Source organism: Styela clava, chromosome 4 (genome assembly GCF_964204865.1).
Source record: "Styela clava chromosome 4, kaStyClav1.hap1.2, whole genome shotgun sequence".
NCBI lineage: Eukaryota > Metazoa > Chordata > Ascidiacea > Stolidobranchia > Styelidae > Styela > Styela clava.
Window position 1 is genome coordinate 926,660 of NC_135253.1, and position 65,017 is coordinate 991,676.

General features: G+C 33.6%; 1 protein-coding gene across 2 annotated transcripts; it reads right to left on the bottom strand.

The window, feature by feature from the left end:
- Positions 1-885: 885 nt before the first annotated feature.
- Positions 886-30,466, bottom strand: LOC120326145 (sal-like protein 1). Of its 2 annotated transcripts, none has more exons than XM_039392381.2 (16): positions 29,772-30,466; positions 15,353-15,409; positions 8,424-8,566; positions 7,948-8,314; positions 5,781-7,805; positions 5,260-5,511; positions 4,600-5,044; positions 4,302-4,431; positions 4,012-4,165; positions 3,857-3,933; positions 3,467-3,574; positions 3,185-3,268; positions 2,828-3,007; positions 2,570-2,687; positions 2,277-2,416; positions 886-2,055 (listed from the first exon to the last, which is right to left on the bottom strand). In XM_039392381.2, the coding sequence occupies exons 1-16, from the start codon at positions 30,310-30,312 to the stop codon at positions 2,047-2,049; spliced, it is 4,830 nt and encodes a 1,609-aa protein (XP_039248315.2). In that variant the 5' UTR covers positions 30,313-30,466; the 3' UTR covers positions 886-2,046. The 2 variants fall into 2 exon arrangements, with proteins under 2 accessions (XP_039248315.2, XP_039248316.2); XM_039392382.2 differs by lacking the exon at positions 29,772-30,466 and adding an exon at positions 15,859-16,148.
- Between the last annotated feature and the right edge of the window lie 34,551 nt (positions 30,467-65,017).

Sequence of the window (65,017 nt, forward strand, 5' to 3'; positions counted from 1 at the left end):
CACATACTACGGGATTGCCCTAACTTGTATGCCAATCTATAGTTACAGTTCAGGCTGTATTTAGCCAACTGCTACACCATTCTATGAAACAGAGCTAGTATGTAATGTTGACGACCGGTATATACCTTGTGTGCTATCGATTGGCTTTCTGTAAGATTATCTACTTACTTTTCCTTTATACTTTTGCGCCGGCCGGTGCCTTAGGCATATATTGCAAGGATGCTGTAGCAAGAGTGAAGATAAAACTTTTACGGGATTCGAGCATACTAAACCTAGGTCAGACATTATCAAGACAGGTATGAATCAACTACAACAATGGATGAAATGCATGCCCATTTAAAGTATGGGTGTCAAAACACGGAAGTTACGCACGCTAAAGAATTGCTAAAATCAGTGATCATATAGTTAACACAAAAAAATACTTAATTATTGATGGATATCTCCCCTCTATGTTTGGTAAGAAGTTCTAACTTAAACATAAATTGGATTTATGCGGGACTGAGTTATCTTAACTTCGGGAGTAGATAGTCATCAATTTACCGGCGTTACACAATCGCCCATCTCGACGTCACATCCCTTACAACACCTCCACAGTTGCGAAACACTATTTATAGACAATACCTATATTCGTTTTTTTTTTTGGGGGGGGGGGGGGGGGGTGGGGGGGGATATTTTATATTTATAAAACTTGTCCGGTAAAACGGCTTGCCGACATCTATTTGCGTAATATTCAATAAAAAAATACTTTTATATAGTTGTTGCTATACCATAATTGATGGGTATGTTGATGCCCAAATGCATTCATATTACTTCAATACAATGCATATGGTGGTAACCTACCACCTGATCCCCATAACACGAGGAAAAAACAAAAACAACGAAACATTTGAAAATCCCATTTTATTACTATAAATGAGATATTGAATTTGAAAAGATTTATCATTTCGATGAATTTGTCGCAAAAACTGACGTTGCCCGTGAATGATGAAAGGGTGACAAACATCAGCAATGAATACGGATGTAGGAATAAAGCATTAACTAGGGATTTGCAATGGAAAATAAATAGAATGGAGAATAATACAATACAAAATTTTCAGAAAAGAAATACGAAATATTGTTCATGTTTTGTGACAATGGAAGTGCAGCGCACAAATGTTTCATCAAATTCAACGTTAGTTCATGGAGTTCAATTCTACGAGAAAAGTACGATTTGACATCATTTTGTTATTAAAAGACATGGGCTTTTGTTTCCGACTTTAATTAATAACAGATTTTGCACAACAATAATATTGATGAAAATGAGACCTAAATGTTAGAATGCAGGATATGCGGTATGGCCATAGCTAATTTGATTCAATGGACAAACGAGCGATCGCAAAATGAAAAACAAACTTAGAAAAAATTCATATTTCCGTGAAGTACATTTTGCATCGCACAGATAGTCATATTACTATCGTAATATATAACAGTGTTAGTTGTGGTAGTAGTCATGATAGGTAACCAGCAATGACATAAATACTCTAAGCAATGATAATGACATTGTGTAATAACTACATATTAACAAAAAAAGAAATATTTACATTTTCGATAGTGTACACTGAAATAGACCAACAAGTGGCCTACGAAAACAAATATATTCGAGGATAAATAAACCCCTTAGAATGTAAATTGAAAATGAATTTCTTTATATAACAGCACACGAAAAAGAAACACTAAGAAAATAATAGCAGCTAGAGTGTAGAAAGCAGCACTGATAAAGCTTCACATGCGATATGGAAAAGATAACCCTTAAAATTCGCGTTATGAAAAGGATATGTCACAATGCCGAATTGCTGTATGTCAACGGAAAAGCAGTAATGACAAATTTTGAACATTTCTATGTTGATACAGAAAAAAATAGCTAGCAAAAAGAAATATGAATTCAAAAACACAATAGCACCATCCGACAAAAACATCAAGAAAGAAGAAAGGGTTGACTCTTTTATTTTAAATAAATCCCTTCTCAAAAGTGTGCTTCTAAAATCTCCCGAGTTGAACGAAGAATTTTTAGTTGACCTGTTGATGAAATTGAAATAAAACAATAAATAATTACATAGAATTGAGGCATTACATTACATAAACACAGTTGAAGTTCGAAAAGCAGATTGTGTTGCAGTTGGTCGCAATTATACTTCTCGTATGATAGAGACAAACAAACATTAACAACTGTTACTATTTGTTCAGGGATAACATATACAGTCGTAATATTATATCGGTATATACCAATTTAATCATACCTGTTCCTGAGTGCGCTGATAAGCTTTTAAAAACCACTCAGTAGCCGCAGACACTGCCGTGTTAGGTATATTTGTACCGTTTACTCTATTTTGCTGTGGGCTGACTTCATTTGGTGGAAGAGGTGAACCACTGGAAGACACTGAAATTGGATAAAAAATTACATATTAATTCATCCGTTTTACATCTCGTTTTATTTATAACAAACGATTTGGATTACCACCACCTAGCATACCCTGGTGAAATTAGACATCAGACAATAACGAACAATAAAACGAGATAGGCTACAACATACCTGGTGATGATGCAGAATTAGAAGCCGAATTTCCTTGTTGTCCGTTGATGATCGGGAGCATAAACCTGGCCGATGGGTCCTGTTTTGCAAACAGGCCACTTGCGATGGCTGCGTATTGCTGAATGTAAAATATTTTTTGTTAAAAACTTTTCAGTTTCATAGGAAATTAAGATGGCCAAAATCTGGAATATTTTCATTATGAATAAAAAGGAAGAGGAAAACTAAAACGTTGAACTAAGCTACATACGAAAATAATACCTGGTAGAGTGCTGCCGGATCCGTTACGTGGCCTGTAGTGGGCATAACCATACCGGGTTGGGGTGCTGGGCGAGGTCTCGTCATATTTTTCATCCATGGTGAGATTAAGGGATTGTCCATAGAAATGCGTCTTCCCCTGCGCGAGCCTCCGGCGCCCCAGACGTGAGTTCCCATATGCACCTGCACAGAAAAAGTTATTATAATTCTTACACATATTATATCAAACTCAAATCAGTTGGATTGTGATTTTGGTTTAATTTTCTTTCTCTCGCGTAGAGTATGTTGTTGTTCGTTAGAACACAACTAATTCAATCATGATCAAATTCATAGAATCTAAATCTAATTTTGAATTATTACCTTCAAGTTTCCCTTTGTCGTAAATGCCCGTCCACACACGCTACACGCAAATGGTTTTTCCCCAGTGTGAGTTCGGTTGTGTATCTGTGAAATTGAATGAAATTAATACACCATCTAGATCAAAAAGATAGGGTTTTACATTCCAGTGTAAATTAATGTATTTGCATTGCGCCCAAGCCGACACGAAAAATTTGTATTACCAGAATTCAACTGGTCGAAATCAACGGAGAGTCATTTTCATGGTATTTAATCTAAAATACTGCACTGACAACAAGGACTTACCTGAAGTGAGCTAGCAGATGAAAATTGCTTTTGGCAAATGTGACACCAATGACGAGGATAAGTACGCTTGGTTGCGGGTTCACCGTTACCAGTCGATTCCAGGGGTCTCTGTATAAGAAATGAAGGATATCGTGAAATACAGTGCTACAAATTTACTTGTATGTCAGCTTGAAAATTCGAATAATAATATCCAATTTCGTTGTGGCACCCGCGCTTATTGTGGATGACACCAGCAAACTTAAATTTATTTGTGCGCAATTCGTAACTCTTGTCGCCAACATTCGTAAAACTATATTCTTCAATACTCTGTTGAGCATTTGCATGAGCATAAATGAATTAATAAATATATCATATAATGAATTTAAGACAAATGTCATTAAACCTACATACCTTGAGGCTGTAAGCTGAGCAATCTGATTCATTGGGTGTGGGGGAAGACGACGGTGTCGTGGAAGCGCTATTTTCTCCTGTAATTTAGAAATAACGGTTTATTTAAAGGTTCGAGGAAGGCTTGGATGAAAATTGAAATATTTAATATTTCATACCGTTGGGGCTTAATGCCGGTGCCAGCATTTGATCCGGAATATCAGTTATATTATGAGTTAGAAGATGCTGCTTGAGATTTCCTTTTGTAGTGAATGATCTTTGACAAATCTGACACATGAATGGTCTTTCCTTTGTATGTGTACGAAGGTGAATCTGTATTGTTATAAAATATTAGAGAATTAGGATTATCATATTTTTACTTTAAAATAGCCTTTTCTTCAATGTCACTACTAATCCACTGCAAATTGTTTCAAAAAACATGAAAAATATTCGAAACCAAAGAGCTTACCTCTAGAGCACTTTGACAAGAAAATGGCTTTTCGCATATTTCACAAACAGTCAAGCGCCCATCACGAGCACGGCGTAGGGCTGCCAACTGATGGTCAAGCATTGATCCAGTATGTTGTGTTGTATCAGTCCTAAAAATTATAAACCATGACATAAATTATAATAAAGTAAGAAGATCAATACCGACATTTAGAGTACAACTTTGATTGCATGTTTTTATGCATATATGTAATCACAAATATAAATTAGAAGTAGGGGCATTTAATTATTGGGAAATCAACATATTGAAGTGTACATACCCAGCACTCAAGTTTGATAGAGCAGCAAGTGAGTCCAATGGATTGGTAGCAGGTAGAGTAAATCGATCAACGGAGTCGTTAGAATCTCCGGAAGCTTCTCCGATGCTTGGATCAGATTTCGGTGACATTTGTGTCCTGTTTTTGACAACACCGTTCGTGCATGTCGAGTCATCTATTTGTACGTCGCTATCTTTCGTATATTCAGAAGTTTCAGATTTATCGTTCCCATCTCTGTCAACAAAACTCTTCAAACTGTCATTTTGAACCTCAGTGACACTGTTGTTGGATATCATTCTATCATCTAGTTGGTCGTCTTGTTCTCCAGTTGGTTCTTCTTTCACTATCGTGTCACTACAATCTCCATGAGCCGTTTTCAAGTCAATCGATCCATTGGAATCCTCTGTTCTCGAGGGGGACACGCTGTGGTGTTTGCCAAGCTCCGGTGCTATAAAGAAATAGATTTAATATTATAAGGAATAAAATACTAAATCCAAAAATTATCTCAGTTTCTATTTAGCCATAGCCGAAAGTCCTAACAAGTGAACCTCACCGTGATGTCGTCGTTGTGCTTAAGCTAAATACAGTAATGAAACTACAGATTGATGCTGAATAAATAAAAGATATATATTTAGTTGTAATTATCAATTTCAAGATACGTACCTTGCATGCGATGTTGTTGTTGAACCTGAACCATTGCGTGCATTTGCATATGGTGTTGGTATTCAACGGCTTCTCGAAATCGCGCCGGACACAAACTGCAAGCAAACGGTTCCGATTGAACGGATCGTCCAGAGTGACCACCCGGAGGCAAAGGACGCATTTGCTGTCTGTGGACACTGCTGTAATGTGTACGGAGATTTCCACGAGTCGTAAAAGCACGGGAACACAGGTCGCATTTGTATGGTCGTTCTCCTGTAAAATATTATATCAAGGAATGAAACTAGTTTGTTTACTTTTATCCTAATCTAAGAGTATTCAGGTAAGCACCCAATTATATATTAGGCTATGTGTAAAATAGTTACAGAAATGACAACACACCAATAACTAAGTCGATGCTTGTATTTGAACCATGTTAGATTCTAACTGACCTACATTTTATATCTTAAAAATTACATCCTTGTGGTGAATGAAATAGTAAAATGTAATAAAATGCTTTATTTTTTTCATATTGAACAACGCACCTGTGTGGGTTCTGTAATGAAGTTTCAAAGCACTCTGGCAGCTGAGTATTCTGTGGCACATATGGCACTCATTCTTTTGCAGAACTCTGCCTCTGTCAATATTTTCTACGAGCCTTTGCAGTTTGCTTGTTTCGGAGGACTGCGTCGGACCAGTTTGCGATGGGACATGGCCGATTCCGGCAGCCATTTTGTTGATTTCGGGAAAACCTGCTCCGTGCGAGTTCAGGTGTTTTTCATCCATTTTTAGTGTTGGTGGTGGACTACCTGTACGAGATAAAGTTGGGAGCAGTATATCAGTATTATTGTTGTTATCTCCCATGCCATTTGATGCGGTTCGTGCTTTTAGCGCATGAAGGTGATGTAGATAACGTAAATGAGGTGGAATGTTCTCCATTTGTTGTCGAGCAGCAATGCCAGGTAGAAATGGCAGCATAGCAGCTTGCAAGATTGACATTGAATTTTTTGGGTCCGTTGCGTCATTGGGCTGGGGTGAAGTATTCTGTTCACTTCTGGCCCATTGCGATTCTAAATATTCAGCTCTTCTGCGTTGAAGTAGTTGCATTTGAATAGCTGATGCTACTTCTGCGGGCCCCATTCCATTAGGCATTCCCATTTCAGGATAATCTTGCCGGTGAAGAGAATCGCTTCCAGACTTGGCGCCCAGGTGAGTAGGCATCATCAGACCTTGAAGGCCATGAGAGTGCATTTCTCGTTGACCGAAAGCTACAGCTTGCTGAGGATTAAGATGTATGCTTGGGTTTCCATGAAGACGAGGTCTCTCTAAAACGGCTTTCTCTGGTAAAATGGACATACCATATGGTACTCCGTTTGAAGTTGGTACATGGTCCAGGTATTCAGGTACAGGCTGATTGTTCATTGGAATGTGTGGATACTTGGACTTGTGTCGAGTGAAGTGAACTTTGAGATTTCCTTTGGTTGTAAAACGATTTCCACATATGTTGCATTTGTATGGTCTTTCGCCGGTATGTGATCGAATGTGGATCTGCAACGCGCTGTCACTGCCGAAGATTTTATGGCAAAATCGACATCTGTGCCTGTTTTCCTCTGCAGTTGCTTTTAGAATTCCATCTCTTAACTCCCCGTCTTCCTGTGATTCGTGAGATGATGAAGCGTCATCAGCTACGTTTCCTTGAGAACTCGATCTAACTTCATCGTCATAACCGGAATCTGATTTAGATCGGCTAGCTTTGTTTGGCGACTCTGCTCTATCGTGTACGTTATTCTGGTCATTATTTGCTTCTTCTGATGGTCTTCGTTGCAATATTTCATCTTCTCCAGTCGGTTCTTTCAAGTGATATCGCTGTTCTGGTTCTCGTTCTACAGCTTCGTGCGCAACAGCAGATCTAGCGAACATACTTCGCATCTTCGGGTCATTTTCGGCATTTGACATTCCCTGCATCATCATGAATCTTGCTTTCGCCAATTCTGCCAATCCATTCTGATCTGCCGTTACGTTTTGCTGTTGTTGGAAATTGTTCATTGCCATGGCCATCATTTGTGGCATTAGACCGGCGTTTCCGAATCCACTTTGCGCGGATAACAATTGAGTCTGTATCGCTGGATTTATACCACCTTGTCCATTTAACAAGGGTCCATTTCGGAGATTGGCTGCTGTTACTGCTCCTTGAGGATTAGAGGAAGCCAGTGCCAACTGCCATTGCAAAAAATTCAACATTTGAACTTGATAAGCTTGTTGTTGTTGAATCATTCGAACTTGATATTTAATTGCGCTGATATCTGGTTTACCCGAATTTTCTTCACTCCGCTCACCATTTGCTTGCGTGGCAAAAGCCGTCATGTTTTGAATAGCTTGAGCCATAACTTCTGTTGCCATGATTTCTTTCCGTAAATTTTCTGATTCATCAACTTCACCTTGCTTGGAGAGAGGCGAATATTCATTGCTCTCTGTGTTATCTCGTAGCGAAGGCGAACGTTCATTCATATTCTGACGTTCGACTGGTGTGACGCTGCGGTTATCCAATTCAGTACAGACCTCAGGTTCATCTAAGAAAAAAATTATCACATAAATTTGAAACAGTGATCAGCTAATGGTAATTAAATTATCAGGTAATTACGTCGAAAAAAAATAAGAGACTAATTAGAACGTTTTATGAATTTGTTTTTTATTGAAACAAATATTACTCACCCATTTTAGCAATGCTAGTATCACGCTGTATTCCATCGATAGATTCGGTTTCGGCGACGGTCTGAGCCACAGCCACGCGTGTACCGCTTAGAGACTCCAGCATTACGCCTGCAGTTCCGTCCGGACTGATGTCATCATCTTGCACACCATCTTTAGAAGAGATTGCGTCATCAATGTCACCATCAGTTTCTCGTCTTTCAGTTTCAACATCTGAAACGAGATCTTCGCCGTTTGCCATTATGACGTTACCACTTATGACGAAATTGTTGATATTCGAATGCGAATTATTTCCGTTGATGTATTCACCTTCGGGAAAATGTTCTTCTTCCACCATTTTATCTTCAGTTTCCGAATTTGTCCTTATATTCTAAACGATTTGTTCAAGTTTATTTTTAACGCTGTAATTCAATCAAACTGTTGCGAAATATATCATGCATAACGAAAAAGCAAAATTTGTAACAAGTAAGATTACATACCGGGCAATCATATTTATTGTGTTGCACGAAATCTCCCAATGTATCAAAAGTCCTATCACATCTCCTGCAGGGGTACATTTCCCCTGTGTTCTCTCGTAGAGGCACCTCTTGGCCTGTGTATTGCAGAGGCTGTTCCGGTGACACTAAATTCGAAAAAAAAAACGAAAGTTCATTTCAATTGCAAATCACAATCAAGAAAATGAAAAATTTGCGGCAACTTTTATAAGTAGACAGTAATAAATCTAAATCGAGTAAATCTAAATAATATTCTCTTTCTTTCCCATATTTGCGTTCTATTAAATGAGGATACGAATTTTAACCAAAATATTTTAATAATATACAATGTCTATCTATGAACATAACTGATTCCAATAGAGCCATACAGGTAGGGAACTGTGTATAGCGAATAATCTAATCGTACATATAAACCACCTAACTAGCCATTTATGAACTGAACCCTGTACGAAGTTGAACGTAATAATATAAAAGATCCAATGTTGACTGCTTGTTCTTATTTGCTAACAAATTAGAACGGATGTTGTACATATCATATTTACAATAAAAAGTGTCATGCAGGGAGAGTAATATATAATATACGCTCTATTTCGCCGTTTGTAATATTACGTTATAAATTACCCCAACATGCATATTATCCGGTTTCAGTAGGAGGATTATATTACTTTCTGCCGCGCGTAGCGCATACTTAAATTGTATCGGCTTGTATAATTTAGTACAGGCCATGCGTGGGTATAAAACATGATAATGTTAAATGCGACAGACCACTTTTCTTGCGCTGTTTGTTTATGGATTTTGGGGTTTTGCGATGATTAAGGCGACGATTGATAAAAGACGTGTTAATTTGTCGGACAACAAAGAATGCATTCATTATCGCGTATTAATATTATCGAGTATTAATATTATTGCGTATGCGTATTTTCCGGTCAAGGTTTCACAATCGTGCTTATTACTTGAGTGTTTCCGCTTCATCCTGGATTACTAGCAAATCTCTAAATTGCAGAATATTCGATTCCAACCTATTATAAAAATTAATGTTTGCAAAAATATGGCGAAAAAGACGACGTATAACTAATGAATTTGCGTGTATGGAATGCGTATGCTGTCTTAAGGGTCACGGGAATTTGCATTGTTTTTATACCAAGCCAAGCTCGCGTCAACAATTGAAGAGTGCATCATTCAGGGTCAAGCTAGAGTAGGTTATAAATACTTTCACGAAAAAAACTACCTTATTTATGTGATTTTTTAATGAAAATTGATATTGATTAATTTCAAATTACATCCAAATTCTCTGGGCATCAACGACCAACATGCACAATTATTTTTGATTCATTTTTGATACGTTTGCGCCGACGTTGCACTGAAGCTGATTACAAGTGCCGGATACAAAAATTTCTAGGAACATATTTCGGTTTGTTAAAAAGTAGCATTTCTAATACATCCACATATACACAAGGAACCCAGTCACAACAATCACAAATTGATGGGCAAATCGGAAAGAGATGCGAGACAACCGCAATTAAATGTTTTATTCAAAAATGGGTTGAATTCCGGAGCTTCGACTACAAAGAGGTGTAGGAACAAGTTCAAATACAAACATTTGTTTTTTTCTTGTGCGTATAACTTTGTTGAGTATTTTATTTTGATATGGTCGTTCATACGGTTACGTCTTCTTTGTAATTGTTGTCTCGTTCCTCATTTTTTCTATCTGATAACTATCACGTATGGTGAATCATATCCAAATGCTAAACAAGGGCTCGAAGTATTAGGGGTAAAAAATTGGGTGCTGATCTCTCACTCTCCAAACAAAAGCGGTCAATGATTCTTTTTACGAAAATTAAACCTTGTACATTAGGGCACATAATATGAATTTGTTAATTTGACTCTCTCGTCACATTCCGTCCATATTAGATTCAGGTTATAACCTGATATGTGATCGAGGTGTTCAACGGGTAAATATAATTTTTTTGTTATGATTTGCCTTTTGCTTATAGATGATGTTATGATCATAAATTACGGAGTCTGGTGTGTTGGTTCGATGGTTACATTCAAAATAATAACTGATTCAAAACTGAAAACAAAACCTACAAAGATATCTCAGATATCGTTATGGGCAAACAACACGCATCAAATGAGACTATTTTGACGTTTTTACTAAAAGCATGTAAATAAATGAAACACTACGTCTTTCCCAAAAACTGACGGACAATTAATTCGAGAATTTTTATGAACGACCCATAATTTATCTAATCCACTCACGTAGGTAAGATATGTTGAAGTTCTTGTGAATTATTGCAATGACAAATGAAGATTTGTCCATTTTAACAATTTCACTATTTGACCAAGAAATACTGTTGGAGCCAGTTTCGTATCTATTTACGGACATAAAGAACCCTTTGTTTACAAATCGTTAATGCTTTTTTTTTATTTTCGATTCCGAATTGGACATCAAACGGCGTTCAGGAAAAAATAATATTCTCCTTTCAACAAATTTTGCAAAACACGGTATCTTACTTGGGCCGGGGTTTATTTTATCCGTTGGGTGGGAATGCGTATTGCAAAATGGCGATATCATTTTACACGGGCCGACATATCGACCAATTTACGCGTCGTCGTTATAACTCAAAAATCGGCATAACTAAAAAACGCGCGCGGTCATGCTCATTTTAGATGGCGGCTGATAGTCTATTTGGACTTGACTCGATGTTGGAAGTCTAATATTCGAAAGTATTCACTTAATTTTCATAACTGTGAAACGCGCTTAACCAAATTTCCATTAATGTATTCGTTTGGCACTTTTAGTAATTAGTATACATTTACAAATCAAACATTAAAAACTTTACAATTACAATAATTAAAATTGTTGAACTGACTCGTTCAGTGAACTAGAATACTGACCGATGTTAAATCTACAAATATAACTATGTTATGATACGGGTGTCTTACCAAAATTTATTGAAATATATCGAAATGGATCGTGACATGGAACGGTCTAAAAATGTTTGCCAAAAAAAGTTGGAAATTTTCCAAAATTTTACAAATCCCCAAGCAAAAAATATCTGGTTTTCGGTTTTTGTAGCAGATTTAATGGGAAAAAATTTGAGAATGAAACGTATAAAAATAGAATTACAATCTGTGGCCAAGTCATCTCGAATACATATGTAAAACTATCTCTAATACACAGATCGTTGGAACTTTTGTGATGTCGCGAGGCGCTGTGACCTCACTCCGTTATTCTACGAATCAACAAGTTTTCCCATCTGGTAATAATAGTATGGAAATCGACGAAGTGACAACGATTGACGGATCACACTACAGACACATTCAAGTTAAATTAAAATCACTTATTGTTGTATATTGAAAATATTGTGAAACGAGGCGTGTAATAAATTATCTATTTAATTGCAAATTTAAGATTCCAAGCGATCGATGACGGTCTCAAGTGACCTTCGAACCAAAACGGGAAATAATTTGTTGCATCTATAGAAACATGTCCATGCAAATCATTCTTCTTTTATATCCATTTTTGTAGACTTTTTGTATTAGAGATGGGGAAATCTAAAGGAACACATATTTGCGAAATAGTTTTGATAATTCACCATCCCTAATTCATATCATTCGTTTTAGCTTAAAAAGTATGACACGTGCGTAGTAAAAACAGGTCGCACCAAACAACTGGTGAAAATCGTTCATTGTACGTCTGTCATTTCTCATTTATTATGCACAGAAATATAAACTAGATTTCTCAATTATGCCTATATTATGTGCCAACGATACAAGTATTTTACATTATTAGAAAATACCTAGTTGTGGGCAACGCAATATTGATATAGGTTGTTAGATAAAGGTAATAACACTCAAAATCTTTGTATTACAAAGCAAACTTGTTTTGAATCTCTGTAAAAATCCCACATGTTTATCATAGTTATGCGTTACGATATGGTCTGGTGAAAAGCGATCATGGTATAAATTACTGGCGCTAATAAGATCATCAATCGTTGGTACAACGATGGCAGTATTTTTGTCTAAATACCGGTCATTTTTTCGGTTTGACTCTCCGGTAATAAATCGTTCGTAACGAGAGTCGACTAGACTGATGGATTATTATACGACGTTTGAAAATAGACATTGAAAAACTGTATTCTGTAAACTTTTCAATATGTGAACAAGTGATAACTGGCTATTCTGAGGACGCCCCTAGCTATAACGTCACATCCGATCAGAATTCAGGAGGAAATAAATTGTCGCACTTCCTGTGCATGCGCTTCAACACAGCCACGGAACCGCAAACCAAATAATTTGATTTGTTAGTTTACTGTCTTGTTATGCACTCTCCTATTTAAGGGGTGACCGAGGTCAAAAGATATCCATTTTACATCGACCAATAATCCCAAACAGTGTAGCGACGAATGATGGATGAAAATATTTCTCCGGGTACAGACGTAACTCGAGATGGGGTCGCATAATATTCGCACGCTAAACAGGTAATCGGAGCTTGTTTTAATAACTCGATCTTTTGCTACTTTGTCAAATTTATCGGGTTATTCCTGGGTTTCACCCTCAAAAAGGTAATAAGTAACGACTGATCACTCAATTGCTTTTGTTTCATGGAATATCTGCTACGGCTCGTATTGACTTATGGTTCTTGAAAATTGTAAAATTCTCATTCATCCGGTATTCGCATGTCACGTGCCCATATCTCATTTTCAAAATATGTGGTTAATGCATTGCGTAGTCATATGCATACCTTTTCTAGGCCATGTATGGCTCCCGAATAAATCTTGTCGTTAAACCTGGCCAAGGGGTTGAAAATCAGACTTTCTCAGTGACCTTTCACATCCGAGAAAGTCACCGAAACCCGGAAAATATAAGGTCAAAGGCCGATTTTTCAACTTTCAAGCAAAAAATCTTCGAAAGATTGCGCCTCGAGTTAACTATAGCATTGCATTTATAGATCGTGTCAATCACAGTCCAGGAATAATTATGTTCCAGATATGTAGGTATCATCTAACGCTCGACATATGCTTTTGCTTATTCATGTTGAAGATAACTAGGTCAAGTCTCCCCGCTTTTGTTATTGCGCAATGTATATCATACAGTAATAATAATAATAAAATCAAGCTATCAGTTATAGGAAATTATAAACAATCGACGCCATATTTTTCAATGTAGGTCGTCACAATAAACAATAGCTACAATAAAAAAAATAATATCCCAGCTAGGATTGACAATGGCCAATGGATGTTTTATTCTTGATTTACGTGAAGATGCTTCAATAGGTTAACGACGTGATAAAATGGTTTGATCAAAATAATGCTTCGAAGTTCAATCATATCGAAGATAAAAATATCTGCAGGGAATTATGAGATTACCGCGTATAAATTACTTGTTCATATTCGATATTATTTTAAATCTGACCATACGAGAGATATTTTTTATGATCAAAATTTAAAAAAAAAAACTGTTTGTCTAATTGAAGTTTACACTATCCCGGGAAGTAATACCTTTTTTGATCAAGCTATTATAAACATTGTTCACAATTGACTCGATAATTATCGCGCTACGCAATCCAGAAACATAAAATTAAAAAAACAAATATTGTAAAAATTCAAGTGGTCTTAACAAGTCGGTTTCAATTTAACAGCAATAATTGAGATTTTCACTTTATAATAACAGCGAATTAAACTTTACACTAATTTTTATATCGAGAATAGCTGGATCCGTTTAAAATGGCACTCGAAGGAAATTTGTTCAAATACGACATGTGTACACAGCGTATCGGTCTCCATCACTTGTGTCGTTATAATTTGACAGAGATCGACATATCTTGGAACCTACATCTTTTGTTATTCGCCACTTTTGCATTTCGTTGGATTATAATACTCGATCAAAGTGTATGGTACTTGATTACGAAAGTAAACACTGCTATAGTCAGAATTAATTCAATTACTCGAAAATGTAAGAAAAATCCCGTCGTCGTGTGAAAAGCTCGAAAAATCGCTAGTATTTTGTGGTAGTTACATTTAGCCGCTATTTCAAATCACAATGTAATTTCAGTGAATTTTTCCCGACACGCACCAGATTCTTTGTCATTCGATGCTTAAAGTCGACAGATCAAGCAAAACCATTATGAATAACATGAATGCGACAACAAATCACTTTCTAACTTGTTTTTAGAATTTCAAGCGGAACATTTTCATCACAGAAGTTATTGTCGTAGCGTGCTCTGTAAATACTCAAGGTCGTTATGAGAGCTTCTGAGCGACCCCTCGGCTTGTGACGCACTAGGCCATTGAGTGCGAATTTGTTAAGGGTTCCTTGTTTGAACAGAAAGTTGCGGACATCATTTATGGGGCACTTGAGAGGACTTGGAAATATTTTCTGTTAAGTTATGTCAATTTTAAATTTCGACGCACAAATAAAAAGCTAATTCAATAGTCGAGATGGCATGATACATAGTTGAGACCCTCATGAAACCAAAAATGAATCCGCGATCATCTATGACATCCGCCTGGTTTTAAAATAATAATTTGCTTCAAAATGACAAAATCTGCTTTCCCATATTAATTAGTACCGGTCGAAGTACAGCTGTTCAAACCTCTTTACATTAGCTAGTCTACTCTGTCCAATTATTTCATCTTGATAAGAGTTCACGTAACGCGTGGTAAATACTATATTACTGTGAAAATACTCATGAGAAAAATTTGATTCCGGCGGTAGATCAAACAGCATTATGGTCAAAAAATGCCGAAACATTTTTTCCGTGACAATAACGAAATCGTGTAACTTTCAAAGTACACATGAACAATATACATGAACTTAACTACGCTATACTAATTACCAAGTGTCGCTGAACAGGCGTAAAACCAATTGCATCATAAAAAGAAACAGAAAATAATAAATATGAAACACACCTGTATTTTTTGGGCTCGTAACTTGGTTTTCGTCTCTCTGTTTCAATTCTTTCTCGTCTGCAATTTGAAACGGTAAATATTCATTAGAAATTAAAAAGGCAATAAAATATGAGTGAGAACATGCGCATGATATCCAAGACAGTTATTTCCAATAACGGTCAGGATTTTGCAAGTCTCGGCCGCTGTTTTAGTTGATACGATTGTAAAATTTAAAACAATCTAAAACACACTTTCTTATCACTACAAATGGATTCGGCAAGAAGGTCTCCGTCGTCATTTTTCGGGAAATTCCGCGGTGACGTTCACAGTTACGCTCGATCTACGTCTTGGCAATAAGGTATTTATTTATTTACTAATAAAGTGTATAATATTATTATAATTTTTATTATTAAAATAATTAATATTTATAGTTTCATTTACATCTCAATCAATTCCGAAAATAGACGTATCATTACAATATTGACGATGTGGGTAAATGTAACAAAAAAAATAATCCCAAAACTCACCCAAATTCAGCAAACTTTATCCCAATATTTAATATAATCATTAAAATACCAATATGCTGCTTTAAAATGTCAAAGTCACTTTAATTATCAAGTTTCAATACTAATAATGGTACAGCTAATACAGTGCATTCCAACTTCCGGGTCTCTCAACTAAATATAACATTTACTATACTAACCGAAGTTAGCAAACGCATAACTTGCTATGAAAACTGGACAACTATAATTTGATGTGAACCGCAACTGATTACACTTATCACTATATAAGCCAGAAACCCGACTATCCTCGACGGAACACTTATCGCAAATGATAATTTTGATCCAAAATGGTTGCATTTATTCGATATATTCGTCGCCCGAATAAACTTCGCATCGATTATACTTTTAAAGAAAAAGAAAAGAATGGGAACGTAATCAATGGGGCGTGAAATAATGCGGAAAGAAAAAATGTGCAGCATTAATTGGAATTTTAGTTGTAATAGACGTTATCAAGTTTAACCACAGTTATGAGAAAGTAATATCGGTCGTCAAATTCAAAAAAACGAGAGAATTTAGAAAACGAGAGAGACAATTGATAATCTTTCTGACCATTGTACCCCGCCGGAATTCATGTTATGACGTCATATCTCACACCTCGACAAGTCGGTTTACGATCTGATATCGGCTGAGCTCTATCTTTTAAGTAAACAAGGTCCATCAAATAATGTCCATAGGACTTTATTGTTTGTCATAATTAGTCGCTGTTTCCAATTTTGTTTATTTTCTCAGCTTGCGGACGATTATTTGCCAGTAGACTGTCAACAAACAGCGTTACTTTTATTATTTGTCCGTCGAGATCTTGACACAGTTTAACATGTTCAAACAATAGTCACGGTGCTAAAATTCAGTTTTACGACGACATCAAGAAATTTATATTACTACCATCTTAATTTAATTCCTAGGTCAAGTAGGCTATGCACTTACGAGAAAAATTGAATTGGCATACCATCTCTGCTGTAATAGTAAGAAACTAAAGTATATAAACAAAAATCAAAAATTTGTCGTCTTTATATTTAGTGAAAGATGTTATGTTTACAACAAGAATATTAACACTTTCTTGAGCGCTTTTCAAATTTAAATACAAAAAATGGTGATTTAATTTGCCTGTGCAAGTTTTCCCTATATGCTTGTATGTATCCCACTACTTCTCACATCTCGAGCAGTCTTTAACTATAATTTCAATCTTCTAATGTCTCAAACCTGATATAGGTATAGAAGTTTTCTGAAGAATAATATATGAACTTGTAATACATTTGGCATACTCTAAAATTATTAAATCGTTTCTCGGCATTCTAAAATCCTTGCATATGCTGTCTTTGGCAGCGAATGAAAACTCAAATACTCCTCTCCTATGATCTTTACAAATCGCCGACTTACATTTTTTCGGTAAAAAAACACTTTATGAAAAAGTATAAATTACAAAAAAATTAATGTTATGTTTTTGTCAAGTGTTGATGGTTAATTATAGACCAGTCCGATGGAATTTAGGAAATAAATGAGAAAATTGATTTCAAAATTTAATTTGTCGACAAATTAACGACGTGTTTCCGCTTGGGAGAAACTTTTTATCACATTAACAGTATACTGCAGCAATACAATCTTTTAAATAAAAAAGATCTGTTAATTTCATTTGAAGCTAGCAGATATTGTCATTAATTGTAACGTTCAAAGTGAAGTTGAAATAAAATATTTTGCTCGGCCTGGTTTGCCAAGGAGGAATCTAAGACTAATTGTATTGGTCGTATTTGATGACTATAATATTCGAGAAAAACATTCAACTTTTTTAAAAGTGTAACTAGATATTCAAAACTTGTAATTATAAACTTGATCTTGCTTGTAGTTGTATTTTTATACCCATTAATTAGCGTCACCTGGAAGTACTTCAATAATAAGAAAAAATTCACAAGCATGCCATTTTTATTGCTTTATAAATATATAATTGACTATAGAATATAAGAACAGATTTATTTTATCGAAAAATGTTTGCGTCTCATGCAAGATTGATAAGACACGAAACTGGCTTTTCGCGAAATTGGCTTTTCGCGAAATTATCGGCTGGTTATGCTCTTACGTTTATTTGTCGCAGAATTGTAACAACATCTTGTACAATACGGCGGCCTAAATGATCATCGAGGATGATATATCACTTCCTGTATGTTTCGTTTATGTATTTCCGGTTATGTTAGGTAGGTGAGGAGCGGAAGTACAATAAGCATATTAATTTCCCTCTAATAACTACGCAGTGTGCATGAAATGAGATCTGAACAGAGACTTGAAAGAATAATGCAACGTATGGTTAGCAACTTTCTATCTGGAATCGCTTGTCCGCAAAGCCCTTCGGAAAAGCTTACAATAATAAGTAAAGACGGAAGATCGTCTAATCAAAATACTCCAATTGTATTTTGTTCAATAAGCACAAAATTCAGAACTTTCTCAATTTCTAATAGTTCTGTCGAACGAACAATGAAGAAAGAAATCAATATTTTAAGACTTCAATCAATTAATTAACTAAATTAATTTCGTGGTTTACTTGACTAATTTCACGCATAACGCTTTCCATCCTCCTTGCGAATAGGACTGAAAATTTTATAATTGTTATATTAGCTGGGATACAGCTTTGAATTGCAATTTGAGATTAAATAAATTATTTTGATAATATTTTCAAATCAGTCGTCTGAGAAACATTTTTACAAGTTGTCATTGAAACATGCACACAACCGTCTAAATTCAAAACAATACAATTTGATTGATCTATATAATCATTATAAAATTAAGTTTCAACACAATTTTATTGCTTCTGTAATTTAGTTATATATTTATGTCCAAATACACATTTAAGGTCTATACATGCATAGTGAAAGAGTGCTAACTTGCATGTTGATGAGCACATCCAGTCGTCCGGAATGACTGACTGTGACAACAATCACTTGACTGAGGTCACATCAAAATCGACAAGAAAAATTGAGCGCTAAAAGGTTTTCGACATGACATATACCGCGAAGTAATTTCATTTTTAATAAGCAGCCATTTAAAATTTGAATATTATAAAAGATATAATTACGGGGGATTTTTGAAAAGCACAATATAAACACGGATTATAACAGCATAAGGCTTTATATTGAATTTAAAATTCAAAATTTGACATAAATTGGCATTAAAAAGGAAAGTTATCTAAACATTGACTGTGAACATGCGTCAAATTGTCATAAGCGCATTGAATATTTTATAAGTTTATTTTATAATATATTTTTAGATTTTATTAAACAATCTTACAAAATTATTAGCGTCGCAATGCGAATTCCAGGATCGCTTGTGTTTTATTTTGCGCTTCATTTTGTGTTGAAAATACAGATGTCAACATGTTATAACATTATTTCAATTCTAAAGATTCAATTAACGTCATTGATGTGGCTACTAAAATATAAATGTATAATAATCGGCACAAAGTCTATTGTCGCAAAATTGCTGCGCATTCTAAAGCCTCGACTATACAGCCCTGGGTACATACGAAAGTACCTTTGTAGGTCGTGCTTCTTACTGGGCGGTGACGCCTACGTGTCACCCCACGTTTCACTTCTAACACGTAATACATTATTTTCAGTATAATTTTCTGTCGTAGAATTTCCAATGGCAAGCCTAATGATAAGGTTTTTGTACAGAAATAATGAACGACAGCGACATATAGCGGAAATATAAATTACGTTTGTCGCGTAATGTTAAACCGTGGACCATGTTTGAATAATATTCCGATAAATTATTATAAATCCTTCCCGTATATTTACTTTGCCTAATTTAATTTATAAGGCTCTTGTATCGTGTTAATTCTGCTTAATAAATACGTATAAGTGTTTATATAATATTTTGCCAGGTTGTCAAGGATCATACTAATTTGAATATAAATAAACGTAATAAATTATATTTTACAAATAAGTGTTATAAATTCGCCAGTTCATATTCGTCAGTCTTATTATTTTTTTGGAAGGGCGGTTTATATCATAGTAGTGGCTTCGAACTAAAACCGCGTGGAAGAAGGTTGAATTTAAATTAAATTTGAAAATAAAATGAATTGAAAACGAATTACTCGTGTTCGAATGTTATAAATTTAGTAAGTTATAAAATGTATTAAAGGTGACATAAATTATTTGGATTGTTCGAATGGTAGATTTTGGTTGTCAATGAATTAAAGAGAACATTTTTTCACGGTAGCCACGCAAATAGGCGTCAATGTATATTGTATTTCTTCGGTTACCTGCATGTCATCATATTCTAAAGAAATTGAAATATTCCCACACGAATATGATGTTATGAATATGCTTATATCATATTCAGTTACATCACAATCAAACTGGGAAGACGACAAAATGAAAGAACAAACAAAGCATGTGGCGAGGTCGAATACATCAAATCAAAACAGTCTCAAACGAAGGCGTATGAAACTCTAGACTCCTGGGACACAAACTCGTTAAGTTTTCGTTCCCGTTTATCATTCCCTTAACGACTGTTTACATATCGAAAATTAGTTTATGCTTTTATTTTCTCCCAGAGCACCGGGGTAACTTTCTTCGACTGTTCACTCAGTTGTCATCGTATATGTCGTCATCAGATATGACATCATGATGGTTAGAAATAGACTAACTATTCGATAAAGCTAATATTTTTGAATTTTCAATCGTAGTTTAGAGTATGGGCTTATTTAATGCATATGGGCGATTCGCACTGGCACGAGACTTTGATGAATATACACAACGCATTGATAAAAGGCAACGATTTGAATTCGGATTAATATTAGTTAAGTATATTATGTTTTCTGACAGTTAATAGGCTGACTAGTAATGGTTCAGAAAATTTTACCAATCAAAATATGAATGGATCCAATTACGATATGCGATCCATTGACTGGGTGCGTGTTATTGTTATTAACGAGCGCGGGATGTTTTATCCAGAAGTGGTAAGTTAATACTAGTGACAAGAAAACGGTTATTCACTACACAATATAGTAAACGTTGTATGAAATAATAAATTATATGAAAATATATTAAAAAAGAAGTAAAAATACAAAATGGTCAATGAATCACATCTAGCGGTGCGAGACAAAAGAACGAAATTGATATCGTCATATGTATCCATTGTATACGCCGATGTTTTTGTTTCGTTAAAATGTAAACGAAATCCCTACAATGACTGATTTTTAGTTAGGTAATGTAATTTAATATTATTTATAATTGTTAATTGAGTTATTGATAACTAAGATATAAGTAACAGGGAAAAGATGACACATGTTTACCGAAGTTGAATTGGTGTAAAGTTACAAGGTTTCTGCAACATCTTATATATTTCAAATTTTAAACAGATATTGCTTGATTCACTCTTTTATAATAGTTTAGAAAATGAAGAAATCTCAACATTTGCTGATATCTTATAACAAACATATTATTGATAGATAAAGACGATGGCATGGACATTAACGAATAACTCTTTTAACGTCATAAAAAACACCTAAAAGCCAGGTGTTTCGATGGCTATATAGTGGAGTTGATGTTGTTGTATGTTTATTGGAAAAATCACTTTCCGCGAAATGTTTTCTAATTTTACTTTTAGAGTTGGTTTGTGTAGCCTCTCTCCCAGTGCCACAAATTCAATTACTATTAACTACGATTTTTCGAAAGAACAATACAATATTTTTGCACAAGCTTTTACACGATGAAAAATGTATTGTTATCAAATAAACAATTATTCCACTGCAACTGCAGGAATGTAAAATGTATTTTAACCCATTTTCTGCAGATAGGAAGGATATACCTATTTAGTAATTACCTCCACAGTTTTGTAAATATGTTTTGTACACGAGGCGAGGCTTCCATGCGTCGTGTCCGTTTTTTCGTCATAAGCCTCATATTTTTCCAAGATGATGAATAAGCAGCATCTTCCCATGAAGATATTCCACGCTTGATCGGTAATATAAGTGGAGAAACAACGAATCCGTGTAACGCAACTATTGCTGGTTTAAAATGAAGCAAGTGCTCATTCGAATTATTTTACATACTGCATCTTTTGGACTACTAAGAAATCCGACAAAGTTGGAGTATACAATTTTAAAACGTTAGGATTCAAATTTTAAGTATTTGAAAAACTTTGGTGGTTTTGTATTTTTTTGGCTTCGGGTGAAAGAATATAAAAAGCAAACCATTTGTACGAAAATTAATTTAGGTTAATTTTTTTTTCAACACCAGACCCTACTTTGTACGTCATTCCTGTTATAAAATCCGTATCTCCGATGTAAGAAATATCTTGCTGATATTGCATAACAATGCTGATATTGATAGACAAGATTGTTATTCGATACTTCTGTCCGGCTGACTCAGACGCCCCATTGAACCCATGTGGGTGACAGGTATCTGTGTCATATAAGTTTCATTTTTGCTATTAAAATTTGCTCGAAGATCAGTGTTTTCACTCATATTTTCAAGCTTGGTTTAACATGGCTCTAAATAGGATTATACTCGACCGCATTTTTCACCAAACTTTATATTTGATTATGTAAAATGATGTAAAGTCGTGGAATATCCTGATTAAGTGTTCTCAGCAGTTTCGTATCAAGTTTTATGCACGTAATAACACTTCGGGTGGGTTGAGAAGAATAGTTACTATACAGAAGAAAAAATATGTAACTGTTATTTCTAATGGGCAACGAAATCAGACACTCATCTACGTCTGTTTTTGTATACTTGTATGAGATCTTACACCTTTTTCCATCTGACTTTTATACCGCATTGCATTTCAATTATAACACAAAAATACAGACGCCAAAATTGAGTGTTTAAATATGTGGGTAATGGCATAACATACGCTTTGACCGAGGAAACGGCACGATTCGCAAAGGCTTATTTTTTCAAGTTGAGTGCAAAAGGGCCATCGAAAACAAAAAATTGTACACAAAAATTTTTTATGCTCCGAGCAAATCGTAAAATTTAATGAATATGCTGCCATTCTTCCGTACTGGGAAATAAATAGTGCCCGTATATACTTGACTGACGACACGTTTATAGTATGCTTAAATGTACCGGAATGGTATACCGTGGTTTAATTTAATTATGAATTGGCCCAATGACGAGGTGGCAGACTGACAGGTTGTCTGCGGTTTTAAATGTGCTTTGTAAAAATATTCGGGAAATTCATTGTTCAATTCCTGTCATATTGGACGACCTTGAATTTTACTATAGATCACAACAGGATGAGTAATAGAAATGATTATCTGCATGGCGTGTGGTAAAACAAAATCTATAGAAACATGACTTTTGTATAAAGTAAAATCTAGTGGAGTTTCGTTGCTTACAACCCACCGAGAGATAATAAAACCTATATACAATCATATGTTCATTTGACCTTACTTGGGCAATCTTTAAAGTAAAAAATACAGTTTTCAAGTTCACGACAGACGCTAAATGAGACAAATGCTTTAAAATGGGAAAATGGCAATATTTCTTTCCAAAATATTCTTACACAACACTGGGGCTGTGTAAGATAATAATATCACAAAACGAATTAAATATTCATGTACGCCGTTATAATTTTGTCGACAAATCGGCGTATTAAACATCTGTCTGCATTTCGGCTTGTTAAGCCTAATATTTATGCTAGCCGTATAGAGAGAAGCTTTGGCCACGAGTTTTATATTAATACACAAGGGTCGACGAATTTTTCATAACATGAAACTCAAAAAGATTACGCGATTCATATGCATATTACATTTTATATCGAAAAAGCCTCTCATTTGCAAGACCTGCGATTAGTATAATATACCACCTGCCCGTAATGACGTTATTCGGCCCTTATTGCTTGCTTGAAAGAGGAAGAAGATTGTAATTTGATAACAAATCGGGTCGAAGTTAAATGCAATGTTTTGTTAATCATTCTATTTTCATACAAAATTGATTGAGCACGACTTGACCAACACAATTCGAGATTAAATGAATGATTTTGATGTTAAATAATTTAATATAATATATGTTCATAAATGTTTTTATTTGAAAATTATGTACATCGTAATATTTTCATTTATTGTGGCATATTTAGAATCAAAATTTTTAATTTTAGATCTACTCGTTGGCCATCGGTCTTTGCTAATATTATGCGTCTGATATTCTCTTTGTGATAACAAAAATACCGCCGCCAAATATATCTACGATATGAAAATTTATGCAAAACATTTGTTATCAAGAAACACAGTCGCAATCCATCTGGTGTAATATCAAGTTTATAGAACAGCTTTAAAGCTCACAGAACTAATGACAATATGTGCGATAAGAGAATTGGTAAATTTTCGTAGCATTTCCTTGTAATTCCGCCCATAGCAGAAACACCTAATATATTTTCCATGTTTTGGACAATTAAGTACAGTACAATCGTAATCAGGAGCCAATAAGTATAGATTGGCGATTGGAAAAATATTTCTTAAAATATATATTTAAAAACGATGTCATATTTTATGTATTGGTGTAAACTATTCATCGAAATTTGGACTTTTGGGTCATACCGGAAATCATGCATCTTGATGTAGTCGGCTGCGCATTTTATGACGATGCGATTGGGATACTACTTTTAAAAAATCTTAACAATAAATATTTTGTGGTCAAAGATCTTGCATCACACTTTCACAAATTTCCTTTTGTATAACGCGTGGTTCAACCAAAGTGAGACTTCCTCAGATTTCTATGCCGACTCTCAAGACGTTTGAAGTTTTGTCACCGCATTCTTTTAGTCAGTGCATGCGAGCCCACCACCAAAAAGACAATTAATTAACAGTAGTTGGCACACGTTACTTCAATCAACCACATAACAAATATCCAAGCACTAAATAAAAAGTGTTGAATCATACACGAGCAATATAAAAAAATTTAGAAACCCCTGTTCCATCCTTAGCACGTAAATCTAATAAGTTTTAAGAATATAACCATACGATATAATAACGGAAATATGATATTTTCAACACATGCTAGATTTAAATAATTGATTACGGGAATATGAATTGATCAGCGCTAGATTAAGGGTTATACAGTATTATATTTACTAGTTGCACACTAATATATGAATCTTAAGTTATATCTATGCCGGGATATCAGACTATAAAAGATTCGATAAATATGAAACTTTAAAATACTGATATTGAAAAATGAGTTTTTTACTTCGAGAAACCAAGACTTTAGCGAAACCGAGACAATGGGAAAAAGAGTACATTCAAAACAGAAGACCAAAAAAGCAAAGAACATTCGTGGATTCTGGAACGCTAACACGAATCAAATTTATTTCTTAGAATCTAGTCTATTACGTATTCGATTACTCATAATTTACCGAATTCAGAAAAACTGATAACTCGCAAAGCAAAATATTCAATAAGAACATCGACTGCAACAGAACTTGATGGGTTTGATTGAGAAACAAAGTAACGTCCTTGTCACACAATGTCCCAAAGCCCTCTTTAAGCATATGTTGCTTCTGATATTTTGTCATTCAGTATTTGTGTACGATGGATCATAATTAAGAGGCATTTATCTAAGTTTCTGATATTCCATAATTTTGAAGCATTTATATTATTATCGGTCACAAATATGATAAAAAATTATGTAGAAAAATGAATATATTTGCTCAATTGGGCATACTTCATTGAAGCTATCAAGTTTAATTTTTTCAAATATTTGAAATTATTTAGATCTTGAAGAACCCTACAACATATAAAGACGTATCTTATTAGATAGAAATTTGAGTTTGTTCCCAATTCTTTTCCATACACATTGTTTTTATTTAACATTGATTGATTCACCATATTTCGTTTTTTACTTTACTGCAGGATCTTCCACACATCATCCGCACAATGGGTCACTTCCCAACTCTTAGAGACGATTTTATCAATAATAATGAAAATATAAATAAATTATATAAATTTTCAAGAAATATGTTGATTGAAACTGATTGATTGTAATGTGTATGCTGCTATATGGCGATGAAATTGCAATCTTATTGATATATAATTTATAAAGATATGACGTATTGTTTTCGACATGATGTGACTCAGTCAAACATATTCGTGTACGAGACATTGATGGAACACGTAACAATATTTATCAGTTAGGCATGAATGATTACTGAGATACATATATATATATGCGACATATTCTACTCGTGTGATAACTGATAACACATTTCGTGGATAATTTACTGTTTAGTTTCCATAAAACCTTACTGATCATTCTGTTTTTTTTTTATTATCCGAATAGCGCTCCAATTGGCAACTGCTCTTCAAAGATGATATTCTATTTATAAAAGTAGTCAGGAGAGTGGTCTTTCAATTAGAAGCATCATACGCAAAAAGAATAAAATATTCCACCAAACAAAGTATTTTAAACAACTGCCCGCTGTGTGGTAAACGACATGGTAACAACTATTGCTGGGCGCTCATGAACAGGCAAGCGCAACCAGCGTAATGTGCGTCGAATCCCCCATAAATTAAGTTATACGTGATCAGAAGAATATTTTACAGTTTATTTGAATATGACGCATTGAAAAGAACCGTTTTGACATCGCCGATGTATCGTCATGCATATTGCATGGAATATGGAAGTATGATAAGTGACATTACAGCTATTTCGCACCACTTTTGACATCAAAACTTCGACGGGTCGGAGGTCTCGTCTATATTTATTCCATAATTTTGAAGCTTATTTTAAATGGCATATAATATTAATCGTTATCCAGCACCAAAACGAGTTTCCTGATGTCGAGGACGAAGTAGTAAGAGGTCGCACTTACAGAGACGATGTCATTCTCGTCATTAATATGCATGTTTTATTTTAAGTTTTCACATGAATGGGGGTGTATTGTTGCTTTTAATATCCAAGAATCGGAATATTCTGTGTGACTCGTCAAGGTGTTTTACATTTCACTATTCTGCGTGTATTTTAATAAATTATTCTGAACCTTATCGACTATCTATATTCAGTCCCAACTCTTACCATTCTAATAATTTCAATAAATGCTTATTCAAGATTCAAACTTTTAAAACAAATTAGAAACGAGAAATACAGAGAAAAATTATCGAGTCATTCGGGACGGAAAAAATTAATCAATCAGTGATTTCATTTACGTCCTTTTAGCAAAAGATGAATGAATAAAATAATTTAATAAGAAACAAAACAAATAAATTTTGAAGGCGAGCGTATGTATTGAAGCGATTAAAATTCGTTCAAATTTTCAATTTTATTTTATAATTTTATATTCAACCGCATGCTTCCTACGCCACCAGGGAATCACATTAAAGTAAATTGTGATTTCAGAGAGAACTTAATGGAATAAAACTAAATATAATGCGATTAATAATTATTATAATAACGTTATATATTTCACGGCTTGTTTGTATTCGAATCTCGAGGGCCTGAAATATGGCTCGATGTTTTTTTTTTCATCAGTTTTGAAAATAGTTTTTTTTCTAAATAAAAAATAAACCTTCACCTTAAATAAACCATAATAATAGTTGACAGTCTAAGAAAAATTATCATTTTGGGCACAGAACGATAATTAATCCGCTCAGACATGGATTGGCGAGGGTCAGCGTCAAGGCGTGTGGAGAGTAGTGTTTATCAATATTCATTGCACTGCATTAAGAGCTCTATGTTGTTATTTACAATATCATAAAATTCACCAATCATTTTTATATTCAGAGACTTAAAAATCGGAGTCCACTGACTAATACCAAATTGAATTCTCAAGTATAAATTTATATGATACGAACATATGTTGTACAAAACAAGGTGCAGTGTTGAGAGCTTTGATTGTATTAAAAAAAATAAACTTCCTCAACTTCCTCTGCGAAGAAGTTGATATTGACAATGAAATATCAGTTACTTTTATGAACATCGTAACAGTCTTGTAGAATTTACGGCAATAGATTGCTTTTTGAACTTAATTTCAGATGGTTAATATTTCCTATAGGTTCATTATTTTCGTATATTTTACGTTGTTTTTAATGATTATTTTGTAGAAAAGCAGCGGCGTGAAAATAAGCCATTAGTTTACCAAAGCATGAATGACGACCCGTCTGAATAATTTTTCAAATATGGCGGTAATGCAATTTTGTAATCTCAAAAATGAAACGGCGACATATGGTCTTATTTTGTATCAAGAAGGCGACGCGTTTCAATTTTGAGATAAGGAATGAAAACAAATTTGTTGGAAAATAAAGATCAGATTTAAAATAGATCAATTAGTGTTGATAATTCTGAGATTCAGGACTTCATTTTCCAATATTGGATTTTGACTAGACTACTTGTCGCATTCTCGAATGCAAAACGTTTAACCATGATGATTCTCAAATCCACAATTGTTTATAACAAATTTTTAATTTATGTGGGCACCGTAGAGTAAAGAACAAAATTGAAAACTCCGCCATACAAGTCTACCATATCAATATCAGATATATTGATTGCACTACATTGTTTTTGTGGGCGTTCCATGAAAATATCACAAATGTGATTTTTAGCCAAATTTATATCTTTTTATATGTATGTATTATAGTTGATACTTTATTTGAGTTAAATTACAACAATCGAAAAAAACATGCCCCAACATTAAAAAGATAATTGCATAATAAAACTTAAGATTAAAAGAAAATATAAATATGGCAGAAAATTATAAAATATCTCCGTGGCCATAACATAAAAACACAAAATGCCACGGAAGGTATTTCAATTTTTCCAGACATAATCCAGAGACTAACAGTACAGACGGTCATAAAATATGGAATTGAGTTTTGCGGGTTGCGCGTGGTGGGGAGGAAAATTTAGTTAATACACAAAATTCAATTCCGTTGCTATAAACACATCAAAGCAAAATCATTATTCATATATTGTACGCATATTTGTTTTTATTTATCTGGATAAAAGAATAACGAGTGTGTAAACTTACAAAAAAAATTGATTCAATTTGGGAGTCGATGCTTTCAATACACAAGACGATTTAGTCAGATCATAAACTTTGTTTTAAAATTGTTTGGGCATATAAGACCATACATGGCACTTTTTGCGTGAGCGCGAAATTATATATTTCTTGCTCCTAGTAGCTCAGAGCAAACTTGCCCATCTAATTTCCGATATTCGTATACAAGACGAAACGTTTCATATTGCAACCGCCGGTCAAACTTAATAAGTATGTTCAAAGAAAGACGCCGTATCGTAACGTGTCATAACATTTAATTGTCCCGTTGCGAGAAATATTTACGACCATGAATAAATAGCTTTGTTCGCGTTTATGTTTTTAGTTTTCATTATATAACGTTTTAGTTCAATTTGCAATCGGCCATAAAGTGGTAACGAAACTTCACAAATTGATAAAACGTGAAAATCATGAACAAGGACCAGACCACCCCTCCAAACAAGAAATTTAATTTAATATGAAGTTTTGTCACATATCTCGAAGACATAGTAAAATTTCAAAAATATTTCCCATCCACTAATATCTAATTATGAAATCATAATTATAGTCCTAGGCAATATCTTCTATCGAATATACAATATATATTTTATTAATATCCTGGGGTAAGCGTGATGAGCACTGTCAAATAACCAAACCTAATTGCCAAAGATTACTACAAAATAACAACAGTTTTTAAATTCAACATGGGATGTGGTATCCAAGCAATCAAAAAGAAACCCATTCTGAATAGCAGTAAATATTCAACTGATGTATTGCAAGAAACCCAAAACTCGATAAAAACCAAAACTCGATAAAATGTAAACACTGGAACGAAGCAGCGAGTTTGCTCAAAATGGATTCCGTTGGAAATTTACAACGAATTATAAATATATGAGTTAACTAAAGCTTTTACTAACCTGTGTCATTTTGGGATTCACTGCCAAATCTGTTAAACTTCATGGTCGATTTTTCTTCAGTTTTATTCTGTTCGTTCGCTTCGGTGTAACCAGCGTGTAGCATCGCTCGATGAGAAATAGCAGATTGGCCTCTTCGAATTGGCGTCAACTCCGCCAGACCCACATCGCAACTCCGGTCTTCGATACCCTTGACCGGAATGGACGCCATGTGATCACTGATAGGTTCTATCACAGAAACGGATTCTACGATTTTGTCTGTATCGTTGGCTTTGCAGTCAAAGTTAGTAATATCTTGATCGGACACTTCGTTCAACGTAGTGGGTTGTGTCGATATTCCGCTGAGCGACGTATCGACGGAGCTACCGAGCAGTCCTTTCTCGTTTCGCACACTGTGTTCAACGTATTGTTCTGGTCGTAAAACCTCTTTTACGCAATTCGCGTGCCCTGGGAGTGTTGCTGCGCTTGTTACAATAGTGGAGTTTGATTTGTTGTCGTTGGTGAAATCCACGTGTTGAGGTTTCGACTGCTTCCTTCGCGACATCGTCGAGAAATCTCTAAGTGGAAGGTGTATTTCGTGCGTCTTCAAGGTGCGGCTTGAGAGCAAAGCGGCATCTCCGCTCGACAGAAAAAATGTGCAAAAATGCTATTTTGACTTCTTGAATATTCAATTAGCTTCAATTTTCTGCAAAGCGAGGAATATTGCTGTTATTGTTATTAGAGGGATATGGAGGAGTGAAAAAATAATCAACAATTTAAAAAGGAGAGAAAAGCCAGCCGAGGAAATGAACAACGAATTCGAGAGATGAGAGAAAGGGGAAATCTCGATGAGATAACGGGCGAAGAAGTTGTCCAGAAATTTCGACGAAAGGAGAACCAGATTGATTTACGAATCCAAGCTAATACGAGCGGCTTGAAAAATCCTCTCGAATTCTAGCAATAACTACCGCACAATACATCTCCAAGCAAGTTATTGAGTTATTGCTACTTGAATATCAGTACACTACAGGAAATATTTCAATCTACACATAACCTACAAAGCACTGAATCATAAAATAAAATCATGTTGAAATCCGTCTAAATAAAAGGGATGCCCATACCATCTGTATGAATTGGGCCAACTCACGATGCCTTTATTTACAACCGACAATATATTTCGCACAATGCACGAGTAATCATGTTAGTGCTAACTACAACTCAGTTGTAGCTTAGTGGAATGCACTAAATTTTGTCTCCTGCAAAGCAATATACTACTTTAAATCCTCACAAATAATGAGTACTGCAACGTCTAACCTAAATCATTTTAGACCGACTTAAAATAACCTTTCTGCATAACTCAACAGCACCCCGCCATCACCGAATGCTATCAATAACTGCGGACAATTCGAACAACATTGCGATAATGAAGCAAAGAGCATCTTTTTACTCTTGATTATGATTACGCAAGGCGGGTAACATGATGATAGTCATCGTCTATTATAAAAAATAACAGTAAATCAGGAAAACGATCATAGCATCTGGTGTGGAAAATATTAGGACGTCTTACTTGGCGGCGCTTGAACCTATAATGGCCCAAACAAGGCAGAATTCGATTTAATGTTAATTTTTTTATACTAAGCACTCGAGATAAAGTAAATTATTTCAGTAATTACGAAATAGTGACGAACAAAAGACATGGGTTCAGGTTACCCCGGATAGAGTTTGCGAACAATGGATCTGACTTGGGACTTGTTATTGGCTTTTTAAAATTAAAAAGGGGGCATAATTTAACATCTTACAAAATAACGCGCCTTTTCTATAAAATTGCAATAGAAATGTTTTCGTGTTATTGCTTCAGCTTATACACGTAGAATCCTATTCAAGAACTTAACAGCAGTGTTCTTTCATCTGAACAGGAACAATTTTTATGATATCGTTACAAACAAATTTGAGGCTGATACCAAATTTGTACTTTTTGAAGCTGGTAGTCTTATTCCGCCAACATTGGTATAGAAATGGTATAGAAAGCCAGTGGTCATCTATTCCAATCAAGTTTAAACACAAAACCAAAGATACAAAATGGTTAACGCTTTTGATTGATATTTCTTTTTAAGTTCAGATTTGATGAAAAATCCTTCTTATTTTGAATTCAGTTCTTATGATTTCACTTAAAATGACAATAAAACAAATCTTGTCCTAATTGGACGCAGATAAATATAGATGATTGTCCACATATGTCACATATGTTGCAAATATACTAAATTTTATTCTAAAAATGCAAATAAAAGTGCACAACCATATCGATTCGCTAACTGTTACCGGTTAATTACGTCATTTCAGTTCAAATTATTATTTATTGCCTTCGGAGTTCAAGAAATAATTTTGCGGAGGCTTCAAATTTTAGAGTCGAGCGTTCAATAAATTCTTCTTAGCCTCGAGTTGTTAAGGGTAAATCGATGGCGATGACAGCAAATAAACCAAAAGTAATTTAAAATATTTGTTTTATTTTACTTGCCAATTTAGTTACAGCGTCCAGCACTCACCGGACAATTGTGGATGTTGAAAATGACGGAAAATGTGGACTTAGAAAATTTATATTAAGTACTTTCTTTCGGAATCTGTAAACTTGTCAAGTCGTATATTTAATCTGCTGCCACACGATTTATTTGGTACAGCTCGATGAGATAATAACCAATCCACATTCACCTTGTACTTGTGCTAACTTCAACCTCGTCGAATATGAAACAAGATAACACATAATGCAAACTCCTAATATGCGAACATTACTATAACATGCCCATTTATTGGACACGTAGTGGACATAACGATCGTTTCGAAATTTTGTTGTTTTCGTTATTATTTGTCTCCATCAACACGTTTTGAAGAAATCGCTTTTCTCTTCGAATACTGGACCAATTGCTTTGAAATTTCCAATGGTTAAAGATAAAAATTTTCTCCAGAAGGCTATTACTTTTTTTTTCGCTATGACGTCATCAAAATTATGTGACCCAACGTGTCCATATATTTGAGCATAGCTCTCTTGTTAATAATGAAAAACAATATACAAAATTCTAGTCGAATCGAGGTCTGTATATGCCGGATTCCCAAACTTCCAGTTTTATCCTATTGCTTGCTCACTGAATATAATAATGACAACTTAATACAATATAATCCACAGCATGATACTTTAATCCACTGACACCCCCATGGTTTCAAACATAATCGGACATGTTTTGATTAGATGATCGTAGTAATTAGTGATTATCGTAGAGATAGAGAATTACAGGCAAATGGCGATTGTTTATTTACTTCCAATACAATCCAACATAACTGTAATTTTCTTAAGTCACGCTTGATCAAGCTTGACTATACTCACTTATTTATTGTCACCAATTTAGTATAAAATTCACACTTGGTCAACCTGTTGTGCACTATTATAAAACAATGAAAAATTACTGAAGTATGGATGTTCTGATAACAATCTCTTTACGCATCTAAATATTGCTTTTGGATTAATAACTAAAAAAATTATGGTATTTGGTACAAATAATTCGCATTATTCATCAAAATGCCAGCCGAGTTTTTGGAATAATGTGTTAGGCATTATACCTAATGCGCAATTAAATCTATTTGCTGCCTTATTCTATTTCTGACATTTATATTTTTGTATCCTGAAGTGAGTTTTAGATTGATTGCTGTTCCGTTGAAATGGTATGCCGTATTTCGTGAAATATTTGTGTTAAACACCGCCAATTTGGGCTAAAAAAACATTTTACATTAAAAATTCATCGTCAATTGAGGTAATCATTCTTTAAATTCGGTGTGATATCTAGAATATTCCAGTCCAGTCGAATTTAGGTTTAACATCAAAGATTTTATTTTAAACAAGAACTGCAATATTAGAAAATCAACGCTTTATCGTTCAATGCTGTTACGCCTGTTATCAATGAATCTCTATCTAATATAAATACAATTTGGAATCAGCTGATCAGTATACATAATGCGATTTTTTTCCCAGCCTCATTCTGGATCTAGGAAAACCCATAACATTTCGATATCTCCATCCCTAGAATCTACGGGTGTAGTGTATTTGCTTGTCAATAGATTTGTTCATAGCGAGTCTGCAAATGACTTGGAGGTGCTCGTTCTACTTCATATGCTTTTCATAAATCTATTCAAATAAAAAGCCTGCAAAATCGGATAAAAAATAAACTTTATGCTCAGATAACGTTCATCGTCAATGCTGTCCTTGATCGTGGCCTCACAACTACAATAAAGTTCTTACCGTCAGATTTAATACTGTTTTGATATACTAAACAACAGGATGGTGAAAAAAATGCTGAATTCTGTAGTATATGGATGTACTGCAATCTGCATAGCACACAAAACGGCGATACGCATTCTCATTAAGCGGATGCAGTTCGAAATTGTACTAGTCGAGTTTATCTCTTGAAGTTTTATGATGTCATTTATGAAATAATTTATAATTAATTTATTGTGGGCGACGCCTGTATATTACATACATGTCGAATATATAATTGAAAAATTTCCTCGGGCGATGTGTATGGTTATGCTGGCAACAATTCATAAAATTCTTTCATTTTAATTGCACATTTCGAATAACAGGTTTCCATATCAACAATCTATAATTTGAATGAACTTGTTGTTTTTTGATTTCGGTAATAAAACTGCAAATAAAAAGTTTATTATATATTCGCAAAGCTGTAATGTAATAGATTTATTTATCAAGAAGAGAGCTGAAATCTGAATATTTTTTTAGGACTAATATAGGAGTTCGAAATTAGACATAAAAATTTGAAAACGCCAATGAAAGTTTTTTAAAGAAAGAGAAAAAGAATTAATTAACGTAAAATATGATATGATTTGTTGGACGTTTTTACCTTAATTAGTTGAAAACTTTTTTTTAATTTTTTTTTTCAATGAAGTTAATTTGGTGATGATAAATGACATAATCAGTTTTAAACCTATTTTTGTCTGTAAATACATACTTACTTAATCGATAGTTCACGCCACCTATGTGTGTTCAACTGGAATGTTTTTTTTCATTAAATATAATGCACCGAATATATCTTAACACAACTTTCAAGTGGATATTATTATGATGCAGCTGCGAAAATCATAGGTTTTTCAAAAGATTTAACGGAATTAGGAGTCTAAATTTTTTTAAATTGTTTTTCCAACGAGGAGAAATAACCTAAAGTTTCATTTGCCCTACCACAAAAACATGGAAAAACATGTATTTTCACAAATAATTATTATACTTAGAAACACGAAGATTTTCAAAAAAACTAAATTTGTTTTCTTAGTTCAGAGTTTAAAAAACGGTACTTTTAGTGGCGAATCTCAGTAATTGTGTTAGAATCAAACGGATAGGGACAAAAAATGGTGGTTCAGAATTATCCTCTCGTTCCATATTTTTACGCTGGGAAGAAACGTCGTGCCGTGATGATTTTCAATCATGAATAGCTTTATAGAGACATGTGGGAAATGACAAATTCAACTTACTTTTGTCCATGTTTTAAAAAGCATAAATAAAGGAAAATCAGATGCAACGCCTGATATTGTGTGCAACGCAGTGATAATTATAAATTCAGCAATTACTTGTTTACAAAGTTATGTCATGTATCATGCTCTTTAGAAGGCCGATAATCGTAAGAACATGTATAGTTAGGTGGCAGTTGTGGCACATATCTCAGTAAATACCGGTAATTAATTACCACAGATCACATATGAAGCTTGTTCGATTATTATCATGTTGTCATGCGATGCTATTTTTAGCGACTATTAGATGTTTATTCGGCAATTTTTATAACATTATTGAGACTTTTGAATAAGAAGCTTAGTTAATTTACGAAAAAATATATGAAGCATGTTTTATTGATATAATATTGTACTTAAGTTTGAAATTAAAATTGACAACATTGCTAAATACCATGATGTACTACGTCAATAAAATTATTGGCATCAGAGATGTACAGCGTCTTCGATTTTGTTCATTTTGGGTCAGTATCGGAAATATTCAAAGGAGAAACATTTGTATTTAATTACAACAAAAATCATTCCCCCATTCTGCTTCGTGAAATAATTTATCTATATATATTTATATTTGGGGAAGGAAACCAATGAAAATACCAAATTTACGACACAAAAAATCGTGTTTTGGGGCGTGTAAAATATCACTCTGTAACGTAATATATTTTTTCTTAAAAACAAAAAGAAAACAAAATAGAAATTACCAAAATTCATTTTTTATTAATCATATATATATATATATATGAAAAAACAAACAATAATAAAAAATTGTTTCATAAACGGTGTGAAGTGGAGCGTGACCAGATTAGTCATTGTAAAATGATGAATCGACTCTGACGAAAATGGTAATTGCTTTGTGTCCACGGTCCCAGGATATCATATTACCCCACCACCCCATACATTGCCCCATATCCGTAAATATGACGTGGATATAATTGATATTCTATATACAGTTTAGCCAAGCGTGTACGGCATATAAACAACATACTCCAGGTAGAATTTACCATCGGCCCATATTAGATAAAAGTACTCTAGTCACGCAATAAAGTTTCTGGAATAGCAACATAGACGATTAGCTCACCGAAATAGAAAACGCAAACATAGATTAACTCTTGTGGGTTCCTTAATATCAATTTACTTTCTAAGCAGATTTAACAAATTTAATATACAATTCATGCTCATGGAATATTAAAAATATCTACAGAATGTAAAATAGAAATATTTACGATTTATTTGTTTGTGCAAAGATTCAAATCCGTATATAAGAGTCGTTTCCGGCGGAGCGGGAGCAAGTGTGAATCTAAAGAACTAATTTCATTTCTGTACATCACTAAATTCTTCCACGTATAAAAGTTTTCGTTTTTGGGAGTGAAGACCTAAAAGTGAAAACTTGTTAAAAACAAGTCGGAAATGCTTCATATTTATAACAACAAAAAAATATAATTGCGTTGGTTGTCAAGAATCGTTGGCGCTACATTTTGACATATTCTCTGGTTACGGTGTGGCATGACTATCGTAAACACTTAATAAAACTTCGTTGGAAATATAATTAGTTATTTGCATAACCAGCTTAGCAGTTCAAAAAATTTAAAAGTTTAACGAATTATAAGTTATTTTTAGGAATGAAACCAGCATAATACAACGAAACCAAATTTTTGAACACGTGCTTGAAAAATGCATCTGGAAAATTGAAAATGTATTTTAAATACATAATATTATGTAAACGTTGTAAATTGAAAAAACATCAAACGATTTTCTTCCTAATTCTATTTAATATTTTTCAAGTGCCACCACCTGCAATAGAAGTAGGTCCTCAACTCACACACATGATCAAATTTTTTACATGTCATCTCCTATTTATTACTTTCAGCCATAATCAAGTGCGGCTCGAGTCACTGAATATGTAGCATAATTTCAGTTCTATAGGGTATAATTAAATAGGCGATAAGCAAACAGAGGCGGAAACTCGTATCACCTTAATAATAATATGACCATAAACTGTATTGAACATCAGTAACCTTTTTTTCGACCGTCACAACAGTTACTGACTTCAATCATGATACCAGTCAAGTTAACTGTTATAAATCAAAAGCAATAAATAAAACATGTACTTGGGTGTTGTCAATATATCAATGTTATACACAGAATCCGGTTAAAATTCGAACAAAACTCAAATTAAAACGAACTTAATCGTGAATATATTTTTTCGATTTGGGTATATTTATTTTTAGTATAGCTTCACAAGCGTAGCAGCTAAAATACTGTAATCAATTTTTATACTAAAATCTCATCTAAACGTGATAAGAGACTGATACAGGAATAAATTACATTTTCAGAATTAACTTTGCGATAGTCATCGATCGCTACCTATTGCTTGTTACTATCTTAGCTTAGCGTAGCGATTTTCTACAACATACTCAAAAACCTAATAAAATGATGTTAATCCCAAAAACTTAATATGACCCTAAGACGATTTACGGACGGCTGAAATATTTCAACGTAATTTGAGATAATGTCTCTTAAATGGACCGTGGACAAAATATGTTTTGAGGCAGATTATCTTTTCTCGACATTTTAAAATATTATGAAGTATTTATTATGTAGGTTTTACTTCCGCTAATGTCTGTCTGGATATATACCAATAACACAATTATAACGTAGTGTATGTTGTCATCGTGATTGAAATTTAACACTTCTTCAGTGTTTTGATACAAAACTGAAATATGTATTTTGACCGTGACTACCAAGGTAAACTGACAAACACTCCAAGTAACAATGTTTTTTGCTTCGTGAGGATAATCCTTAAACTCATCACCGTAGGAAATGTTTAAATAAAATAACGTTTCACTCACTACCTTTCTGCAATAATTTTACTGATCGTCGACATTTTCTATGATCGCATGTACTATATAAAGTTCTAAATATATTCCATTTCTAAACTTAATTTAATTATAAAATCTGACGATAAAAATATCAATTTTGACTCTTCCTACCGGAAACTATATATTCACTTCCGACTTTAACACTGACCTATATGCCCTCCATTCGTTCTGCCAACATCACTTCCAAATATTAAATCCTTGATGATGTTATGAACAACTCCGTCTACGACATGTCATAGTCTAATAATTCAAAACCCGACTATTGTTCTAGGCAATAACATTTTCATGAACGATGTTCTACAATCACGGTAGCAATTATAAAATTGTTATGGTGTATTCAACATCGAAATATCTTAACTCTCCTCATACCTTGGCTTGACGTATTTTCTCCACATTGGATTAAACCAATCAACAACATTGTCAGATTCGCCTATTTGATAAAACTCTATTGTATTACTTACGATTTGTAGCAAGAGGGTTAATGAATAGCAAGACAATAAGTTATAATTGATAATTATTGCAATGCCAGCGAAGTAAGCAACCCGTAATTACCATGTTCATACACTCGTTTATTATATGCATCATATATAATTTCTTTTGTGGTAAAAATCCATGCGGTCAAAATTTATAAAATATATCATCTAGTTACTCTAGTAGGAGGTAGCTATTTTTTAATCGTTACAAAACTTCCAATCACGTTTGAAATATTTTCGAAAGATTAAAAAATGAAAAGAACGTTTTTCCAAATATTTTGATATCTCAACTTGTGCGTGTTTTACAGCCGCCTGAATCGAATCTTTTGTTTTGAACATACATTATGGTTTCAGAGAATACATAAAAATAGCCACACATAAGACAGCAAATATTTTAAAATATATTGAATTTGAGATACTAGGATGACCTAAATATATACATTATATATATACATATACATTATGTCTCAAATTCAAAATATAATATATATATTTTTAAATTTAGTGTGGTCCATGTATGTACTAACACTGAAAATAGAATAATTACGTAAAACCGAGTGGTTTGCGTTCAATTTAGGCATTAATTTTTCTTTAAATCACGACCTTTGTGATATTTTCCCATAACCTTCAACATAATATGAACAAAAGATCTCAGGCTTTCAGAAACTTGCAATTTTATTTTTTAAGTGCCATCGCCCGAAGTAAATAATCATATGTTTTTGATATTATAATAATATTTTTGGGCGAGTATTATCGAAACTTATATTTGTCTCGTCAATGAGAAATGCTTTGTCTAGATTTGAATCGATCAAAATTTTCGCTTACCGGTATATTAATACTGGTTAAACCGCTCAAAAACCATTGATTAAATAAAAATGAAATAAATTTTAATGGTTATACCTTCAATCACTCGGAACTTGGTCCATGAACGAATGAATTTTTGAATCTACGATTAAAGAATCTCTTTTATAAATCGTGTGGTGTGGAATGGGTAGTTCTAATGGCATCTCGATAATATTCAAACATTTATTTCAAACCAATTCCCAAAACTGCAAGCTAAATTAGTCGAAATTTGTGATATTTGAACAACAAAGTAGTGATTTCATATGCATAACCACTTCCTACTCAACGAAGCAACTAAGTTTCTACCTCCATATTAATTATTTCTCACTTAATTAGAGTTCTATTTCATCCGTTTCTTGTATCGAGTGTTTTAATAACAAGTAAACGGTAAATAATAATAATATAAGATATTTTCAAGAATTTCAAGAAATGTAGACTAGGAGAAAAGCATCAATTATGAACGTAAATTATTAGTTTGTAAGAAAAGTAAATATATAGATGGATGCTTTGATAAACCAATGTAAGACAGTGATTGAGACAACATCAATCCCATTGGTGAAGTATGATACATTAATACCATGCGAAAAGATCAACTCTTGCCAAATTTGACGTAAATTGCGGCAATGTTTCGGATTGGAAGTTTGATTTTGAAAGAAAAATTTCCATTTAATAAAACAGATTAGTATTATTTCCAAAAGTAATAGTAAGTAGTACAAAAAAATTTTTTTGTTAACAATGAACATTCAGGACATCATACCGAACACTGGAGACCCGAAAATACGTCAACACGATCTCTTTTGATTTATTATGCTGGGACATGAAAGCAACAGAATTTAACATCTCTGTATAAAAGTATTTCATAAAAAAACATTAAAATGATAAATTGGGTTTCCATCCAACGTCCCGTGACACTTTGTCTGACGTGTCGCTGAAAAGCGTAACTGACTTACTGTAGACCTTCCCTAATAATACTATTATAATACGGCAAAGATGATGAGATGCGACTTATGTCGAGCTGTGTAAACATTGGTAGCAAAGGAAATAGAAAAAAATTAGCTAATTTTAGTCCTGAGAAAAGTAAAATATTTTTCTAGTCTGAGAATAAAAGAAAATTGAAAATGCAAAAAAAACTTAATTTTCATTTGACATTTCGGTATGGAATGATTATAATTATTTACCATATACTTATTCACCAAACTGTTTTTGTTTCTTCCAAGATCTAATTGATTTTTGTTCAGTCAGACCAAAGAAGTATTTGAGCGAACAGAACATAAAATATGATTCTGTAGAAGCGATCAATGTTCATTCACATTCATAAACACTTGTCATGTAATGTTTGCACAGTAGAAGAATAATCATTTTCCAAGATTGCAGTCATGCAAGTACCAGGTGAACGTCAGGATTGGTCATTATCATGACTGGTTACGTTTACATACAATTCAGCACGAAGTATGACAATAGATTAATCGCACTCACACATACTAAATCTTCAACGAGATAATACATTTAGATAGTAACTTTTTATGAATAATGGGATTCGGCGACTTCACGGGCGATCGCGCGTAACTTATTTCAAAAGTAGTCATAAAGCACGAAAACCGAAAGCTGGACAATTGTTTTTCCACCGGTATATGCCATAATGACTAGACCAAATATAGAGTTTGAGCCAAAACCCCTAACTCGTGATGGTCACGCAGAGTCTTAATAAGCGTATAGAGAGATTAGAATCGCAAAGTAAGATTATGTTTTTACGATCGCGAATGAGCGATGCAAAAAGCCGTAACGGGTCAAATATTACACCTTTTGACTGCTTATGGGTAGATTTATTAATATTTTTGGCACAAATATTGGTTCAGAATAATTCAACCATGTCCAGCTGGTATTGACTACTGTCTGCTTATCATAACTTATTACAACACGTCATATATCTCACTCGGAAATATTCTGGTGCAAACACGAGGTGATCGGCGCGCATAAGACATTGTTAGCATAAATGCAAAATAAATAAGGGCTTATAATTAAGATTGATTTTTAAATGATATTTGTGTATATCCCCTTGTCAATTTGAGAAGAAGAACCAGGATATGTAAAACTGATATTCTCGTCTATGACAAATAATAGAACATTCGCCTGCATTTGACGACAATAGTTCATTACTATATGAGAGATTTTGACTTGATATTATTATTATATGCTAACGCCTGCTTATCATCTTAAACGATTCCATTTACTGGATATTGCCCATGAACATACACTTCGAAATAAACATCATATCCTGATGTTTTGCCGAAGGTGATGTAATGTTTGAACAATCGGAATATTAGTTATTCGTTAAACCATTTTAAAAATAGTATAGTACAACGAATACTGAAAAAAATATATGAAACATGCTTTTGATTTTTTGTTATATATCTTGTATTATTTACAAATAAAAGCGTCATCCACTGTGTTGCAGAGAATATCCCGAAAGTGGACACTCCATAAAACATGTGCAAATATCATAGCTTTTACATGGTAAATTTCTTTCTTCATTTTGGTATGTAATTTTTTAGCCTCGGTCTTTGGATTGTTGTTTCTACTGATCCCTTCATGAGTATAGATCTTGCATGGCCATGTACAATCAATTAACAAAAATGTGGTGAAGTAGACACTGTTGAAATATATTTTTGTTTTCACAATCTCACATATTGGTTTACAATAAATGGTTCATTAATTTTCACTTTCGAATAATTATGTGACCCAAATAAGTCTTCACTTCCCATAGATTTCAATTTCTATCTCCACATATTTTCCCATACCTTGTTATCTTTTGGTGTTTGTTTACAAAATTCATCATTTGACTACCAGTAGATTATTCACATTGGTATGACGTAGATATACATAACGTCATAACATACAAGTACGTTTGTTAAACGTACTTATTTATATATTGTTTTTGACGTTTCTGAAATTTCATGAGAGTTTTGGTCAAGTTACTATTTTTAATATTTCTATTCGAATAGTTCGATGATCACTGATCTAAACTCTACTCGAACTTAAGGATACGCAAAAAGTCACAAGAACCACACTAATGGCTATTTATTGTCTTTATACATGCAAACCCCTCATGATTATTATAGGTTCGAATAGCTGAGTATAAGATGAAATGATATCTTTCATCGGTATTTCAGGTTGTTTGAACATTGCTTGTCAGACAAATGGAATGGGTTGACAAATTCTTTGTAAAAACGCTTTTACAATCGTTCATTTCCGCTTTTTAAATCAGATTTATTGTTATGTAAAGTAATATAGCGAGATCATAAGACAGACTATCGACCACCATAAACAGAAATAAACTTGATCCGAATTCCGTATTGCTATTATATCACAGCACACCAACCACTTCAATGGATGAAAAAGATCTGATTTTTATACATAATATTGTATTTGAACATGTTTCAAACACTTTTTAATAGAAGTCACGTATTAATATGTGGCGCAAAAATGCAGTTAAACGAGTAAACAGTCTATCGTTGAATGACATTAACTTTCACCATAACTTGATATTTTTATTCAGTCTTTTGTCTCATTCTTCACCATCTTTACCCAGAACTATTTGATTATAATATCAGAGAAATCAGCGGAATGGAATTGTTGGGTTCGGGTTGGTTCTGACTAATAAGTAGCAAGAACTCTAACCGACTGATTTATTATTTTATAAGAGAAATGAAAATTTCTTGAGCAAACATACTGAACGCGTTGCATGTCGTGATTCAATTTCACAATCACCACAGTTCCCACGCATACGCATCGCTTGAGAACAATTGGAAATATTTTTAAATGCAACATGGCACCCGGGGTTCAATTCCCAGCGGTCTTATTAATCATAAACTGATCCAGAATTGGTAGTTGTTTGTAGTGGAATACCAATCTACCACACATGGGGTATGGTGAAATTTGTCTTCCATCCATGCTCAAAATCAAATTATTATCAACAAGTTGCAAAAACAACCTCGTTTTTCAACAAGATAGCGTGCTACTTGATGACTTTTGAGAATTTAATTGTATTTTAATACGAAATATGTCTCCGGGCAAAGGAAGAGACTGTTTGTGAAAACTTAACCCACATAGATCTAAATCCATTTCAACAAAGGGCTCAGGGGTTGCGATGTGTTGACAACAAATGTAGCGAGTGCGTAGTTCTTTTGTGTTTCATTGTTTCCTACCCAAAATTATATGGTATTCTATACCCAGTCAGCATCAAGTGAACATGTTAGATGTTTGATTCTGCATTGGTTTTTTTCCATTTTTATTTTTATTTGAATTCAATTTATTCAAGTTAAAGAATGGTTGATAGCGAAATTGGAATCTCTTTTATTTTTGACGTCATTTATCGTTAGGCTGTTACAATATGAATTATTTTTTATTACATGTTTTTCAATATAACTCAATGAAATGTTTACTGTTACTAAAAATATAAAATATACGTTTACAAATTAGCACAGTCTTATGCAGCAAAAACAAAATTTTATGCATATACAGTACATTGGATATCGTATTATCGCATTGAGATGTATAAAATCGGATTGTAAAAACATGACAGAGGAATTATACTGAAACTAAGTTTGGTTTGTCACATAAAATCCTGTCCCAAATTCTACGGAACATGTACATTTATACCATAAGTACACATAACACAAAGCTTCTTTATCACCTCACCACAATTCATATATTAAATAGGGCAATATAAAGTTATGACATTACTGAAATAATTACTGTTTGATTTCATATATGGGAAAGCAAATATATCTAAGGTCAATGGCACCTAAACGATCACATTCCTTGAAAAACATAATCATAAAAACGGAAATATACCCATAACCCATCATCTATACTAGTTATGTCGCAGAAAGTTCAAATGTCAGACTTATTCTGTTGATAAATCACGCTTGGAAACATCATATTTCATAACGAGGCATGCATGCCCGGTTGTACTATAATAATACTCGTTAAAATTATGAAATTCAAATATAGCGTAAAAGATAAAACCCCGAGAGTTTGGCCATTAAAATATTACAAGGTCGCCGACGCTGTAAATTACAACCATATCAAACGACATAAGGGATGTCGACAAAATTTTATTATTTAATAACTCTGCTAAATACCGAACAACAAGATTTATTACCGTTGTTGAATAAAAACGCAAAAAGAAAGAGATAATATAGCTTTGTCATATCAAAAATTTAATGTTCATAACGACTTGTGACCAACTGACAATAATGTCGATGACCTGGCTATAAAAGTTATAAATATGGATGGCGCAGGAAAAATGTATTTCCAATAAACCGGATACGGATAAAACAACAGAATAAACCGATCATATGACCTGACCTGAAGTCTAGGAGTAGCAGAAGTCGAGGACGACATGGCCGTATATTATACAGAACACAACCATTCATTACTTGCCAAAACCATGCATAAGATAAGATAAACCAACTACACAGGCGTCGTTTTAAGTTGTATTAAAACTAAACAGATATTCCAACTCAATTTTAAAATAAATTTCGAGACGATTACGCAACCCATCTAGATAAAAAATTAGAAGAAATCGTGTTACATTGGGTAAAAATCGTTCTTTAGTCCTGAAATAATGCAGAACGAAATGACAATAGTGAGGCAATTGAAAATTCAGCAATTTCTATCCCTGAGTATTTTAACCAATTGTGGGTTTGAGTCAGAAAAATAAAGGGTTGAAGCAAGCGTTTGTAAACTCCATAACGAAATCTTCGGACTGGTCAGCAGATTACCCATCAAGGGCAGATTAAAAAATTTGAAATCGAATTAAATGAATTTCTTTGTAAGCTAACATCGTTCGTATATGAGGTTCTTTATTTTACGCTTGACCAAAAATTGGAGCATGTGTCAAAATGAAGATAACGTCTTTATTGTATTCGTTTTTATAATTTCCCAAACAAATTCAATTTCGATAAAATTTTTTCAATGTTTTAACGATTTTCTAAAATAAAAATCATGTTGAGATATTTCATTTTGCTTTTATACCGAAAAGTCTAACTCAATTATAAAATTATCCTTCTCGAGTAAATAATTCTTACTCGAAATTGAAACAAATACTTTCTTTATTCGTATAATAAAATCTATTCCTCACAATAATTTTTATTGATTACTCTTTTCATTTATAAAAATAAATACAAATATATAAGAATATACGTTTGCCATTTTGCAAAACAATCGAAAGTTGAAATTTACACAAGAATGATTTGGTTTGTAAATTGAGTAAGATTTAAAATCAAAGACGACCTAAATATTTAACACCACAACTGGTATTCAGCAATGTAGTTTTAAAAACAGTTTTTGTGTACAAGAGGAAAGGACGATTGGTCGACAATCTTCATATCTTCAAAACTACTTGTTAAATTGTAATAAATGACTGAAACTGGTTGGCGATGGTCAAGTGGCGGAACAAAACATTTGCTTTAATAGGGATAATTAGGTTTGCCATCCCCCATTTTGTGCGGTTAAGTTTATATACGTTTTCAAATATACTATCAGTTTCAATTTAAAGTTCGATCATTTACGATTCCATGGCCGTAGATAAACACCACCCGCGAATGCTGTCCATTTGCTATAATACCTATGCAAATAGAAAAAGCTTTGCCTAAGATACGAGGACAGAAGATGACAATTTCCTGCGGAAAAGAGTTTTCTGTTGAAACGGTACAATGAATTTTGTTCCTTTCACTTTGGATTTTTAGGCGTAATTTATTTATTTTGACCACACGCACACAAGCACACGTAAAAAGTAAATATTAAATTATGTAAAAATGCCCCCAAATACTACTAAAAATATAACATGAATATACAAATAAAAATTAGGAAAGGAAATATAGAACGTTTACAAAATAGCCACTAGCCGGAAATACACTCAGATGAGTGTTCATCTGATATACAAAATTAAAAAAAAAAACGTTTATGTTCTGTAGTAATGGGTTGGATTGGAGTAATGATAGCAAATATAATGAAAATATCTCTCCCTCTCTCTTCTGTTGTGATAGTACAGCATTTCTTAGCCTGGGACAAATTAAACCTTGGGGGTAAATTCCTTCATTTTTGGGGGTAAATTTGGTTATTGTGGAAAATATTCTGAATGAACAAAAATATTTTTGCTTGTTTTGTTGCGAGAAACGTTGTGTTATTGGCATAGGCTAAGTTGCGAGAAATCAGTTTTAGGCTATGGAGTGGACTCATGCATCGTTTTTGGACAAGAAGTGGACATATGGACCGTTTTGTTATTAAGTTGTTGTTGTTCTCGTTGGTATTTTTTTTCTTGTTGTTATGAAAAATCTCTTTTCTCATTCACTACTGGACTAATTGCTTTGAAATTTTGAAGTTGTTAAAGATTGTACTTTATAAAGATTGCTCTTTATACTTGTGCTCGTGATGACAAATTTTTAATTAATGATCACCAATGACTGTATTGCGGGTAAATCTAAGATACTCAAGGCGGTGTTGTTGTAAACGACTTGTCTAAGGAAATCTGACTTTCATCAGACAAAATTTTGAAACATAGAATTTGTGAAAGTATTATGCAGTTACTTCAAACTGTCCGATTTCAATAAATGAAATCTACTCATTGAAATGGAATTTTCAAGTCATTTGTGGCATCATGAAAAAGTCCACTTCTTCTTAAAGTCAATTTCACTAATCTGATCAGCTGGCTATTTAAAATAATATCAATTCAAGAATTCCGTTGATTTCGAAACCACAACTTCCCACGACCATTTCAAACAGATAAAACACGTTTTTCTGTCAATTTTATGGATATTCTGTCGATACGGTTCATCAACGAAATTTGGATTTGTTTATAGACAATCGGACTTGTTTTGAAATTTTGTACTTATTGATCAAAGCGAAGCATCTTGTAAAATCTTTGGAAGTCATGGCAGATTTCATAAGAAATAAACAATAATCGTTCTTGTTATTAAAACGTTAAAATGGCGACTGATATTTTGTTAAATCCAAGATGGTTTATAATATTTAGGGCATTCAATAAATACTTTTCAAGGAAGACCTGTCGATCTGAACGCTCCACCATGTTATGATCTTTTTCGGAAAAACAATTTTTTTTTTCGAACATCAGTTCCAAATATTAAATTGAATCAATCCCATATCAATATGTAAGAAGTAATCGTTGGCTAATGAGGGCCGCATTCAGGCATTGCGAATATTATATTCTGTTTTCAAAAATATTTTCAAAGCACCCAGCACAAACAATATTAAGATATAAATTGTTATCAAACTCTATTTATCTCTCCCTGGTCTGAAATATATCGACGACTACACAACAAACAAAATATAATTTATTTATTCCCTCTAAGTAACAGGAAAATGTGAATCATGCATATGACTCACAAGTAATTCAATGCGAACCTTCGCTCGTTACTTCTTAACTTAATTTCAACATTTATTTCCGGGGAAAATGTTGCAGAATAAAACATGATTTGGGATAGATAGAATAAACAAAATTCTAATTTATCATGAGTTTATAGTAAAAATTTCATTTGTAATCATAACAATTAAACAACAATTTACAAAATTGCTCCAAATCAAGTCGTCTACGTGTCGGTTAAAGAACATCTTTTTAGGAGAACTGGAGCATAATTCCTTGAATATGATAAACAGTAAATAGATAATTTACTTCTTTCTTTAAAATGCGTTCGATAAAGTGCGTTGGGATCACTCTGCGCTACATTCTATGTTTGTTACCATTAACATTGTCGTATTGTAATGACATCACCATAGAACCAGCCTAATTAATTTTTGAACTAGAATATGGTCTGCTTCTATAGAATCAGAAAAAAAATATGGACTTGTCATCTACGGAAATTCAATTTTGCATTAGCAATGTTTTATTGTCGTTTCTTGTATGAATGTAAATCGCCCTACTAATTCATTTGATAATGAGGTTTGGTTGTCTTGTTTTGTTGTTGTTACTAATTTATTGATCGGTCCAAGCGATCAACATTCGACATTGTTTTAGTATTATGGGCAAAGACGTAGGAACCGAATAGAAAGCATGTAACTGAATGAGAAACAAACAACGGTCTTTTACATGAACGATCATAGTTGTACAACACTAAAATACTCACATTAATTTAATCTTCAGTAAATACCAAACGCGTATATCGACCAGAAGTAAATTCCATGATCTTTATATCTTTGTAATAGCACAAAATGGCCGCCAACTTTGCCCTCGGCGCGTGACGCGCGTGTGGTTTGACGCGACGCAGAAAAGGGATTTGGAATTGGCGCGACTTTAATGCCACGTTGAACTCAAAATTTTGTTCCGGAATGATGTTTAATATGGGGTTGCTTTACACCTGACAGCATGTATAAATGTATAAAAACCTTTTTCAGTTCTCACCTATATTCAGTTCATTTGGGGCGTATATATTGATAAACATATAATGATGATGTCTTCAACATATGAGACAATGCTCTTTAGATATGCCACTCCATGTATTCGTTTTTGTCGAATCCGGCTCTCTAATTAGTCAACATTGAATGCCAATATGCCAACAACGTCAATATTAAAAAGCAATACAGAGTATCATAATACGGGTTACTCTTCCACCATCACAGTATACTTTGACTCAGCAGTATAAGCGTGTCTTAAAGCCCCGTTCAACTTGTATATAATTTCTTGGAGATGCATTTAAATAGTGCTCCAGAATTGCGATAACGTTATAAAATCTGCGGCCTTTAATCGCCAATTGAAAATATTACAGGATTATTTTATTGGTTCACGATCAAAACAACCCCCACGGACTTGATAAAAATTCGTATATACCTCATGAGATATGTCGTTAATATGGGAACTCAAAGTGCCATATTTGCAAGATATTCATCTATAATTTAATTTATGCTTAAAAGCAATTAAGTTAATTTCAAAAATATAGGAAAAATTCTTCACAGCTTGAATTTTTAATTTTTTCCAATAATTTATTAAAAAGTTCAATTTAGCATTAAATAATAAAATATACTTAAATTGGGAATATTTTGAATTTCTTTAATGGATTTGGCTGAAGTATATTAAGAATGACATTCTTGAATATCTTAAAATTAAATATTCCATTTGTCCAATCCAATTAGTTGAGTTTAATCATTTTTAAAATCCTTTGAGGTAAGAAATTGGCGCTGAAAAATATATTTAAGCACGATTTTTAAACAGGATATAGACTAATTAGAACAATGCAAACGCAGTAACAAGATTTTTCTCGCCGATTTCTTATTTCTACAAGTTGTTTTGTAACCTCACTACAAATACTAAATTCCCCAAGTTCATAGGAAGAATGTTTATTCATTCGAGTGCATTATTACTTCAAGCGAATTGCTTGCTACGTACAAAAATAAACTGCAGAAGTGTTGAATATGTTACAAGTACATGTAAATACAATAATTATACGTGATATTTGTAAAAATTGCGATTTTTTTACAAAGCGATTCCACAGCTCATCTCATAACAAAGATTCATACAAATAAACGAAAGAGATTTTAATTTCTAAAAGAAGACGTGTTTTCTAGAACATCACTGACCAAATAATTTATCCGATTTAAAATCTCAAAAATATAAAACATTCCCACTGACTATGGATATAAATCCTCGATTACAACACCATTTTATTTTAGTTGGAACAGACTGGCTTGGAACCAGAGCAATAAATGATATTGTTATCCCAATAACATCAATGACAATAGCATACTCTTGACCATAACGTTTTGAGGTGAAGATTAAGACACTCAGTACAAGCTCATTATACTGAGCATACTCAGATCAGTACGATTTTTTGGAGTGAGTTCTCAAAAGCAATTTTTGCTTAGCGCCTTAGCGCCTTAGCTTCACTCACTTTACAATATAGAATGAGGACCTTCCATATTGCTTGTAACAGCGAATCGCATCTTCCTAAAAATCGATTGAAATATTTAATTGCGTCGACTTTTATTATGACTTCTGTCATTTCAGCTGATGGCACAACAGCAACCACGCATTCCATTTATAGAATATACTTATGTATACTAGAATAGCTTTAACTCAAATTTGAAAATCAGAATGTTTAAACCCTACTTAATTATACATTCGGTACGTTTTATTTTATTGTACATGTAAGTATGTTATACTGTGGTATTGTTCACGATCCACATAAAAGGTTTAGATTAATAAGTGTAGTCCACTTTTGCCCCCTCTGGGACCGGTAATGCCCATTATGGACGTTGCGGACGTGGATGGAGTTTGTATTTTGTTCTCGTTTTGAAATTAATTTTTTATCGATGTTTCTGAAACTATTTCTATCTTCGATTGTGGCATTTCATTTCATTTATCATCGGCGGATTTTTCGAGTTGCATTCATTTGGGCAAGAACTGGTCATACTTAACCCGTCGATCTTCACCAAATTTTATATCATACATGCTTGCTAGTGGAATATTTATACCAGAAGTGATTAAAGATACTTATAGTCATGACAAAATCATGACAGGTTGGGAGAGAGAAGAGGAAATCGCCAGAAAATAGAAATATTCAATTACAAAATGCCATCTGGATTTCTTACTAACATGTTTGGACAAGAAAAAAACTATTTTCAAAAATTGAGCATACCATCAAAATGATAAAAAATTGATTTGTCGATTTTTTTTGTTCAAGTTGGGAATGATATTTTTCATTGGTGTGACTTGACTTTCAAAAATTTTCTTATGGATTTCCAAAGCATTTTTTTTTTTAGTAAATTAATCAAAAATGCACTATCAACTCAGTAACAATAAAAAAGAAAGTAATCAATCAAGCAATCTTGTTTTGTTCCGCAAGACAATCTCAGAATGACACGATATGCTATTTCAAACAAATAAGTAAGCAGCTCCTACCTTCTTAGAGCCATTAGCCACGCCCACTCACAAAAAGTGTATGAATCGCAATACAGCGAAAAGAAATGTTTACGACGATACCTTTGCGGCTTCTCTGGTTTCACATTTATTTGGGCTAATGACCTTTGACCTTTTCCTCCTGACTACTACCTACTGAAAATGAAGAATATCGGAGAACAAAAATGTACCGATCTACTATATAACCTGCCTTTCCGTAATATTGATGAACGCAAATAAAATCCTAAAATGTATTTAAAACATGGTAAAAACTATAAGTAATTAAACCTCGACCATATTTGATCACACATATATTGCAAGTTTCATATATTTTTCATGGCAGATTATGTATGATTGTACCAAAAATTTTGGATTTGAAAACTCCATTCATCGAACGGTCTACGTAATTTCTTCTTCTTTAACTCGATTATGGGGATTGCAATTACGTTTGTTTCACCAAGGCTTATTAAGTTGACTTGTCTAACAATTTATTCTGTTTAAAAATATAATATTCCAGTTCAAGATAGAATTTTAACTTACTTATATGTAAAGAAAATTCAAATTGAGATAATTGGGCGGAAACCCAAGTTAGAGATGAGAGCGACACATTGGAGTCGACTTTCTAATTTGCCATAACACAAACAACAAATCGAGGTGTAATCAAGATTACCCAGTCATAAATGTATCAAACTGGAAATTATTTTCACAGCATGATATTTTTGGTATTAAAAAATAGTGGCAATCAGCATTGACATGAATGCGATCATATTAAAATTACTCCATATCTCATTTACCCTGTTGTCGGTGCTACTAACCTATTTTAACCAGTAATATTTACGTCTGTTGAAGGTAATTGCAACAACCTATTAACAATAAACTGTCAACGAAAAAGCATTTTAGAACGAAAATAAGGAATTTCTATGTTAAAAACCCTGCAATTTAAGACATTTTATGCTTGAATCAATATAAATTAATGCTATAAAATAGTGAAAACGTCTTTAACTTAAATTTACATCAGATCGAGGCCGATTTTAGTCTTATTCAAGAAATTGGCGTGACGGTATTTAAAAATGAAATTCTAGAGATTGAATATTACATTTTGTCGTCATATTATACAGTGCACCTTTTATAAACAGGTCGTAATTAGATTTGGAAAATATGTTAACTTTGGATCTGGAATTTTAAACTTAAATGGTCCATGGTCAGGTTTAATCACGGAAAATCGAGCATCGATTATAAATTAGGTTAATTAAAGTTATATTGATTCAAACCTAACTTTTGCTTTTTTCACGTTTTTATTTTGAATATAAGCTTCAATAATCGAGAATATTATTACGGAAATATAACTTGCAGGTAGGAAATCATAAATCGATCAATCATAAACATGCATTAAGTGAGGTACAAAACCACAACAATATTTGGTTGAAAGAAGTATTGCTATGCTCTTAATAAGCTCAAAAATAGAATTGAAAAAATATATATATATTTTTGATACAAGGTGCATTAAGTTGCAATACATAAATAAAATTTTGACTAAAATTGTAATCATTTTGCAAACAACAATTGAGAGTCTATACATATCCAATGCTTTTAAAGAACTGAAGTCTTGTTGGTGTATAAATTATAACATCCATTTATGCTGTTTTGGTAATGCGTTAAACACTCGGCATCACAACAAAAAAATAGTCACTTTGTACTGCAAAGAGAAAACGGAGGTCATAGTACAATGCAATCTTCGAAAATTACTAAAGACGATCGAAATTTTCAATAAGGAAAAAAATTATCGACAATCATTTCTTAATGCAAAGATATTTGATTTTGACCGAAAGTTGTCTAGAAAATAAAAACAAATTAACAAAATATAAGTGAAATAAGGACAAACTGGATGCGTTGTTTTGGCTCAAGCGTGGGTTGCGAACACAATGAGAGTCGCTACTAGATCAAAATAGTCAATTATTTTTCATAATCAGATCAAGTACCCCATGGAACTGCGCAATCAATTGTCTAGATTGCTTCCTTCATCTACAACCGTATAAAATATTATAATATTTCTGTCTCAAATAACAATGATAGAACAAATAGTGTTCATTTTGAGGTGTCCTCGAGGCTTTGTCTTGTTGGTAAATATGTTGTTTGTCAAAACAAAAATACATTTCGTGAATAACGAGAATACCGAATAGTTTGTTGGTTGCGTTTTATTACTTTAATTTTCATTCGACAGAAGATAAGTTATTTTTTTTTCATACAAAAATAAGCCTATTCCATGTTTGGTCCTTTTTAAAACTGTGTATAGCTTCAACATTAATTAAATTCCAATTCGTTGTCTAAATCTGTGAATAAACAAGGGGAAAGAGATAACATTTGTATTAACAGAAGCCAACCATTGCACAACACCAAAAAGGTAGAACACTATCATTCCATTACTGACAGATGCGGGGCAAAAATAAAACATGTGCAATTACATTATTTTGTACATTGAAATTTTTGTAACGAAATTAATGCAATTCCAATTGCATCATGCCATATCGATCGCTCGTCCTCGTCTCATTATGTAAATTGAAAACGAATTACTAACTATACCGATGTTGCCTACACAGTTTAAACGAAGTTTTACAGACTTCAAATTAAATTTAAACCAACTTAGACATAAGTACCTCTGTTAAAAAATTTCCTGTCGATTATTCCGTGTTATCTAAGAAAAATAATTTTCCGTTGATTCAAGACGTTTTTTAAATGGCGAGTTGAAGTGAATTTCAAGGTTATTGAATATAGTATAAATTGCGTGGGTTATTCTTTCGATAACGTCGTATAAATGTATGATACGAGGTAACATAGAAAATTATGTATTTTTCAGCAACTTCCAACGTTGTACTTTTTCAAATATTGCTGAATAAAGTTGTTAGACATTAGCAATATGGCAAGAAATTTAAAATTCAACTCGATTAAAATGTAGAAAAGATGAATTAAACGAACGACATCTTAAGCGTAAAAGCTTTTTGCCGATAACGCAATACGTATGACATCTGTCGCACTCTAATTTCAGTGACAACTCATCGCCGCAGTGATTTATGAGTTTTCTTGTATTGGCACTTTTGGATTTGAAAATAATAAACCATGAGAATTGAAAATTTATCATCGATTTTCACATGGCCTACTTACGATATATACGTCTCTGAATTTCCTCTATCAGAATGAATTGAAATGTTAAATGGAATGAACCCATTTAAGCGAGTCTAATAATAGTAGTTAACAATTCGTTCATTTATATAACAAGTTTGTCAACAACATGATGATGCCATGTAATACTACTTGCTCAATATCATAACGTGCTTCCGATTAATATAATGAAGCAATAAAACAGAGTAACCGATTGATACAGCGCAGAAAACAACTGACCCACACGACGCCATTCGCGCATTCCACATACCTAACTGGATATTGTGATCATTGAGATGAACAAGTCGCGGAACAAATACCGACCACCGTAACTTGATAATAAGCATGAATCTTTTTGCTAAGAATTGTCCACATTTTTTTTAAATATTCAATATTGTGCAACAAACAATTCTTCATATTATGTCACGACAAATCGTTTGGAACTTGATGATTTATCACTGAAAATAAATATAAAAAACGTTAAAATTTGGGAAAGCTCATTTATAAAACAATACATATCTTTAAATTGTCAGCCATACGATTTTATTTATTCGAAAAAATCTTCGGATTTTACCCTTTGACCCATGATAAAGTTTAACGCATTATTTGTCACAGGATAGAGAAGGCTGAAATAAAACCAAATATCGTCGGAAAAGATTTAAAACCATGTAAAATATATATTAAAATACAATTTTTAAATAAAATCTAACTCCCTGGGTGTTCGCACACTCGAACGAGCGGTACTGGATGTCACATTTATTTACTTTCTTTCATAAAAACATTTGAAATTGGTATTTTGGGAGCCTAATTCGTAACATTTATATTCATAAAAATATAATTTTTTTACTTTAATCTATACAATTAAATTAGAAGTCAAAATGGTGCATTTTATTTTTGGCAAATTGCGTTAGCGTTATTTTCTGTTATATTTTTCTTTTTTCAATGCATGAATTTTTGTTTATCGAGATTACGTGTGAATAAGAATGGGACGTTAATAAATCAAGGCAGTAAAGCAAGATTACATATGCCTCAAGTGCGGCCATATACAAATTTCGTTATTAAAATTTTCAAAAGGATTAAGGGAATAAGCAAAATTATTATCAGTTAAATTGTGACTGCGAAAAAGAAACCACTTCGAAACATAAATTTCGAACCAAAAATACTGTTACAAAAATTATCAATTATGGGTTGGGCCTGGACGATGCGTCCCACCTATGGTTCAAGCCAAACTGTCTATAAACATACAAATATATTTCGATGGAGTGGAAACAGTCGTAATTCCCTGTCGGCCAAGACAAAATATCTTCAAATTCAAATCCTAATTAAATTCGATAATTTCACAGACGCAGAAATTCCGGTAGACATGTAACTTGGTAAAATTTCAGACAGGTTGGGACATAATAAATTTTTATTTGATTGGATTTCTTCCTACCGCAATTAATTGCGCTCGATTATCTGTAACGAAATTAACGGGCGCACCAAGAAAGCGAATTAAAACGATTTGTTACGGTGTTCGGGTTGTCATGTAGGTACGAATGTACAAAAGAAAAAATATAAAAAGAAAAACGAAAATCTTGTAATCGAAATTGTTTTGGGATTGTCATGGTATCGATTATTCCGAGTGGGAAGAAAATCGTAAATTAGTTATAAAAATGTTAAGGACATTTTCGCTTTATTTGCATATTGCATAAACAATTCCTTTGTCGACTTATGAACCGGGTTAGGAAGAACCATAGTCGCATTTATATAATTTCCGCATTCAAGTTTTATTTCATCAGTATGGATTTATTATTAATACTTTGATCCTTTCCTGAAACCCGAACCATTTCCATACATTATGATGTATATTTTAATCCCTACTCGGGCAGAAGTCTTTCTTTGATAAAGTTGAAATACGTTAGAAAATGGTACTCAACTTAGATTATCAAAAAATTCGCAAATTTTCCGCCACTTATTGTAATTCAAAAGCGAAAATATACTACATACTTCTAGTCTAGCTTTGATTGACGGTTTTTGAATAAAATTTAAATATTTCTATTGCATTGCCATCAGAAATATAAAAACCCAAAAATGACAGTAAAATTACTGAGGCATTTTTGCAGCGCCATATATACGCAAACCCTTTTCATCAATGACTATAATATATACTGTGTAGAAATGACCTTTGATACTCGCTGAAAGCAAAATATAAATTTGGAAAAGAAAAATTACATGCACTGCATGATTGTTGAAATGTGAGGTCTTCAAAACGACCTCGCAATCAATATCACTATGGCTTTTGGATTAATCTGGCGGGCTCAGCAGAAAAGTTTTAAATGGGAAAACACGATTTTGGCGCAGTAAAGTTTCTCCCATTTATGTATTAATAATTTATTGCATATGGTTGTTTTTGCTTTTCTTTGATTGACTATTCGACACAAAGAAACAAATTTGCGGTAAAATATTGTTGAGTTTGATTTTTGAGTCATTCGCTGAGTTAAGAAAAAATTTACATTCCGTTTTTTTGACATCCTTTTGAGGTCGTTCAGTTTTTAAAAACGACATTTGACGGTTCACATTTAGCGATGTTTTCACACAAATCTGATGCGAAACAAAATACGGGTCGCAAATCGATGAACAACAATTGACTTTTCACTGGTACAAACTCATGAACACATCTGCTTCTCTTTGTCATTATATTTTGATCCTCATATTTTTCTCAGTCGTGCTATAGATATTGCAAAAGATATTACAAAGCAGATGACTCAATTTTGTTTCAGCTTCATAGGTGCACAGTCCTAGAGTACGAAGGAGCCGTATCCTACTTAAAAAATGGAACATTGTGAAAATTCGAACTAGAGTATCATTATTAATGATTTATAATTTAATATTGCGGCTTCTGACCTGCGTGAAATTGATACTTATAATGATTTGCTTATGAGTCATATGTATAACTGATAATAGTAACATGGTTTCCGAAAGGAAAATTAATGCTGCAAATATACGATGCTGATACTGATATAAACGCCGAATTTGAAAACATTTGAATCAAGTTAATGAAAACACGATAAAATTTATGATACCAATACAGTAAAGCGCTTTTTCAATAGCTCCGCCAAGTGTCATAAGTAAACCATGTAAAAAAGCACCTTCTCAAGAGCGCCACCAAGTATCATAAGTAAACCATGTAAAAATAACGAATAGTAAACGCCATCCACATCACAGATAAATGTGCTGTGCAGGGTAAAGTGCTGCAAATTTATGGAGAGCTTATTGAAAGATGGCTATAATTTTCAAAATCAATAACGATTATCGTTGTTTATTAATCATCATTCAAACCCTTTTCAAGAATTTAGCTGGATGAAAGTGAATGAAAACTATGCAAAAGCATAGAATAAAAGTTTTATGTCGTTTTAGCGCCATGCAAAACCATGTGAAACGCAACGTTTGTGGTGATTTATCACACGCCACTTTAATAGTAATCCTAATATTTTCTGCTAAAATATTAATGTTTTATTCGAACCAGTTCTGAATATCTCCAATAAATCGTGGGTCATTTACATTTTTTCACTTTTCAGTTCCTATCTAAGATAATACACCAAATAATACAGCCAACTGAAAATAGGAAGAAAAATCTGCATGTTTTATATTGTTATTTGAAGATAATGTCATAGTTGGGCGAAAGCTATCTGGTTAATCAACACCTAAGCTAAGGTCTCGCTTGAATTCAGCCTGGTGTCTCCTACTTATTAGCCTCGTTTTTAGTACAGTAACGGCATGGCAAAATTATTTATACTAAATACCAATAGCTGGACACGAATTTGACCCATGGTTTGTTTTTGATAAATTCCACACGAATTGGACCTATAGGTGGGTTTTTGAAATTGTTGTTTCATTTGAACAAAATATCTACAAGTCGATTTTTACATTAGTTAAAGTACAATGTGTCTCCTAAAAAGATAATTTTTATAATCGATTTCAGAATTACATTGTTGTTCAGGGAAGTTCCATTCTTCGAGCTCATTTTCTCTCAACCTATTGTTCAATTTAAATATGAAATTGCCTTATTGTATTTTTAATTCAATTTAATTCAAACGAAAATCATTTTATTTGGATGAAATAATACATATAAAAACATCACCCCTTATTAAAAAATATAAATAATGCAATACAACAGTATATATTATTTATTTTTAGTCCAGAGGAGAAGATTAATACAATGTGAAATAAAAACAAAAATGTTTATAAAAAACTATTACATTAAAATGATATAATAAAAAATCAGGAACAAAACACCCGTCGTGTTTGAAACCTTCTAATAAATTGATAGCAAGTAATGCTTCGAACTCTGATTATTTTGATTCTCAGATTTTGTACTACCCTGATATTTCTACATAAGTAATTTTATGTAATATATTCTAGTATCCTGTTATTGTTATCTGTTTTTTTTATTATGTTTACAACAATCTAATCTACTGCTTGTGACCTAAACCTCATCAAATAAACAGATAACAATAAAAGGACTTTAATAATGATTTCAAATAGAATTTGTTTTGATCAAATACTAGATTTCAATAATCAGGAATTTGAAATACGAAAAGTTCGCTTTTCCAGTCATAACCTAATTCGCGGTCGGAAGTAATGTAAACACGTAGGCTACATTACACAAGTTCATTCTTGCTTCTATTTCGACTTTCGATGACATGAGAATTTAATCTCACCACGACATTGTCAACGATGCAGTTCTACTTCCCCATCGTAATCTAAGAGCGCCGTCATCCACGAAATCTACGATTTTCTTGAAAATAGCCATTGCAGCAATACCCCACATGAGTGTTGAAAGCATCTTTTCATTTCCCGCGAGATAAAGCCAAAAAGACGGCATTAACAGGAATTTGAAGGCGTAGAAATATGTGTAGATGGGTTGTCCATACAGAGCATCGTACAGGATATCAGTGCCGAATGCATAAACCACTGGTCGTAGAACTATGCCGGTAACATTCAACCACCAGAAAGCATCCAAAATATTGCTGAAAATATCCATGGCCCAATCTAATGTCAGATTTGGCAACGAAAACCACTCTCTAACTAGAGTCCTGCGTCGTAAATTTTCCGTAAGAATTGCTCGATTGATTTCAACCAAGTTCATGATGTATTTTGCCTAAGTATATACGAGCAAATACATTATAGCTTTATCACACTGAAACACAGCCTGATCGTCTCTCTCGAACAACAGGAGATAGCCGTTTCCGTTTACGCATGTTTTATGTCGTCATATTTAGCATCATTGTAGCGTAGCCCCAAACAAATCCTGTAACATGCGGCCAAATGTTGTAGGATTGTAGGCAATTTTAAAATGTGTGTGAATCGTTTAAACAATCAAGTCGTCGCCTCGGATATTATCGCCTCAACATCTCATAAAAACCACGTGTTAAATTTGTTATTTCAATAGGAATGTGGAAGGTGTGAAAACAGAATGACCTTTTTGATGAATAGATAACTCTACCTCCTAATCTACTTATAAAAAGGCTGCGTTGTGCATTCAATATACCGCGTTTCCCGAAAATAAGATCTACCCTGAACTTTGAAAATGATTTTTGATAAAAGCCATGCCCTTATTAAAATAAGACTCAGTCAATAACGCAAATTTTTTTTTTTTTGGTTTAGTGACCTAGTGTAGTCGATAGCATGAAATCTCTCCTACACATTTTAAATGATTGATAATCTATGTTTTGCATTATTTTGAATAAAAACGTGTTATTTATAAGTAAAAGGTATTGCGGATAATGGTTTTAAGAAATCAACATACAAACATTCAACGATCGTACTCGACATTCCGCTTATGATAATTTCAAGCAGACATGTGCTGGTACTCTGATATTAAAACTGTAGACTGTCAGACTGTAGACTAGAGCAGTGGTTCCCAAACTTTTTGTACCATCGCCCCCCTATAGTAGTTTATACAACTTCATCGCCCGCCGGCACTGCAAAAAATATTACAAGTCTGAAACGAATATATTACAGACGAAATAAGGAGACAAATCATAGTTTATAGTGTTTTTGAATAAGGATAAGCTTGGTGTTCTTCAGCGAGTTTTTTATTATATCTAAAACTACCCCGTTTACTGATGGAAAGGCGATTTAGTTGTTTTAATAGCAATAGCACCGCGGCTGAAAACCCCTCTTTCACCATATCAGAGGTCGGAAATGAAAAATTCCAAGGCTTCTACCAAAAACCGCCGTGTACTCTTGCATTTACCTTCCTAAATTCACCCCATTCCACATTAAAATAATGGAAACAAAATTAATTTTCCAAAACTTATAATAATGATTTTCGTGCATCTCATTCATCCCTACAGCCTAATTACTTTCACCAAAATACATGATATATAACATTCTTCGGTAAAATCCATCCCCGGTTCCTCATCTCATCACGTCCTCCAGTCCGATCACCAGTCCATAGAATTAACCGGCCATTTATTTTGGATTCGTGGACTCGGATGGCCCAGGGGTTGGCAAATTTTACGTCGCTCGCGGGACAAAATTTAGGGTTGCTATTCTTTTGCGGATCACATATATTTTTTGAAAGGTAAAAACGGAACATTGTGCGAAAACTGCGACAATTCGTGAATTCAACTCAGTCGTCACATTAAAAAATTATTACAATGACACTCAATTCAATTTTCGAAAATAATTGTTCGCACAAATATGTACTTCCAAACATCGAAGTGAATATTTTCGCATGATTTGTGAAATTTCGATACAGATTTTCTTTAAGAAGATACATTCTTACAAAAATTAAGCAGTGATGAATCTCTCGAATAGAATATGAATTTTATTTCCTTATTGCATTGCAATATATTCGAATATTTACTGCGCTATTGAACCCCTGCACTTAGCATCAACTTTTCTGCGTGTTTCCATTTGTCTAATTATAATTATATTGTAAGCTCGCTAAACGAGTAGCTGTTTAATATATTTTTTAGGACATAATAAAATTTAGTCTAAACGTGTCTCACGATAAATTCTGTTACGTAAAAAAAATGTAATTTACTCCTCGAGCGTAGATAATGAATAAAATTAATTCATCGTTAAAACCGTCGTTTGGATGTTTTCCCTGGCATAGACTTCCTTGTTTACTCCGTGACATTGGCCAATCAGCAAGATGCAAAAATAAACGTAACAATGCCCTCTTTCGCATCCACTCAGACACATTCCATACTCAGGCGTGGTCGTGAACATTACCTCATTTTCGCGATTTTAAAATATATTCGTTAGTTTTTAGGTACTTTTCGGAAATTTAAATAAAATAAGTCAATGATCACCTTGTCAGTTTGATTACACTAATCAAAAATTAGTGTAGAATTAGCTGTGATAGACTAGGCTAAAATTTTTTACCGGTACTTTTAAAAAACAGATTGTTGAATGGTATGAATTAGAATGATAGTTTAAAAGGAATACTTCATTTTATAGGCAACAACTCGCGAAACCACTTCTAAAATGAGCATCGAAAATTTAGGAATAGTAAAGTGTGGAAAGAATTTTCCGGGGTCGAAGGTCGGTGAAAGGTCCATTTATTGAAGCGTCCCGGGCCAGATTACTACAGATTTCCCGACCACTGGGATACGCAAACTACCGTACCTTACTGCGAAGACGAGTTCAACAATCCTTTCGCGTGTGACATCGCCCACGTGACTCAAACCTACGAAAGCACGCAAAGTACAGTAGTCGGGTGCAGGATTCGCCGAGCAAAAACAGGTTTCGCGAAATCGCCCCCTTCGACTTTTTTGCCCCCCTCTGTATCGTTTTCGCCCACCGGGGGGCGATATCGCCCACTTTAGGAATCACTGGACTAGAGTAATCTGGTGTCGGAGATTTCATTTTGTGATGATCAATAGTCAATAGACCATATTGGGGAAAAATTTTGAGAATTAGAAATAAAATTATCTGTTAATCAAGGTTTACATTTGACGCCAAATATTCTCGGTTTATCGCAATATCACAAAAAAAATATTAAATGAACAGCGTATTGCTGGCATATACTGTACATGTTGTATTGGTCATTATTGCTGCAATAGCTTAGGTGTTTCAAAAGTATAACAGCCCGAAAGTTTCAATACATTTGAGTATCTTTTGCTTGATTATTTCTGGCCCAAGCCTCGTTTTAACTAGATTTGTGTTTTTTGTAATTTATGTTTGTGTATATGCTAAATGTTAGGCTATAATTCTTACATGATATCTGAGACTTGAAGGTAGGCTACACGTGATCATTAGGACTTGTGCATGTCGCATTATTGGACACGTCAGCGTACATAACGATCGTTTTAATATTATGTTGTTGTTATTCTTCTTCGTCATTATCATTAGAAAATCGCCTTTCTCGTCGAAAACTGGACCAATTGCTTTGGAATTTGTAGTGGTTGAAAATTGATTTTTTTGCCAGAAGGCTATCACTTTTACTTATTTCAAGAATTTTTGTGGACTTCAAGAGATTCGTTTTTTATGTGTCAGAATAAAAAATAGCGACACCTTGTGATGTATCCATATATTTGAGCTTAGCTCTCTTGTTTTTGATATAGGAGAGGATTATTCTGATGTAGGGTTACCATATCTAAAAAAACAAAATCCATGACAAAATTTTATTGAGCCACATTGACCGATTTTGCAACCAAAACACTTACCGTATATTATGGTATAAATTCGCAAAGTATCCACACAAGCTGTAGTCGTTTTCTCGTGAGAATAGAATAAATACAGAAAAAAACGGAAGGAGCAAAATTGTTGCTTAATCTTTAGCACTAGTGACTAAACCCTAGCACGGAATAAAGTACAGAGGTACCGGTAGCGCAACCAAAATATCGATTACAAAATGCTGGCAATTCAGGTCCTATGTGACATCACAATTATCAAAATGCGACGCAATACATGTTGCACAAATATGCTAGAATGAGACATATCTCTGGGGAAACAGGATTTCGTAGAGGCGCAATAGCTGAAAACTCGAGGATTTGTAGCATGGATTCACTGTATTCGAAAATCCATGACATTTAAGCACTTTTTAACATTTCTCCCTGACGCAAATTTGACCACTAAAATCCCGGACATGTCAGGGAAAAATAGGGCTTATGGTAACCCCATTCTAATGGAACAATGATTTCCTCCAGTAAATGCATTCGAATGTTGTAGTTCTGCTAGCGTTTGAATGGGTTGTTTGAAATAACGCGTTCCGGTATACAACGTCATCAGTTTGTTGCTCATTGATGAAAAGTGGCTAGGTGCCACTTGGCAATATAAAGCTGTATAGATCACTATACTGCTACAAGAGAGCTATGCTCAAACGGACACGTCACAAGGTGTTGCTATTTTTTATTCTGACACATAAAAAACGAATCTCTTGGAGTCCACAGAAATTTTTGAAATAAGTAAAAGTAATAGCCTTCTGGCAAAAAATTCAATCACAGCCACTTGGCCATGCGGTCGTGTTGAATACGATCATGCAGAACTTACGATTTCAAATGCGTTTGTATTGTAGGGATTGCCACAAATAAATAATCTACTTTTCCTGATCCTTACTGAAGCGCAGTTTTGCAGTTTTATTGAACAAATAATGCGTAAATGTTCCGCGAATTTCGCAATGTCCTAATGCAGTAGATGCACTGTAGGAAGCAGTATAATGCATACGTGCCACATATATTTACCAATGCTCAAATATAGTTGCAGTCAACGTGATGATGCATAAAGGGTGTGTAGGTTTTGTTTAAAGTTTGGATGCGGATCAGAAACACACAAACAAAAAGCATAAGTGCGCTTCTAGAACTTGTCTACTAGAGCGAAACATGAGGTATGTTTTCACTCTTTTAGGATCGGACTCCGATTTGAACTTTGATTTCGCAATCTGAGCCCATTTTGACCCCGCTCATCTGTGCCTCGTTGAGCTCACAATGTTGCGGAAAAGTAAACCGATAATCGACCACTATCAAATTCTTTGCGAAAGACATAGAATATTTCGTGATAACAATATTCTATCCAGGCGAGTGAGATGACGTGGATCGTGTGTCAAGTTTTTGCTGAAAGAGGGGATTGAAATTCGCTACGCATTGTGGGAAAATTCTGGGATCTAAATGAATGATTTGAAATTCGCATTAACAAAAAAAATAGTCGCACATAGTTTTGGCCTCTCATTCCATCTTTTTTGCACTTGACCTTTCATAATACTAAAAAAAACTAAAAGCATAACACCCACAAATTTCACAGTCCAAATTATAGATTACACAACAGGATATTAGAAAACTATATTACAGTAAAGAAATACCAACTATGGCCAAAAACTTATTCGTATGAAATACTGGAATGGTGTAAAATTTGGAATAATTTCTCGTGAAAGAGACCGAAACAAAGTAGTTAGGTATTATATGCATCTATGGGGAACCTCAAAATCTAAGTACATGCAAGACACTTATTTCCGTCCGATAT

Excerpts from the sequence above, each read along its gene's own strand:
- LOC120326145 (XM_039392381.2), bottom strand. The coding sequence starts at position 30,312 with ATGTCGCGAAGGAAGCAGTCGAAACCTCAACACGTGGATTTCACCAAC. Across the intron at positions 5,045-5,259 it reads ACAACAACATCGCATGCAAG|CACCGGAGCTTGGCAAACAC; the intron begins GTACGTATCTTG and ends ATTTCTTTATAG. Across the intron at positions 4,166-4,301 it reads CTTGTCAAAGTGCTCTAGAG|ATTCACCTTCGTACACATAC; the intron begins GTAAGCTCTTTG and ends ATAACAATACAG.